This window comes from Eleutherodactylus coqui, chromosome 4 (genome assembly GCF_035609145.1).
Source record: "Eleutherodactylus coqui strain aEleCoq1 chromosome 4, aEleCoq1.hap1, whole genome shotgun sequence".
Lineage (NCBI taxonomy): Eukaryota > Metazoa > Chordata > Amphibia > Anura > Eleutherodactylidae > Eleutherodactylus > Eleutherodactylus coqui.
The window spans coordinates 174,291,894-174,363,982 of NC_089840.1; the positions used below are offsets into that span (position 1 = coordinate 174,291,894).

Sequence of the window (72,089 nt, forward strand, 5' to 3'; positions counted from 1 at the left end):
CAACATAGGTGCTGTGCAGGGAAATGTTAATGTCAGACGAGAGCTAACACTGAATTCGAAGTAGTTAATTTTAAAAAATAGCTAATAAAATGCTGTGTGGTGCAGAGTGTTAAGGCAGCAGTATGCAGTCCTACTGGCTCACAACCTGAGGGTTGTAGGTTCAATCTCAACTGGTTCAAGTAGCTGTTTAAGGTTGATTTAGCCTTCCATCGTTCTGAGGTTGGTAAAATGACCTTAGAAGGATTGCTGGAGGGTAATAAACAAATTACCTGAAAGCGCTGTGGAATAAGTTGGTACTATACAAATATCAAGGCCCTTCCCTTATTTTTCTGTTGAGTAATTCCAAGGAATCCACAACACGCTTTCCCACCTAAAATAAATAGGAGCTGGGGAATGTGTGGGGGCGGAGAAAGATGTTTTCCACCACAGTAAGTTTCAAAATGTTCTGGACATATGCTGTAACTTGCTAATCAATAGGAACATCCAGCAATTTCTAGAATGAAAGCACTACATACAATGCATTTTTCTACTAGTTAAAAACAGGCCATAAAACATTTTCCAATTTTCAAATCTACTTTAATTTCACTTTTCGAGCTACCTTTTGTTCCTGACCTTGCACAAAGGTATTTAAAAGAAAGCTTATGGTACTACATAGAACTAATGCTAAACAAATATTATGTCAGTCCCGTACTTCCTCTTATCTGCTTTTATGAAATAAAGAAAATATATATTTTAGTATAAATGCCTGTTAACTCAGTCCGATGCACTATTTGTCCAGTTAAAAAAACAGAAACCAAATTGAATGGAAACAAAATGAAAGCTTTTTGTTTGCTGTTTATTTTTTTTTAAACCTCTTGAAATCAATGGGGAAAATAAAGGATCAATTTATTTCCATTTTAATTCCATTTCTCTGCTTAGAAAATGGAACAGAAAGACGGAATTATGACTGAAAGGCAAACCGCAGATGTGAAAGTAGCCTAAGTAACGTAAGTGGAAAAAGGACAATGATCTTGGTACATAAGTACTGTTGAGCAAACAATGAAATACTCAGGTCGGGAATACCCAACCCAATATTCTAAGTTATCGTGAATCGAGATCAGCATGTGACCTCATTTTCTATGAATGCGACTCAGTTGCTAGCACTCTTGCTTTTCAGTGCAGGCATCCTAGAGTCAAATCCTATCAAGGATTACATCTACATAGACTTTAAAAAAAAGATAACATCCAGAAGCTTACATTTGGTCATATTTGAACCTACAACTCCAGTATGCAGCAGTGCTAGCAACTGAGTCACCATACCTGTACTTTTCCAGTACTGCACAAGCCACTGTTCAAGGTATTACCATGCCATTACCATGACACAAGCTGGAGTTTCCACTTGGGCTACTCCTGCTGACTCTAGGCCGCTGCAGAAGAAAAGGAGGAAGAAGATGAAGGAGCATAAGAAGATCTACTTTTCCTTCTCCTTCTTTTTCTCCTTCACTTCCTCTGGAGAAGAAGAAGCAGGAGGGGGAAAAAAGAAGTAACTTGGTGGCTCAATGACTAGCACTATCGCCTTGTAGCACTGAGGTTCTAGGTTCATGGTTTATTATGGACAACATCTGCATGGAGTTTGCATGTTTTCTTTGTGTTTATTATTCTTATTTTTCTCCAACTTTTCTTCCTCTAAGAACAAGGAAGAATTGTGGTAGCTCAGTTGTTTGCACTGCTGCTTTGCAGTTCTGGAGTTGTAGGTTCATCTGGATGAAGCTTTTCAAAGTCCATGCGGATATTATCGTCATGTGATTTGAACCTATGATCCCAGCAGTGTCCAAGAGTGAGACACTTTTATAGAAAACAGGGACATGTGCACCCCTACCTCTTCTACTTTTATTTGTAAAGTGATCTCAATTTTTGCTACAATTCGGGTTGGGATAATTCAATCCGATTTTGCAAAAATGTGCTTGATTTTTGCTCACAGCAGATCACAATGAGCAACACTAATTATAAGTAACTTTTATTTCCTGTGAAGCAGGACACTTAAGATTAGATTGGGCCACAGAGTACACCGATGTCTTCTTTGAAGTTTGATTTTGTCAGTACTCTCTGTATGTTAATACTGCCATTACAGAACATGATGGTAACTGATGTAACAAGTAATGGTAGCAGACGTAACCCTTCCTACAGGTCAAGAAATAGCAGTGAGGTTGTTCAAAAAACTAAACCGCTACTTTGAAATGGATTAAAAATCAATGATGTGTCCCAGTGTAGCTCATCGCAGCTCAGAAAACTCCTCTATTGTTAACAGGTAGAGGTGCCTGACCTCGCTCCACAATAGCCTTCCTTTTATACCAGAGCTCATTCGGAATTCTGTCACCACCAGGCTGATGGGTAGAGAAGGGCTGAGGTGAAGGGAACATGCAGAGCTTCTTATTGGCAGCCACATACACACCTTCACTGCTGTGCCCAGAGCTCTTTGGTGGCTGCTGATTGGCTGCTTTTATACACACCTTCAGGGAGCTGCAGAGAGCAGCAGAAAAGGCTTCAAATAGGGAGGGGGCTCCCTCTGCGTCACTGGGTTGTCATGGCATCAGGATGCCAGCTACAAGCGTCTTGCTGCAGTAAATGAGGGCTATCACAGCGGGGGTGAACAGCGCAGCCGGCCAGGAAACAGCAGCCGTGAGCAGTGGAGCCAGACTGCTGCTATGAACAGGGTAGGTATTATTGTATCAAGATGCCATGGGAAGCTAGGGGTTTGACAGGAGGAACTGCCCTGTCACACCCCTAGTTCCCGATGCATATTTGTAGTTTCCGCTTAGGTTAAGCAGCGCTGCTGATTAGAGCCACCTGATTGGCTCTTCGGCACCACGTGACTACACAGCGTGCACGCGCATTGCCTTCAGCAGCCGTGCACTACACACTACAGTTAAGCAGACGTGCACTACACACTACACTTAAGCAGCACGGGGTTAGGTTTAGGGTTAGGTTTACGGTTAGGTTTAGGGTTAGGATTACCTAAACCTAACCCTAACCCCAACCCTAAACCTAACCCTAAACACTAACCGTAAACACTAAAACTAACCCTACACCTAACCCTACACCTAACCCTAAACCTAACCCTAAACCTAACCCTAAACCCTAACCCTAAACCCTAACCCCGTGCTGCTTAAGTGTAGTGTGTAGCGCACGTCTGCTTAACTGTAGTGTGTAGTGCACGGCTGCTGAAGGCAATGCGCGTGCACGCTGTGTAGTCACGTGGTGCCGAAGAGCCAATCAGGTGGCTCTAATCAGCAGCGCTGCTTAACCTAAGCGTAAACTACAAATATGCGTTCCCGATAGGGCGAAGGCATAAAGGTCCTAGCAGCACAGTGTGGATTGATGTGTCCCAGCGCTGCAGCCTTAGCCTGAGCGTTACTTAAAGGGGTTGTCCCGCGCCGAAACGTTTTTTGTTTTTTTTCAACAGCCCCCCCGTTCGGCGCGAGACAACCCCGATGCAGGGGTTAAACAAGAACACCGGACAGCGCTTACCTGAATCCCCGCGCTCCGGTGACTTCTTACTTACCTGCTGAAGATGGCCGCCGGGATCTTCTCCCTCGGTGGATCGCAGGGCTTCTGTGCGGTCCATTGCCGATTCCAGCCTCCTGATTGGCTGGAATCGGCACGTGACGGGGCGGAGCTACACGGAGCTACACGGAGCCCCATTGAGAAAAGAAGAAGACCGGACTGCGCAAGCGCGTCTAATCTGGCGATTAGACGCTGAAAATAAGACGGCTCCATGGAAACGAGGACGCTAGCAACGGAATAGGTAAGTGAAAAATTTCTGATAACTTCTGTATGGCTCATAATTAATGCACAATATACATTACAAAGTGCATTAATATGGCCATACAGAAGTGTATAGACCCACTTTGTTTTGCGGGACAACCCCATTAAGTTCTTAGGCTTACAGTATTACCTGCAAAAGCTGGCATGTTACCGCTGTAACATGGCAGCATTTACATGTCATAATGTTAGCCTAAGAACTATAGTAACCCTCAGGCTAAGGCTGCAGCGCTGGGACACATCAATGCAGATGCTGCAGCGTCTCTGGTCCGTCCCGGGCACCAATTCAGCCAACCGGGTTACGTGGCCAGCCGCTCACCTCTCTGTCCTGGCCGCCAGCTGACGCCTCCATCCCTGCCGCGGCCTCATGCCTCCGTTGCCTCATGCCTCTGCGCCAGACGTCGCCTGTCAGCTCCGTTGCGCCAGCCGCATCAGTGGTCCGTGATGTCCACTCTCGGCAGAGCATTGTCACTTCTGTTTGCCCTTCTTGCTGCTGACGGCGTGCAGCAGCTCTACACTGAGGGGAATTCCGCCTTCTAGCCCGCTGCCGGGGAAGGCACTTGCTCTTGGGGGTGTGCGGCTGCAGCGGTGCCGGCCACTGTATGCCTTTTCTATTCATCTTTAGTGCCCTTATAGGACCTCTAGGCGAACACCGTGTGCAGCCAATCAGGAACATGGGGTGTCACCCCCTGTCAATCTTGACTCCACCAGGAATTCCTGGTGGCATCAAAATACCAGCAGAGGAAACAGCGGGGGTGAACATCGGGAGCCGGGCTGCTGCTATCAGCTGGGGTGAACAGCGCAGTCGGCCGGTAAACAGTGGCCGTGAGCAGTGGAGCCGGGCTACTACTATGAGCGAGAGTGAACAGCGGAGCCGGACTGCGGCTCTCAGCGGGGGTGAATTGCCCGATTATCATGGAAACAGGATGCCAGCTACAGACGTCCTGTTGCAGTGAATTGGGCTCGATCACAGTGAGAGTGAACAGCGCAGGTGGCCGGAAAACAGCGGGGCTGAGCAGTGGAGCCGGGCTGCTGCTATTAGCAGAGGTGAACAGCGCAGCCGGCCAGGAAACAGCGGCTGTGAGCAGTGGTGCTGGGCTGCTGCCATAAGCGGTGTTGAACAGTGGAGCCAAGCTGCGGCTCTCAGTGGGGGTGAATCGTCAGGTTATCATGGCAACAGGACGCCAGATACAGGCCAGGGACTAAATCATTAGTGTACAAAAAAAAACAAACTATTTTTTTTTTGAAACTCTGTTTTACTTTTTTCCCCTATTTTCATGAAGCATATTAAACATTCCAGCTAAACCCCACATATGTGATATCACTGCTGGTCCCCTTCACAGAGGGATTTACGCTGCGGTAAAAAAAATCACATCATGCTCTATTTTAGCGTGTTTTTCCCAGGCTTGAGGTCTCCATTAATATAATAATAATGGAGACCTTCTGGACACCGCAGAAAAATGCACATTTTTCCGCAATTGCCAGCAGGGACTTTTTGGTTATCCCTGTGGGATTCCCTCAGCAGCCCGGCTCCACTGCTCATGGCCGCTGTTTCCCGGCCAGCTGCTCTATTCACCCCCGCTGTGATAGCCCCCGATTCACAGCAGCAGGATGCCTGTAGCCTCTGTGAAGGCTTTCCTGCTGCTCTTGGCAGCTCGCTGAAGGTGGCTGAAGGTGTGTATAAAAGCAGCCAATCAGCAGCCACCAAAGAGATCTGGGCACAGCAGTGAAGGTGTGTATGTGGCTGCCAATAAGATACTTTGGGTATTCCCTTCACCTCAGCCTGTCTCCACCCATCAGCCTGGTGGTGACAAGATACAAGAATACCAGCTCATTCTTTGTAGATGGTGAGCAATACCCACTGCGACATCTATACAGTATACCAACCAAATATTTCTCACCATCATTTATTTCAGTAACAGCCCTGAATGTAACTCTCCCATATAGTTGATAATGATGTACAATCAGGTGCAATGTCCTCAGAGGAGTGATAAACTGTGCCTTGTTCTGCAGATCGCTCCTGTGAATCCAGATCACCATCATCATAGAGTGAGACGGCAGAACCCTACGGGTACATCATCAACAGACAGACTGGAGACACTCATCTCCAATTCTATTTTACTACAAGCTCGAACAAAGTGAAGCTTGCATGTGTTTGAAATTGTGTTTGAAATTGGAAATGGCAGATTTTCTCTCCATCTTTCTTCCTAAGACTGGTAGTCATCGAACATTTGTGATGATAGGAAGTTTGAATGAAAACAAAGGTTTGGTACCGTGTCGCCAGTAGAGCAAAATGTGATTGTTCCCCGCAAGAGAAACCAAGTAATCTTGTATATATGATACCTTTTAATGGCTAACAGAAATACATGATGTAATAGCAGCTTGCGAACCTCTCGGGCTCTTCGTCAGGCTAAAAATGGAAAAGATCTGAAGAGGCATGAATAGTTATACAAACTTATAACATACATACTTATGACAAGGCACAGAAATGGATGTGATTGGTTTGCACTTAAAAGGAATACTACAACAGAAAACAAACTTTTTGGTCTAGGCACTGATAAGGGAGTGAAACTTTTATGGTTCCTGAATTACTGTTGGGGGGGGGGGGGGGGTCATCAGGCCAGGAATGCTGCAAGAGGTACACAAATATTTTTAACTGGACACTGATAAGGGATTGGAAGTTTAAGGTCCCTGTATTACTGTTGATTGGGGTTTTCAACAGGCCAGCAGTCTTATCTGTGCAATAAATGTCTCACACCTGCCATTCACGCATAAATCCTGGGGAAAAATTTAACCCATTATTCAGCATGTCAAAAGTTGTTATCAATTTATATTCCCAAATTCTTCTATGGTTTTGTGAATTGAAACCACCCTTTTCAACTTCCTATAAGAAACATGGATTTGCAAATAGAACACTTGGAAAGTGAACCAAACGGTCTCTAAATGTTTTCATGATTATAGGTCTGATCTGTCATACGTAGTAAATTTTATTCAAAAATCATTTGACAAATCAAATACAAATGACTACATTTATGAACACAAAGATATCTTATTTGTGGGAGAATTGACTTTTTTTTTGTGAAATATACAGTGTACACACTCCAACTAAAAGCCAAGTATTAAAAGGCAAAGTTCAGCTGCTTAGTGCAAATACACATTGCGAAAACAAACAGTTCCCGTAAGTGGCCAACAGTAATTAATCTTTATTTTCTTTTTTTGTTCTGTTATTAGTTACATTTTTTTAATTGGGCTTACACCGAGGACCATTTATGAATTTTTAAAAATTTGAAAGTTATGTCATAAGAAAAAAAGTTTTTTTATCCTTTGCATGCAGCTTCCTGGTAAGTAAGACACCTCGAATTAAATGTGTTCTTTTAAAAATGTTACTGTATATGAGATTGTTTTGTTATTTCGGTGGTGTAGAAATAGTAAAATGTGCATTGTGATAATAAAACGTAGTGATAGTAATACTTTAATATTTGTATTTTAAGAGGAATTAGATATTAGCAACATAACATTAGTAGAACAACTGTTTTCATTCAATATTGCAGAAATGATTGTAATAAAATGTAGCGATAATAATTGCAAATATACAGTATGTTTTAATAATCTATAATACTGATGGAAAATATATTAGTGATGTTTTAAGTTTCTGTTTTTCTCAAGTCAAACATTCAGTATCTACACTTATTAGGAGCTACCGAGCACTTTAATTAGCTATTGTAGTATTTTCTGTTGCTACTTGGCAGATTATTTGCCATTTGATGTAAATTTTGTGGTTTTCAATAAATTTCCTGCAGATTGTTTGCAGATTCCTTGCTCGAGTGAGATCTATATTTCTTAACTGAAATAAGCTATTAGTTCTTATTGGCTTATCACTCTTTTCAATGCAATGTAGTGTATGTACTTGTTTCTTATAGCTGATGGTTAGATACTCGGAATGATTTCCTCTTGCTTGCCCAGTATACTGTATCCTAGTCCAATAGAGACCAAAGCAGTATACAGATGTAGCAATTGTTGCCCTGCCATTAAACACATTATGATAACTTAACAATGTACTACAATGTACTGTACAATACTCTGACTTAATGTATCACGTTGCAACATTCATGTTAGTGATTGCTATATTCATATATTTTTAAATGGAAAACATGCTTCATGCCACTTGCTTATGATAAAGCTGATGTGGGGGACAAAAAACACTGTCTGTAGTCCAAAATATGAGGAGATATAACTACAGTGAATCTACAGCCATAGAATGTATTGTTTCAGAGCAGCAGTAAAACTTTAGCTACATTTCATTCTTAATATTATCCAGTATCCACATTTATGAAGGAAAACAGTTTATAGACATTAACAAGTACTGAGCAGGAGAGGTATACAATAGGCAAAGAAGAAAGTGTGGGGAGCCAATAGGGAGGGGGAGGGAGCATGTAGTGGGTGGGGGATTAGATCCAAAGATTTGGTATGCCTCCCTGAAGAGGTGTGTTTTTAGGGCACGTCTGAAGTTTTGTGCATCATGGATTGTCCGGATGTTATGGGGTAGTGCGTTCCAGAGGAATGATGCTGCTTTAGAGAAGTCCTGAAGGTGAGCATGTGAGGATCGTATTAGAGGGGCGTTTAGTCTGAGTGTGTTAGCGAATCGGAGGCTGGGTGATGTATGGACAGAAGGAAGGCGATGTACGGTGCCACGGTGCCGTGGAGGGTTTTGAGGGTGAGGGTGATAAGTTTGAATTTAGTTCTGCAATGATTAAGCAGCCAGTGCAGTGATTGGCATAGTGCAAAGGCATCTGAGAAGCGGCTGGATAGGAAAACTGCCATCTTTAGTATGGATTGGAAAGTGGAGAGCCTGGTGCAGAGAAGGCCATTGAGCTGCAAGTTGCAGTAGTCGAATCGGGAGTGGATGAGGATGACGAGTGTCTTTAGCATAACCGTGGTGAGGAACGGACAGATTTTAGCAATATTCTTGAGGTGCAGGTGGCATGTTCAGGCCAGAGATTGGATGTGGGGGGTGAAGGAGAGGTCAGAAACCAGTGTGACCCCAAGACACTGGGCAATGCCTTTGGGGACCCCAACAGTGAGAGAAAGTGGAGAGGAGGTAGAGCCAGCAAAGGAGATGCTGAATGAGTGATCAGAGAGATAGGAGGAGAACCAGGAAATAGCCATGTCCTTTAGGCCAATAGAGCAAAGCATAGCGAGGAGGAGGTCATGCTCAGCAGTGCTAAATGCAGCGGAGAGGTCAAGGAGGATTAGTGGGGAGTAACTGCCCCTAGAATTCACCATCATCAGGTCATTAGATATAGTTTTGCGATTAAGATATAAACAAGGTAAGATCAAGGTTGATGGGGGCTCCTGTACTTAGTACACATGTCATTAAAATATATGACTCATTTAGCAATACAGAATTATAAGATAATTGTCAGCATATCTCTTTGATGTTGACAGAAGCCAATATATACATTGGCAACTGCATTGTATCTTTCCAAATACAGTTGGCAAGGTGTAAAGGTGCATTTCCACCACAAAGATGATGGCTCAAAAGATGACTTTTGAGCGATCTTTTTGCATAAATTACTGCTTGGTACTAATGCCTATTAGTATCAGTTAGTAGCATGTGAGCCGCTGGTAGCTGTATTTAGGGAACAGATCACCTGCTGTTCCCTGATTACATTCTCTTTTCTCTCCGGCAGGGCTGACAGCTGAGAACAGCTGAGACAAAACAATCAGCTGTTATCAGCGCTCCCTAGGCAGAGCACAGTGTGCGGTCCGTCTTATTAGCTGTTCTGCTGAACGATGGATTTCAGGCAGAACTGAAATTCATCGTTCGGCAGAACAGTGAAAGATGGGCACATTTACACGCAACAATTATCGCTCAAAAGATGTCTTTTGAGTTAATTTTGAGCGGTGAACGTTGCGTCTAAATGGGCCTTAATGACAACTGGGTAATAAAGGTTCCTAGATGGTGGAGCTCCTAAAACAATTGGCCCATTTGCTAACCCTATAATCCAGACCTTGATAGAACTCTCTCACTTAGCGACTTGTGCTATAAAGGTATCTTGCTTCACAAGAAATGCATGACATTTCATAATTAGGTGCCTGAGTATGATCTTACTACTGATAATTAATAAACTCAGCACTTCAATGATTTCGAGATATAATTGATTTGTTATTAGTAATCAACAAGAATACATACAAGGCCAGGCTCATACAACTGGATTTGAATTGCAGATTCTACAACCGGCATCCGCACTGACTTTCCGCGGTAAAAGGCAGGCATTGAAAGGTATGCATTTTTCATTTTACCGCGGAATCCGCGTGAACGGCCTCCACTGACGTCAATGGAGGTGTTCAACCCGCATCTGTGGGTACCCACATTATCGCTAAGCACTGGCACAGGAAATACAAATTTCAAAAAACAGAAAACTGTACTGCGCATTTCCACCTGCAAGCCTCTGCGGTCATGCTTAATACAATTATACGATTGATTGACGCATGTAGAGTCACCGGCTGGGTTCATAGGCTGAATCCACTACAGGCCTCCTGCATGTAGAATCCGTCCCGGACATTTGAGATGTCGGCCTCCTACTGGCTGCAGCGGTCACGTGGGTAAGCAACCATGTGACCACTTCAGCCACAGTAAACAGAAGACCAGAAGACAGGAGCGGTGGTGAGGAGAGTCGTATGGCAGGGGAGAGGTGAGTACTATTGTAGTTTTCTATATACACCATGTTTCCCCAAAAATAAGACAGGGTCTTATATTAATTTCTCTCCAAAAGTTGCACTAGGTCTTATTTTTAGGGGACATCTGTAACTGCAATTAGGGATTAATTTTAGGGTAGGTCTTATATTTCAAGCCTTCCCGAAAATCGCTAATAATGAGGTCATGGCTTATTTTCTGGGTAGGTCTTATTTTTGGGGAAACACGGTATATAACTCATCCCTTCACTGCCACCAATGTATGTAATAATTAGAAAACCCCTTTAAATAATAATGTTGGATATCAAAATCCCAATCTAAACCCAGAAATTCCAGAGATTACATAAAATGAATCCCATTTCTAGAGTAAAAAATACTTTATGCCGTCCTCACTTCTCCTAGGGGCTTATGCAGACGAGTGTAGTTATCTGTGCTGCTAGCAGCATGCAGAACATACTTCTAATAGAAACCAACAGGTTCCTATAGAAGCATTCACATGGAGGTTGTAAGGTGCGTGAAAATCCGCGCACCTAAGATAGGACATGTGAGTGCAAACTTGCATGTTGGCTCTGAGCCTTGAAAGCATGTAGCCCGCACCTTGGAGCATGTGAACAGGCAGCTTCATGGAGCCTAAATTCACGCGATTTTCACAGCGCTGTCAGCAGCGGGCCTTCCTCGCTGCTAGCAGTGCTGACAACTATGCTCATCTGCATGAGCCCTGAGTATGAGTTCCAAAACTTGGGAATTTCAACAGTGAAATTGTCCAGCCTAATGAAAATGAATCGAGATTGGTAACAGTACATTTTTACTGTTTGGTATGTTGTGAGATGCAGTCATCTTTATATTAGACAGTCCGTAGAAATAGGAAAGTCCCGCAGCACACCTAACACATGCACTTCAGTGCAGAGGTTCCAATCCGTGTATGCCAAGCCACCTGTGGGGTCATGAACCCAACCCCAAATAAATGCAATGGTGTCCAAGGAGGCGGCAGCATCAACGGTGTAGAAATTGTAGAAAAAGGTTTTATTGCTCCATAAAATGGCGACGTTTCGACCTAATCTAAGTCTTTTTCAAGCCTGAAAAAGACTTAGATTAAGTCGAAACGTCGCCATTTTATGGAGCAATAAAACCTTTTTCTACAATTTCTACACCGTTGATGCTGCCACCTCCTTGGACACCATTATATTAGACAGTCCAACAGACAGTATACAAGACCGCATGGACATTTCATAATATGACAAGAAATGAGAAATCACAATTTTGGAAATATCCTGTAGGGTAATTCCTAGGGTGCTAAACCTTATCTTCTTTATGGACATTTATGTAGTAAATGCAGGTAAATGATTCCATGTTTTCAAAAATTGTTGTGTAGGTAATTTCTCTGCAGTCCCTTCATTTGTCCTCATCATTTTTTTCTTTAAATTTTTTTGAATAATGGAAACGCAAAATAAAGAAATTATTCCACACAGGGTATAGCAATCAAAGTGTTTTAGAGACTCATAGGTCCCCTTCCTCAGCATTATCCAAAGTAGACATGAGACCTCAAATACGTGGCTTATATTTCCAGTCATGTTACAAGGCCTGTTAGAAGGTTGGACATTGACTTGTAGGAATGCTACCTTCTAGTAGGTGGTGGTACAAAGGCATTGTAACATCTGCAATTTACATAATAAATTTCCCAGAGGAGCACACATGGCCTTTTAAGTCTCCTCACACCTACTAGAGAGTTACCACATAGAGAAACTATACCCCTCTTTGCCCACATCATAGGCCTCATACCCAACTAGCCACAAGATACTGGCCACTGATGAGGAGTAAGAACACCAAAACAGTTTGTATATTGTGGTTATGCAGTATACAAGATGGGCTTTAGGGGGCCTGAAAACAGGCAGACTGAGGCCAAGTAGCTGGAACAGCTGTATGGGTATGGCTGAAGGAGTTAGAACCTCCAGCCACACTTCTGCTGAGAGGAAAAGAAGATGGAGATAGCTCAGAAGGAGCTGAAAAGGCTGCAAACTTGAGGTCCGATGTGGACCAAGCGGTGGGAATATCATGAGTCTGAAAGGGAAGGACGCACCCTAGATTGACACCCTGGCTGGGTGCGGTGGTAGGACATGAAAGCCTACGTGAATTTAGTAGCCAGATGTCTAGGATTTCTGTTATGTATTACATGTGTGTACTGTGACTAAAACAACAGTGCGAAGATCGTTACCTTTGTTATCTATTCTGTTACCAAAATAAATGGACTTCCTGAGTTTTACCACCAATTTTGGCATGGACATGGGTTACTGAGGTGTGACCACAAATCTAGTAGGAGGGAAGATGGTGTTCCAATGAGCTCAATACCCCAAACTTGCCACACTATATGTGGTTATCTTTTTCTTCTAAAGAAGACTTTGGCTTTATCTTATATCCTCAGTGATCATATAAAAAGAAGAGAAAAAGTCCACTCATCTGGATATGCTCGAATCGCCAGTGCACAGAGTGATGTCAGAGTTTTCAGATCATATCAGTAAGCCTTATGATGACATCCAGCACTCTAGTCCATCCAATAATAGAAATTCTTTATTCGCTTATAGTTAATATCATACAAGCATGTCTATGCAGCACAAGCAAGGAACGCATTTCAAATTATTCCTTCTTCATGCCCTAACAACCCACTGAACCAGACTCTTTAAATACACGTTAACTATTCAAAACAGGCCAATTACTGATAATAAAACACACTAATAGTGCATAAAAATTTAAGATAAACATTAAAAGAAGTATTCTATTTATGTTACTCATTTTCACATTGTTATCACCATAGTGGTTAGTTGGTTAGCACTAATGCCTTGCAGCACCAGAGTTACCAGGATCCAAAATGCGTTGCCTGCCTGTACATTGACTTGTAGGCATGCTACCGAGGTATTGTATCGTCCCAGAGGAGCATTGCATGGCCTTTATAAGGGAATCTTCCACCATGTTTTTGCAGTCCTCACAGAGAGCCTATAAGGTAGTGCTGGTCACACTAATCACAGTGATATGACTGCTATATGGATCTGTGCAGGAGTTTAGAGAAACTTGCATTTTTCTAGTAGCACCAAGACACTAAACTAGTTCTACATATTCATGAGCTGCAGGCTAGCCACACCCACTCCACCCTCCAGCCAATGATTGGCAGCTATCTCTCTATGTGCTTTTTATTTGTTTTGGTTTTTTTTGCCTTCCTCTAGATCAACAAGGGGGGTTGGAAACAGGTTGAACTAGATGGACATTGTCTCTGTTCAGCCTAACATATTGTTACTATGATAGGCATTCTGCTATGACAGCCCTGGGACCCAAAATATCAATTGGGGCATTTAAATGCCGCTGTTAGAATTGACAGTGGCATTTAAAGGGTTAGCAGCTCCGATGAGAAACTCAGAAAAAGCCGGCAGCCGCATTGTATGGACCGCGATCGTCCCTTGATCGCCTTTCTTACACACCCCGAAGCTGCAGGATGTAACTATACATTCTGAAGCATTAGGGGGTTAATACATTACTTTGTCATATTACACTCACACTGAAAATTTCATTGCTATACTGGGCATATAGCCTTATAAAAAGAATCAAACAATCACACTGGGATGTCCCTAATTGGACTAAATAAATAACAGAATAAACATTATTAAGGTTTACTATTAATTATTTAAAAAAATAAAATCATTTTTAGTTGTACTGCAATTTTCATTTCCTCTAAAATAACCTCCATACTGTCACTGTACAAAACGCATTATTCTAAGACCAACATTACCAGTAACAACACTATATAAGCGTGAAACAATACTGCCACACCATGATAACATACTACCACCACATAGTGACTGAATAAAGACCTTGGAGGAGCAGTGCAGCTCTCATATTGACTTCAATGGGAGTGAAGCCAGCGCACTTCCTTCCTTATCCACTTATGACAACATCTAGCCCACTGCACTGGACAGTGAGCCAGATTATCAGTTGATGGATGGAGGTCCCAAGTGGTGAGCCCCCATCCATCAACTACCAATGACCTATCTACAAAGCATATAACTTTCACTTTGAATTACTAGAATACCTCTTTTCCAAAATATTATACTATACTGTATATTATACCATACTTAGGGTGACTACCCACTACAGTTTTTTTTCACTGCGAAATTCGTGTTTTTTTTTCTGCAGGGGTCTATAAGACTTGTAATGTTAAATTTGCGATCACGCAAAATCACGATTTCGCGTTAAATTGCGATTTTGTGCGATCGCGATTTTAACAACTCTGCGAATTTCGCAGAGAAAAAAAACTGTAGTGGGTAGTCACCCTTAGGGCGCCTACCCACTGGCGTTGCTGATTTTCGTGCGTGAAAAATGCAGCATTTTTGGCGCGTTTTCCGTGCGTTTTTTGCGGCGTTTTTCGCGCCTTTTCCGTTAATTTCCATTGACATTCATGGGTGCATTAAGAGAAAAATAAGGACACATATGCAACTGACAGTTCCTATGTGAAAAATTGCAACGAACCGAAAAAAAAAAACGCAAATGGACAAGAACACATTCTATACTAATTGCTCTTCAGAAAAAAACGCAAAACGCAAAGGAAAAAAAATCGCCAGTGGGTAGGCGCCCTTAAGGTAATTTTTACAATTGCAGCAAAGTGACAATAACATTTATTTTTTAGAGAAACATCCTGGATAATGAGGTTTATACAGCTTTTTAGTTTTCTACTATATGGACTCTTCCTGAATGCACACACAGTTACAGATAATGGCAAATGTGAGGACGTGCCCAACACATGTGCTGTTATAACATGTAGTGCACATCACCCCAGTGGATTGCCTGGAAGGGATGGAAGAGATGGCAAAGAAGGACCAAAAGGAGAAAAGGGAGAGAAAGGTAAGCGATCAATATTGTGATAGAGCAACTCACTTATATTACTGATTGTCGTTAACTTTACCAGTATAAGCAAACTTACAGCATTACAGTAACACGTGAACCAGTACCTCCAGAGATACTACCACTTGACTACTAGGTAGCATTTATTTTTTCATTTGTACAATCTCACACAGGTCCACAGGGGTCTCGAGGAATTCAGGGACCTCCTGGAAAACTTGGTCCTCCTGGAGAAAAAGGAGAGAGAGGATCTGTTGGAGAGAAAGGGGAGCAGGGTGTCAGTGCAACCTCAGGTATTACAAGGATAACTATCGTGGCTTCAAATATCTTTGTCTTTCTTTTGCTTTTGTATTTTTTTTTTAAGACAACTCAACCAAAAAACTAATTTTTTATGAATAAACTAGCTTACCCGTCGCACGTTGCTGCAAAGACAGACAAACATACATATATTCGTTTTTATATATCTAGATAACAACCAATCACAGCGCAGCTTTCATGTTACCTCAGTGGTATAATATATAACAACCAATCACAGCGCAGCTTTCATGTTACCTCAGTGGTATAATATATAACAACCAATCGCATCGCAGCTTACATGTTACCTCAGCTTTATAATATGCTAGCTGATATACCCGGCTTCGCCCGAGTTAATTTGGTACTGGTGTTTATTTGGTGTTCACATGGAAAATCTTATGAAGTCGTGGTTACTTACCGAGATACTGGGAAAAAAATATGTTCACCATTTTGCATGGTTCTTTGCGTTACCCAGGAAACACCCCGTGGAGGTAACCATGCGACGTTTCCTTTAAATATAAATATATATATAAAAAAGGCATCGGGAAGTGAGAGAATTAGATTATGTACGAAAAATTTGGACGCTAATTCTTTTGAACTTAGATTTCAGTAATCGAGTTGGGACCGATTAACTTTTCCAACTTATGACATAATCAATGCCTGTGCCAAATTTCAAGTTTCTATGACACCGGGAAGTGAAAGAATTAGATTCCGTACATAAAAAAATTTGGACGCTAATTGTTATGCGCTTAGAATTGAATAATCGAGTTGGGACCCATTAACTTTTCCTACTTATGACATAATCAATGCCCGTGCCAAATTTCAAGTTTCTATGACACCAGAAAGTGAGAGAATTAGATTCCGTACGTAAAATTTGGACACTAATTGTTTTGCGCATAGTATTGAATAATCAAGTTGGGACCCATTAGCTTTTCCTATTTATGACATAATCCATGCCCGTGCCAAATTTCAAGTATCTATGACACCAGAAAGTGAGAGAATTACATTCCATACATAAAATTTGGATGCTAAATCTTTTGCACTTAGAATTGAATAATGGAGTTGGGACCCATCAACTTTTCCTACGTATGACATAATCAATGCCCGTGCCAAATTTCACGTTTCTATGACACCGGGAAGTGAGAGAATTAGATTCCGTACGTAAAATTTGGACATTAATTCTTTCGCGCTTAGAATTGAATAATCGAGTTGGGACCCATTAGCTTTTCCTATTTATGACATAATCTATGCTCGTGCCAAATTTCAACTTTCTATTACACCAAGAAGTGAGAGAATTAGATTCCGTATGTAAAATTTGGAGGCTAGTTCTTTTGCGCTAGAATTGAATAATCGAGTTGGGACCTATTAACTTTTCCTATTTATGACATAATCAATGCTCATGCCAAATTTCATGTTTCTATGACATTGGGAAGTGAGAGAATTAGATTACGTACGTAAAATTTGGACGCTAATTCTTTTACGCTTAGAATTGAATAATCGATTTGGGACCCATTAACTTTTCCTATTTATGACATAATAATCAATGCTTGTGCCAAATTTCAAATTTCTATGACATTGGGAAGTGAGAGAATTAGATTACGTATGTAAAATTTGGACGGTAATTCTTTTGCTCTTAGAATTGAATAATTGAGTTGGGACCCATTAGCTTTTCCTATTTATGACATAATCTATGCTTGTGTCAAATTTCATGCTTCTATGGCATCAGGAAGTGAGAGTATTAGATTACGTAAGTAACATTTAGACGCTAAATCTTTTGCACTTAGAATTGAATAATCGAGTTGGGACCTATTTACTTTTTCTATTTATGACATAGTCAATGCCCGTGCCAAATTTCATGTTTCTACGACATTGGGAAATGAGAGAATTAGATTACGTACGTAAAATTTGGACGCTAATTTTTTTGCGCTTAAAATTAATTAATTGACTTAGGACCCATTAGCTTTTCCTATTATGACATAATCAATGCTCGTGACAAATTTCTAATATCTATGACATCGGGAAGTGAGAGAATTAGATTATGTACGTAAAATTTAGACGCTAAATCTTTTGCGCTTGGAATTGATTAATCGAGTTGGGACCCTTTAGCTTTTCCTATTTATGACATAATCAATGCTCGTGCCAAATTTCAAGTGAGAGAATTAGATTACGTACGTAAAATTTGGACGCTAATTCTTTTGTGCTAGAATTGAATAATCGAGTTGGAACCCATTAGCTTTTCCTATTTATGACATAATCAATGCTCGTGCTAAATTTCAAGTTTCTATGACATTGGGAAGTGAGAAAATTAGATTCCGTACATGAAATTTGGACGCAAATTCTTTGGCACTTAGAATTGAATAATCGAGTTGGGACCCATTAGCGTATCCTATTTATCATATATTCAATACTCATGCCAAATTACATCGGGAAGTGAGAGAATCACATTCCGTATGTAAAATTTGGACGCTGATTCTTTTGCGCTAGAATTAAATAATTGAGTTGGGACCCATTAGCTTTTCCTATCTATGACATAATCAATGGTTGTGCCAAATTTCAAGTTTCTGGGACATTGGAAAGTGAGAGAATTAGATTATGTATGTAAAATTTGGACGCTAATTCATTTGCGCTAGAATTAAATAATCGAGTTGGGACCCATTAGCTTTTCCTATTTATGACATAATCTATGCTTGTGCCAAATTTCATGTTTCTACGACACCGGGAAGTTGGAGAATTTTTGGCGAGTCAGTCAGTGAAGCAGTGAGTGAGTCAGTGAGGGCTTTCGTCTTTATATATATAGATAACACCCAATTACAGCATAGCTTTCATGTTACCTCAGCAGTATACTATATAACAACTAGAGATGAGCGAGCACCAAAATGCTCGGGTGCTCGTTACTCGGGACGAAATTATCGCGATGCTCGAGGGTTCGTTTCGAATAACGAACCCCATTGAAGTCAATGGGCGACCCGAGCATTTTTGTATTTTGTCGATGCTCGCTAAGGTTTTCATGTGTGAAAATCTGGGCAATTCAAGAAAGTGATGGGAACGACACAGCAACGGATAGGGCAGGCGAGGGGCTACATGTTGGGCTGCATCTCAAGTTCACAGGTCCCACTATTAAGCCACAATACCGGCAAGAGTGGGCCCCCCCCAATCCCAACAACTTTTACTTCTGAAAAGCACTCATTAGCAATGGATACCTTAGCTAAGCACCACACTACCTCCAACAAAGCACAATCACTGCCTGCATGACACTCCGCTGCCACTTCTCCTGGGTTACATGCTGCCCAACCCCCCCGCACGACCCAGTGTCCACAGCGCACACAAAAGTGTCCCTGCGCAGCCTTCAGCTGCCCTCATGCCACACCACCCTCATGTCTATTTATAAGTGCGTCTGCCATGACGAGGAACCGCAGGCACACACTGCAGAGGGTTGGCACGGCTAGGCAGCGACCCTCTTTAAAAGGGGCGGGGCGATAGCCCACAATGCTGTACAGAAGCAATGAGAAATAGAATCCTGTGCCACCGCCATCAGGAGCTGCACACGTGAGCATAGCAATGGGGAACCTATGTGCCACACACTATTCATTCTGTCAAGGTGTCTGCATGCCCCAGTCAGACCGCGGTTTTTAATTCATAGACACAGGCAGGTACAACTCCCTATTGTGAAGTCCCTGTGGACCGACAGCATGGGTGGCCCCCTGGAACCCACCGGCGGTACATAAAAATATCCCATTGCATTGCCCAACACAGCTGAGGTAGTAATGTCGTGCTTAATGCAGGTGGGCTTCGGCCCACACTGCATGCCCCAGTCTGACTGGGGTTCTTTAGAAGTGGAAACAGATGCATTTATAATTCTCTGTGGACCCACAGCATGGGTGGGTGCCAGGAAGCCACCGGCGGTACATAAAAATATCCCATTGCATTGCCCAACACAGCTGAGGTAGTAATGTCGTGCTTAATGCAGGTGGGCTTCCGACCACACTGCATGCCCCAGTCTGACTGGGGTTCTTTAGAAGTGGAAACAGATGCATTTATAATTCCCTGTGGACCCACAGCATGGGTGGGTGCCAGGAAGCCACCGGCGGTACATAAAAATATCCCATTGCATTGCCCAACACAGCTGAGGTAGTAATGTCGTGCTTAATGCAGGTGGGCTTCGGCCCACAATGCATGCCCCAGTCAGTCTGGGGTTCTTTAGAAGTGGAAACAGATGCATTTATAATTCCCTGTGGACCCACAGCATGGGTGGCTCCCTGGAACCCACCGGCGGTACATAAAAATATCCCATTGCATTGCCCAACACAGCGGATGTAACGTCAGCTGTAATGCAGGTGGGCTAAAAATTAATTTGATTACACTGTAGGCGAGGGCCCACAAAAATTGCTGTATCCACACTACTAATGTACATCAGAAAAATTGGCCCTGGCCAACCAAGAGGGCAGGTGAAACCCATTAATCGCTTTGGTTAATGTGGCTTAAGTGGTAACTAGGCCTGGAGGCAGCCCAGTTTAACGAAAAATTGGTTCAAGTTAAAGTTTCAACGCTTTTAAGAGCATTGAAACGTATAAAAAATTTTTAGAAAAATTATATGAGTGAGCCTTGTGGCCCTAAGAAAAATTGCCCGTTCGGCGTCATTACGTGAGGTTTCAGGAGGAGGAGCAGGAGGAGGAGGAATATTATACACAGATTGATGAAGCAGAAATGTCCCCGTTTTGGATGGTGAGAGAGAACGATGCTTCCATCCGCGGGTGCAGCCTACGTATTGCTTACGTATCGCTGCTGTCCGCTGGTGGAGAAGAGAAGTCTGGGGAAATCCAGGCTTTGTTCATCTTGATGAGTGTAAGCCTGTCGGCACTGTCGGTTGACAGGCGGGTACGCTTATCTGTGATGATTCCCCCAGCCGCACAAAACACCCTCTCTGACAGGACGCTAGCCGCAGGACAAGCAAGCACCTCCAGGGCATACAGCGCGAGTTCAGGCCACGTGTCCAGCTTCGACACCCAGTAGTTGTAGGTGGCAGAGGCGTCAGGGAGGACGGTCGTGCGATCGGCTACGTACTCCCTCACCATCCTTTTACAGTGCTCCCGCCGACTCAGCCTTGACTGGGGAGCGGTGACACAGTCTTGCTGGGGAGCCATAAAGCTGTCCAGGGCCTTAAAGACTGTTGTATTGCCTGTGCTGTACATGCTGCTCGATCTCCGCACCTTCCCTGCTACCTGGCCCTCGGAAGTGCGCCTTCTGCCACTAGCGCTGTCGGATGGGAATTTTACCATCAGCTTGTCCGCCAGGGTCCTGTGGTATAGCAACACTCTCGAACCCCTTTCCTCTTCGGGAATGAGAGTGGAAAGGTTCTCCTTATATCGTGGGTCGAGCAATGTGTACACCCAGTAATCCGTAGTGGCCAGAATGCGTGCAACGCGAGGGTCACGAGAAAGGCATCCTAACATGAAGTCAGCCATGTGTGCCAGGGTACCTGTACGCAACACATGGCTGTCTTCACTAGGAAGATCACTTTCAGGATCCTCTTCCTCCTCCTCCTCCTCCTCCTCAGGCCATACACGCTGAAAGGATGACAGGCAAGCAGCATGGGTACCGTCAGCAGTGGGCCCAGCTGTCTCTTCCCCCTCCTCCTCATCCTCCTCATGCTCCTCCTCCTCCTCCTGAACGCGCTGAGATATAGACAGGAGGGTGCTCTGACTATCCAGCGACATACTGTCTTCCCCCGGCTCTGTTTCCGAGCGCAAAGTGTCTGCCTTTATGCTTTGCAGGGAACTTCTCAAGATGCATAGCAGAGGAATGGTGACGCTAATGATTGCAGCATCGCCGCTCACCACCTGGGTAGACTGCTCAAAGTTTTGAAGGACCTGGCAGATGTCTGCCAACCAGGCCCACTCTTCTGAAAATAATTGAGGAGGCTGACTCCCACTGCGCCGCCCATGTTGGAGTTGGTATTCCACTATAGCTCTACGCTGCTCATAGAGCCTGGCCAACATGTGGAGCGTAGAGTTCCACCGTGTGGGCACGTCGCACAGCAGTCGGTGCACTGGCAGATTAAACCAATGTTGCAGGGTCCGCAGGGTGGCAGCGTCCGTGTGGGACTTGCGGAAATGTGCTCAGAGCCGGCGCACCTTTACGAGCAGGTCTGACAAGCGTGGGTAGCTTTTCAGAAAGCGCTGAACCACCAAATTAAAGACGTGGGCCAGGCATGGCACGTGCGTGAGGCTGCCGAGCTGCAGAGCCGCCACCAGGTTACGACCGTTGTCACACACGACCATGCCCGGTTGGAGGCTCAGCGGCGCAAGCCAGCGGTCGGTCTGCTCTGTCAGACCCTGCAGCAGTTCGTGGGCCGTGTGCCTCTTATCTCCTAAGCTGAGTAGTTTCAGCACGGCCTGCTGACGCTTGCCCACCGCTGTGCTGCCACGACGCGCGACACCGACTGCTGGCGACGCGCTGCTGCTGCTGACACATCTTGATTGCGAGACAGATGTTGCGTTGGAGGAGGAGGAGGAGGAGGGTGGTTTAGTGGAGGAAGCATACACCGCCGCAGATACCAGCACCGAGCTGGGGCCCGCAATTCTGGGGGTGGGTAGGACGTGAGCGGTCCCAGGCTCTGACTCTGTCCCAGCCTCCACTAAATTCACCCAATGTGCCGTCAGGGAGATATAGTGGCCCTGCCCGCCTGTGCTTGTCCACGTGTCCGTTGTTAAGTGGACCTTGGCAGTAACCGCGTTGGTGAGGGCGCGTACAATGTTGCGGGAGACATGGTCGTGCAGGGCTGGGACGGCACATCGGGAAAAGTAGTGGCGACTGGGAACTGAGTAGCACGGGGCCGCCGCCGCCATCATACTTTTGAAGGACTCCGTTTCCACAACCCTATACGGCAGCATCTCAAGGCTGATAAATTTGGCTATGTGGACGGTTAACGCTTGAGCGTGCGGGTGCGTGGTGGCGTACTTGCGCTTGCGCTCAAACACTTGCGCTAGCGACGGCTGGACGGTGCGGTGCGAGACATTGCTGGATTGGGCCGAGGACAGTGGAGGTGAGGGTGTGGGTGCAGGCCAGGAGACGGTAGTGCCTGTGTCCTCAGAGCGGGGTTGGATCTCAGTGGCAGGTTGGGGCACAGGGGGAGAGGCAGCGGTGCAAACCGGAGGCGGTGAACGGCCTTTGTCCCACCTTGTGGGGTGCTTGGCCATCATATGTCTGCGCATGCTGGTGGTGGTGAGGCTGTTGGTGGTGGCTCCCCGGCTGATCTTGGCGCGACAAAGGTTGCACACCACTGTTCGTCGGTCGTCAGGCGTCTCTGTGAAAAACTGCCAGACCTTAGAGCACCTTGGCCTCTGCAGGGTGGCATGGCGCGAGGGTGCGCTTTGGGAAACAGTTGGTGGATTATTCGGTCTGGCCCTGCCTCTACCCCTGGACACCGCACTGCCTCTTGCAACCTGCCCTGCTGCTGCCCTTGCCTCCCCCTCTGAAGACCTGTCCTGAGTAGGCGTTGCACACCAGGTGGGGTCAGTCACCTCATCGTCCTGCTGCTCTTCCTCCGAATCCTCTGTGTGCTCCTCCCTCGGACTTACTGCCCTTACTACTACCTCACCGATAGACAACTGTGTCTCATCATCATCGTCCTCCTCACCCACTGAAAGGTCTTGAGACAGTTGCCGGAAGTCCCCAGCCTCATCCCCCGGACCCCGGGAACTTTCCAATGGTTGGGCATCAGTGACGATAAACTCCTCTGGTGGGAGAGGAACCACTGCTGCCCAATCTGAGCAGGGGCCCGAGAACAGTTCCTGGGAGTCTGCCTGCTCCTGAGCATGTGTCATTGTAGTGGAGTGAGGAGGCTGGGAGGAAGGAGGAGCAGCAGCCAGAGGATTCAGATTTGCAGCACTGGACGGCGCAGAACTGTGGGTGGATGATAGCTTGCTCGAAGCACTTTCTGCCATCCACGACAGGACCTGCTCACACTGCTCATTTTCTAATAAAGGTCTCCCGCGTGGACCCATTAATTGGGCGATGAATGTGGGGACGCCAGAAACGTGCCTCTCTCCTAATCGCGCAGCAGTCGGCTGCGATACACCTGGATCAGGAGCTCGGCCTGTGCCCACACCCTCACTTGGGCCTACGCGTCCTCGGCCACGTCCTCTAGGCCTACCCCTACCCCTCAGCATGCTGTATTACCAGTGATTTCCCAGGCAGGAAATAAATTGGCGCAAGCCTGCAGGACAAATAGAATTTTTCCCTTTTTTTTAAAGAAAAGGCCCACTGACTATATTCAATCAGAAAAGAAATCTGCTCCACAGAAATGCAGTTATATGAAGTGCAGCAGAGCGGTGATTTTCCCCAGGCAGGAAGGAAATAAATTGGCGCAAGACTGCTGTTAAACGTAGCTGGCTGCGTATGATTTTTTTTACTATCTCCACCCACCACACACGTACCCAGAACGCTGAGGACTGACAGAGGCAGGCCACATAGAATTTTTCCCTTTTTTTTTAAAGAAAAGGCCCACTGACTATATTCAATCAATAATATATGTCTTCTGGCCCTGCCTACACAATTCTCTCCCTGTAGTATTACTGCAGGGCGCAATGCTCTGCACAGCCGATTTTGAAAAAAAAAAAGATGCAACACTGCTAACAGCAGCCTGCACAGTACAGCACACGGTTAAATGTGGCCCTAAGAAGGACCGTTGGGGTTCTTGAAGCCAACACTCACTCCTAACACTCTCCCTGCCTAACCACCACTTCTGTCCCTGGACTATTACTGCAGGGCGCAATGCTCTGCAGACAGCCGATTTTGAAAAAAAAAAAATTGCGCAACACTGCTAACAGCACCCTCCACATTACTGCACACGGATAGATGTGGCCCTGAGAAGGACCGTTGGGGTTCTTGAAGCCTACACTCACTCCTAACACTCTCCCTACAGCAGCACCAGCAGCAGCACTTTCCCTCAGCTAACTCACAAGGCATCTGAGGCGAGCCGCGGGAGGGGCCGACTTTTATACTCGGGTGACATCTGATCTCCCCAGCCACTCACAGCAGGGGGGTGGTATAGGGCTTGAACGTCACAGGGGGAAGTTGTAATGCCTTCCCTGTCTTTCAATTGGCCAGAAAAGCGCGCTAACGTCTCACAGAGGAAAGTAAAAAGTAACCCGAACACCGCGTGGTGCTCGTTAAGAGTAACGAGCATCCCGAACACCCTAATATTCGCCCGAGCATCAAGCTCGGACGAGTACGTTCGCTCATCACTAATAACAACCAATCACAGCGCAGCTTTCATGTTACCTCAGCAGTAAGAGAAATAACCAATCACAGCGCAAATTTATTCTGCCTCAGCAATATAAAAAATAGCAACCAATCACAGCGCAGCATTCATTTTACCTCAGCGGTAAAATATATAGCAACTAATCACAGCACAGCTTTCATGTAACCTCAGTAGTATAAGAAGTAGCAACCAATCACAGCACAGCTTTCATGTTGCCTTAGCAGTATAATATATAGCAACCAATCACAGCACAGCTGTCATTTTACCTCGGCGGATGCATCATTTTGTAGTTTAACATTCATCCCGTAGATCGTAATGCCTTTTGCTTTCGTGCTTGAGATGGAAATCAAACGATCTTTGTCTGGGGGGCATAACTGTCCACGATGCTCGCCCGCGAGCCACCTATCGTAAGATAGATGTACTATGCCAGGAATCTTACCAGGAGTGTACTCAACAACTTCCCAAAGTTTCATGGCAATTGGATGAATGGTGTAGTAATTAGAAATGAGCGAACCTACTGGCCACGCCCCTTTTTTGCCCGAGCGCCGCGATTTTCGAGTACTTCCGTACTCGGGCGAAAAGATTTGGGTGGCGCCGTGGGTGAGTGGGGGGTTGCAGCGGGGAGGGGGGGGGGAGAGGGAGAGAGGGTTCCACGCTGCTACCCCAGCTCTGCCACGCCTCCCCCCGCCACCCGGCGCCCCCCGAATCTTTCCACCCGAGTACGGAAGTACTCGAAAATCGCGGTGCTCAATCGAGTAATTACTCGAAACGAGTAGGTTCACTCATCTCTAGTAGTAATGCATAAAGGACAGACAGACATACATTTATTTATATATGTAGCTGATATACCCGGCTTCGCCCGAGTTAATTTGGTACTGGTGTTTATCTGGTGTTCACACGGAAAAGCTTATGAAGTCGTGGTTTCTTTAGAGATACTGAGGAAAAAAAATATGTTCACCATTTTGCATAGTTCTCTGCGTTACCCAGGAAATACCACGGGGAGGCAACCATGCGACGTTTCCTTTATATAAAATGACATCAGGAAATGAGAGAATTAGATTACATACGTAAAATTTGGACACTAATTCTTTTGCGCTTAAAATTGAATAATCGAGTTGGGACCCATTAGCTTTTCCTATTTATGACATAATCAATGCTCGTGCCAAATTTCCCGTTTCTATGACACCGGAAAGTGAAAAAGTTACATTCTGCACGTAAAATTTTGACGCCAATTCTTTTGCGCTAGAATTGAATAATCGAGTTGGGACCCATTAGAGTTTCCTATTTATGACATAATCAATGCTTGTGCCAAATTTCCTGTTTCTATGACACCGGAAAGTGAAAAAATTACCTTCCGCACGTAAAATTTCGACGCCAATTCTTTTGTTTAAACGCGTTGACGATTAGACGATTACGGACGATCTTGTTCGCCCTGGTCCACATTGGATTTCAGCTAACTATTTATATGTTCATCAAATTCGCAATTTTGCGAATTGACATATATTATAAGTAGCTTGGACTTCTCCTGACTTAATTGTCATTACAAGTCCAGCCTTCTAGCCTGTTTCCGATGATACAGACTTTGACCTAATTTAAGAACTGGGTCTTGTCAGATCGATGACCCTATGGGGAAGTGAATAAGTCTAGTAACAAATAAGGTTACGGACTCAGTACAGTGCTCCCATAAGCGAGTGTACTAGTATAATATTTGTCTAGTGTGGATGATCTAATTGTCATTATCCACCACTTAGGGTTTTATGAGTGACGCTCTCTAGTTGTTTTGGAACAGTGTCTTTCCATCAATAGGCATGTTCTTATTAATGCATAACAACATGGAGTTATCTCAGTAGGCGCTACCACTTTCTGGTCCCTTGTATACCTGATAACGGCCCGCTACGGTCACCACCTTATCTGGTAGCCCCTCTTATCATTATCAATTTAAATAATATATTAAAATTCTGTATTTGAGTCATTCTAATTACTTAAGCAAATTGCGCTAATCCCATAGGCAATTAATTTTGTGGTTGTTTTGTATGGTTGTCTGTCATTTTGTGTCCGTTTAGGTCGGAACCATCCTGCCTTAGCAGTATTGGTTTTTTATCATTAATATTAATAAAGGTTATATTTTAGTTTCAGGCACTTTCAGTGACAAATAGTTTAAATTGCTCGAAGAGCCTTGGTTGTCACAGTGATTAGAATTGAATAATCGAGTTGGGACCCATTAGCTTTTCCTATGTATGACATAATCAATGCTCGTGCCAAATTTCCCGTTTCTATGACACCGGAAAAAGAAAAAATTACATTCCGCACGTAAAATTTGGACGCTAATTCTTTTGCGCATAGAATTAAATAATGGAGTTGGGACCCATTAGCTTTTCCTATTTATGACATAATCAATGCTCATGCCAAATTTCCTGTTTCTATGACACCGGAAAGGGAAGAAATTACATTCCGTATGTAAAATTTGGACGCTAATTCTTTTGCGCATAGAATTGAATAATTGAGTTGGGACTTATTAGCTTTTCCTATTTATGACATAATCAATGCTCGTGCCAAATTTTACATTTCTATGACACCGGAAAGTGAGAAAAATTACATTCCGCACGTAAAATTTCGACACCAATTCTTTTGCGCTAGAATTTAATAATTGAGTTGGGACCCATTAGCTTTTCCTATTTATGATATAATCAATGCTCGTGCCAAATTTCCAGTTTTTATGACACCGGAAAGTGAAAAAATTACATTCCGAACGTAAAATTTCGACGCCAATTCTTTTGCGCTAGAATTGAATATTCGAGTTGGGACCCATTAGCTTTTCCTATATATGGCATAATCAATGCTCGTGCCAAATTTCACGTTTCTATGACACCAGAAAGTGAAAAAATTACATTCCGTACGTAACATTTGGACGCTAATTCTTTTGCGCATAAAATTGAATAATGGAGTTGGGACCCATTAGCTTTTCCTATTTATGACATAATCAATGCTCGTGCCAAATTTCCCGTTTCTATGACACCGGAAAGTGAAAAAATTACCTTCCGCACGTAAAATTTCGACGCCAATTCTTTGCGCTAGAATTGAATAATCGAGTTGGGACCCATTAGCTTTTCCTATTTATGACATAATCAATGCTCGTGCCAAATTTCCCGTTTCTATGACACCGGAAAGTGAAAAAATTACATTCCGCACGTAAAATTTGGACGCTAATTCTTTTGCGCATAGAATTGAATAATCGATTTGGGACCCATTAGCTTTTCCTATTTATGATATAATCAATGCTCGTGCCAAATTTCCTGTTTCTATGACACCGGAAAGTGAGAAAATTAGATTCCGTACGTAAAATTTGGACGCTAATTCTTTTGCGCATAGAATTGAATAATCAAGTTGGGACCCATTAGCTTTTCCTATATTTGTCATAATCAATGCCCGTGCCAAATTTTAAGTTTCTAAGGCATTGGGAAGTGACAGATTTAGATTATGTACGTAAAATTTCGACGCAAATTCTTTTGCGCTACAATTGAATAATCGAGTTGGGACCCAATTACTTTTCCTATTTTGGATATAATCTATGCTCATGCCAAAATTTATGTTTCTACGATATCGGGAAGTTGGAGAACTTTTGGCGAGTCAGTCAGTCAGTCAGTGAGTCAGTAAGTCAGTGAGGGCTTTCAGCTTTATATATATAGATATATATATACTAGCTTACCCATCGCGCGTTGCTGCAACATCAGAAGAAAGGAAAATCAAGGAAACTCGTTCTTATAACATTGAATTTACATTGTGTCTTATGTTGTTTTAATTCTATGTATTTAATCAAGTGCTTGTGGATACACAATATTTTTTGTTTTTCCGTCTGGTGCGTATACGAATAAATCCGAAGGTTTTCCGACGCGTGAGCTGGCCACATACAGTTGTCCATGTGAGAAGCACGGATTCTCCAAATCTAGCCCACACATAATTTCAAGTTTCTATTACATTGGGAAGTAAGAGAATTACATTTCGTACGTAAAATTTGGACGCTAATTCTTTTGCGCTTAGAATTGAATAATCGAGTTGGGACCCATTAACTTTTCCTATTTATGACATAATCAATGCTCGTGCCAAATTTCCCGTTTCTATGACATTGGGAAGCGAGAAAATTAGATTCCGTACGTAAAATTTGGACGCTAATTCTTTTGCGCATAGAATTGAATAATCGAGTTGGGACCCATTAACTTTTCCTATTTATGACATAATCAATGCTGGAAATCGAACATCTACGTGGGGGGGTCGTAACTGTTGACGACGCACGCACGCACCATTTATAAAATTTGGACGCTAATTCTTTGGCGCTTACAATTAAATAATCGAGTTGGGACCCAATAAGTTTTCCTATTTATGACATAATCAATGCTCGTGCCAAATGTCAAGTTTCTATGACATTGGGAAGCGAGAAAATTAGATGCTGTACGTAAAATTTGGACACTAATTCTTTGGTGCTTACAATTAAATAATCGAGTTGGGACCCAATAACTTTTCCTATTTATGACATAATCAATGCTCGTGCCAAATGTCAAGTTTCTATGACATTGGGAAGCGAGAAAATTAGATTCCGTACGTAAAATTTGGACGCTAATTCTTTGGTGCTTACAATTAAATAATCGAGTTGGGACCCAATAACTTTTCCTATTTATGACATAATCAATGCTCGTGCCAAATGTCAAGTTTCTATGACATTGGGAAGCGAGAAAATTAGATTCTGTACGTAAAATTTGGACGCTAATTCTTTGGTGCTTACAATTAAATAATCGAGTTGGGACCCATTACCTTTTCCTATTTATGACATAATCAATGCTCCAGCCAAATTTCATGTTTCTACAACATCGGGAAGTGAGAGAATTAGTGGCAATGATGGAAATCGAATGATCTACGTGCGGGGGTCGTAACTGTCGACGACGCACGCATGCGCGCCATTTATCGTAGCATAAATGTACTATGCCTATAATCTTCCCAGGAGTGTACTCAACAACTTCCCAAAGTTTCATTGCGATCGGATGAATGGCGTAGTAGCGCATAAAGGACAAACAGACACGCACGCATACAGACATACATTCAATTTTATATATATGACATCAGAAAGTGAGAGAATTAGATTCCGTACATAAAATTTGGACGCTAATTCTTTTGCGCTTAGAATGGAATAATCGAGTTGGGACCCATTAGCTTTTCCTATTTATGACATAATCAATGCTCGTGCCAAATTTCATGTTTCTACGTCTTTGGGAAGTGAGAGAATTAGTGTCAATGATGAAAATCGAACGATCTACGTGGGGGGGGCGTAACTGTCGACGACGCTCGCACGCGCGCCATTTATCATAGGATAGATGTACTATGCAAGTTATCTTCCCAGGAGTGCACTCAACAACTTCCCAAAGTTTCATGGCGATCGGATGAATGGTGTAGTAGCGCATAAAGGACAAACAGACAGACACACAGACACATACATTCAATTTTATATATATATAGATTGGAAATATTTCAATTGAATTATAAAGATTATAGTAACACCGGTCAGCAATAACATTGAAACTACTGATTTGTGAAGTGAATAACGATATCTCATTACATTCTGGGGTGGGGTACAATAGGTAGGAAGTGAACAGTTGCCTTTTGATTTTGGTTGTTGATGTGTAGAAGGCATGAAAAATGGACAATTGTAGGGATCTGAGTGACTTTGATTGGCAAAACTGTAATGGGTACACAACATCTCTGAAATAACAGCTCTTGTGCGCTTTTCCTGGAATGCAGTGGTTAGTACCTACCAAGAGTGTCCTAGGAAGTAGAACTGGTCAACTGGTGACAGGGTAACGGGCACACAAATTTGTTTTTTGTTTTTGGGGAGCAAAGAGTAGCTTGTCCAGTCTGATTGCACAGAAGAGCAACCCTAGTGCAATCATAACATCTATATGGTGTTTTTATGTTTGCTTTGTGTTTATACCTCCCATTTTTCTCCTCCTCTCAAGCAGAAAGAACAGGTGTGGTCGCTCAGTTGTTAGATTTGCTGCCTTGTAGTGCTGGAGCTGTAGGTTCAAATCTGTCCAAGGGCAACATCTGGATGGAGTTTTTCAAAGTCCATGCAGATGTTACCCTTAATAGGATTTAAAACAGTGCTAACAACTAGACAACATTCATAGAAGAAAACACACATAGAAGCTTATTTTTACTGCCATTGAAATCACTGGGAGTTGGAATTGGCTGTTTCAATTCACAATTATTTTTTGGAAATCTGGTTTGGCACTCCCGACCCGAATATTTCAATAATCACTCAACTCTAGTGTTTGTTACTTCCATTGACCTTTGTACCAGTAAGTATGACCGTTTTGGGGATTTTAAGTAGAGATGAGCGAACGTACTCGTCCGAGCTTGATACTCGTTCGAGTATTAGCGTGTTCGAGATGCTCGTTACTCGTAACGAGTACCACGCGATGTTTGGGTTACTTTCACTTTCCTCTCTGAGACGTTAGCGCGCTTTTCTGGCCAATTGAAAGACAGGGAAGGCATTACAACTTCCCCCTCCGACGTTCAAGCCCTATACCACCCCCCTGCAGTGAGTGGCTGGGGAGATCAGGTGTCACCCGAGTATAAAAATCGGCCCCTCCCGCGGCTCGCCTCAGATGCGTTGTGAGATAGCTGAGGGACAGTGCTGTTGGTGCCGGAGCTGCTATAGGGAGAGTGTTAGGAGTTAGTGTAGGCTTCAAGAACCCCAACGGTCCTTCTTAGGGCCACATCTAACCGTGTGCAGTAGTGTGGAGGCTGCTTTTAGCAGTGTTGCACATTTTTTATTTTTTGGTATATCGGCCGTGCAGAGCATTGCGCCCTGCAGTAATAGTCCAGGGACAGAAGTGTGGAGGCAGGGAGAGCGTTAGGAGTTATTGTAGGCTTCAAGAACCCCAACGGTCCTTCTTAGGGCCACATCTAACCGTGTGCAGTACTGTGGAGGCTGCTTTTAGCAGTGTTGCACATTTTTTTTTTTTGGTATATCGGCCGTGCAGAGCATTGCGCCCTGCAGTAATACTCCAGGGATAGAATTGTGTAGGCAGGGCCAGAAGACATATATTATAGATTGAATATACGCAGTGGTCCTTTTGAAAAAAATATTGAAAAAAAATCTATTTGGCCTGCCTGTCACTGCGCTCAGTGTTCTGGGTCCGTGTCTGCTGGGGGTAGTAGTTCTCCAAATAAATACGCAGCCAGCTAAGTGTTACAGCAGGCTTGCGCCAAATTATTTCCTGGCTTTGAAATCACCGGTCTGTTGCAGTTAATAACAGTGCAACACTGCAGTTCCGTGACACACACATCAGGGACAGAATTGTGTAGGCAGGGCCAGAAGACATATATTATAGATTGAATATACGCAGTGGTACTTTTGAAAAAAATATTTGAAAAAAATCTATTTGGCCTGCCTGTCACTCTGCTCAGTGTTCTGGGTCCGTGTCTGCTGGGGGTAGTATTTCTCCAAATAAATACGCAGCCAGCTAAGTGTTACAGCAGGCTTGCACCAAATTATTTCCTGGCTCTGAAATCACCGGTCTGTTGCAGTTAATAACAGTGCAACACTGCAGTTCCGTGACACACACATCAGGGACAGAATTGTGTAGGCAGGGCCAGAAGACATATATTATAGATTGAATATACACAGTGGTCCTTTTGAAAAAAATATTTGAAAAAAATCTATTTGGCCTGCCTGTCACTCTGCTCAGTGTTCTGGGTCCGTGTCTGCTGGGGGTAGTATTTCTCCAAATAAATACGCAGCCAGCTAAGTGTTACAGCAGGCTTGCGCCAAATTATTTCCTGGCTCTGAAATCACCGGTCTGTTGCAGTTAATAACAGTGCAACACTGCAGTTCCGTGACACACACATCAGGGACAGAATTGTGTAGGCAGGGCCAGAAGACATATATTATAGATTGAATATACGCAGTGGTCCTTTTGAAAAAAAATATTTGAAAAAAATCTATTTGGCCTGCCTGTCACTGTGCTCAGTGTTCTGGGTCCTTGTCTGCTGGGGGTAGTAGTTCTCCAAATAAATACACAGCCAGCTAAGTGTTACAGCAGGCTTGCGCCAAATTATTTCCTGGGGTTCCGTAAACGAAGTCAGCCTCCAACCACAGGCCAATAAGCGTCACATTTAATTACAGCGTTCTGTTTCTGCACTACTGCTAATACACCATGCTGAGGGGCAGGGGTAGGCCTATAGGACGTGGACGCGGGCGAGGACGCGGAGGCCCAAGTCAGGGTGTGGGCACAGGCCGAGCCACTGCGGTGGCCAGGGGTAGAGGCAGGGCCAGACCGAATAATCCACCAACTGGTTCCCAAAGCGCCCCCTCGCGCCATGTCACCCTGCAGAGGTCAAGGTGCTCTACGGTGTGGCAGTTTTTCATAGAGACGCCTGACGACCGACGAACAGTGGTGTGCAACCTTTGTCGCGCCAAGATCAGCCGGGGAGGCACCACCACCAGCATGCGCAGGATTACGATGGCCAAGCACCCCACAAGGTGGGACGATGCCCGTTCACCGCCTCCGGTTTGCACCACTGCCTCTCCCCCTGTGCCCCAACCTGCCACTGAGATCCAACCCCCCTCTGAGGACACAGGCAGTACTGTCTCCTGGCCTGCACCCACACCCTCACCTCCGCTGTCCTCGGCCCCATCCAGCAATGTCTCTCAGCGTAGCGTCCAGACGTCGCTAGCATCACAGTTTGAGCGCAAGCGCAAGTACGACGCCACGCACCCGCACGCTCAAGCGTTAAACGTGCACATTGCAAAATTGATCAGCCTAGAGATGCTGCCGTATAGGCTTGTGGAAACGGAGGCTTTCAAAAGCATGATGGCGGCGGCGGCCCCGCGCTACTCGGTTCCCAGTCGCCACTACTTTTCCCGAGTCAGAGCCTGGGACCGCTCACGTCCTACCCATCCCCCGAATTGCGGGCCCCAGCTCGGTGGTGGTATCTGCGGGGGTGTATGCTTCCTCCACTAAACCACCCTCCTCCTCCTCCTCCTCCGCAACCTCTGTCTCGCAATCAAGATGTGTCAGCAGCAGCAGCACGTCGCCAGCAGTCGGTGTCACGCGGCGTGGCAGCACAGCGGTGGGCAAGCGTCAGCAGGCCGTGCTGAAACTACTCAGCTTAGGAGAGAAGAGCCACACGGCCCACGAACTGCTGCAGGGTCTGACAGAGCAGACCGACCGCTGGCTTTCGCCGCTGAGCCTCCAACCGGGCATGGTCGTGTGTGACAACGGCCGTAACCTGGTGGCGGCTCTGCAGCTCGGCAGCCTCACGCACGTGCCATGCCTGGCCCATGTCTTTAATTTGGTGGTGCAGTGCTTTCTGAAAAGCTACCCCCACTTGTCATACCTGCTCGGAAAGGTGCGCCAGCTCTGCGCACATTTCTGCAAATTCCACACGCACGCTGCCACCCTCCGGACCCTGCAACATCGGTTTAATCTGCCAGAGCACCGACTGCTGTGCGACGTGCCCACACAGTGGAACTCTACGCTCCACATGTTGGCCAGACTCTATGAGCAGCGTAGAGCTATAGTGGAATACCAACTCCAACTTGCGCGGCACAGTGGGAGTCAGCCTCCTCAATTATTTACAGAAGAGTGGGCCTGATTGGCAGCCATCTGCCAGGTCCTTGCAATCATTAGCCAGGTCCTTGGAAACTTTGAGCAGTCTACCCAGGTGGTGAGCGGCGATGCTGCAATCATTAGTGTCACCATTCCTCTGCTATGCCTCTTGAGAAGTTCCCTGCAAAGCATAAAGGCAGACTCTTTGGAATCAGAAACGGAGGCGGGGGAAGACAGTATGTCGCTGGATAGTCAGAGCAACCTCATGTCTATATCTCAGCTCGTTGAGGAGGAAGGGGAGGAGCATGAGGAGGAGGGGGAAGAAACAGCTTGGCCCACTGCTGAGGGGACAGATGCTGTTTGCCTGTCATCCTTTCAGCGTGTATGGCCAGAGGAGGAGGAGGAGGGGGAGGAGCATGAGGAGGAGGGGGAAGAGACAGCTTGGCCCACTGCTGAGGGTATAGATGCAGCTTGCCTGTCATCCTTTCAGCGTGTATGGCCAGAGGAGGAGGAGGAGGAGGATCCTGAAAGTGATCTTCCGAGTGAGGACAGCCATGTGTTGCGTACAGGTACCCTGGCACACATGGCTGACTTCATGTTAGGATGCCTTTCTCGTGACCCTCGCGTTACACGCATTCTGGCCACTACGGATTACTGGGTGTACACACTGCTCGATCCACGGTATAAGGAGAGCCTTTGCACTCTCATTCCCGAAGAGGAAAGGGGTTCGAGAATGATGCTATACCACAGGGCGCTGGTGGACAAACTGATGGTAAACTTCCCATCCGACAGCGCTAGTGGCCGAAGGCGCATTTCCGCGGCCCAGGTAGCAGGGGAGGCGCAGAGATCAGGCAGCATGTACAGCGCAGGCAGGGGAACACTCTCTAAGGCCTTTGACAGCTTTATGGCTCCCCAGCAAGACTGTGTCACCGGTCCCCAGTCAAGGCTGAGTTGGCGGGAGCACTGTAAAAGGATGGTGAGGGAGTACGTAGCCGATTGCAGCACCGTCCTCGGTGACGCCTCTGCCCCCTACAACTATTGGGTGTTGAAGCTAGACACGTGGCCTGAACTCGCGCTGTATGCCCTGGAGGTGCTTGCTTGTCCTGCGGCTAGCGTCTTGTCAGAGAGGGTGTTTAGTGTGGCTGGGGGAATCATCACAGATAAGCGTACCCGCCTGTCAACCGACAGTGCTGACAGGCTTACACTCATCAAGATGAACAAAGCCTGGATTTCCCCAGACTTCTCTTCTCCACCAGCGGACAGCAGCGATACCTAAGCAATACGTAGGCTGCACCCGCGGATGGAAGCATCGTTCTCTATCACCATCCAAAACGGGGACCTTTTTGCTTCATCTATCTGTGTATAATATTCCTCCTCCTCCTGCTCCTCCTCCTGAAACCTCACGTAATGACGCCGAACGGGCAATTTTTCTTAGGCCCACAAGGCTCAGTCATATAATTTTTCTAAACAATTTTTATACGTTTCAATGCTCATTAAAGCGTTGAAACTTTCACCTGAACCAATTTTTATTTTAACTGGGCTGCCTCCTGGCCTAGTTACCAATTAAGCCACATTAACCAAAGCGATTAATGGGTTTCACCTGCCCTCTTGGTTGGGCATGGGCAATTTTTCAGAGGTACATTAGTACTGTTGATACAGCAATTTTTGTGGGCCCTCGCCTACAGTGTAATCAAATTAATTTTTAGCCCACCTGCATTACAGCTGACGTTACATCAGCTGTGTTGGGCACTGCAATGGGATATATTTATGTACCGCCGGTGGGTTCCAGGGAGCCACCCATGCTGTGGGTCGACAGGGAGTTGTAAATGCATCTGTTTCCACTTCTAAAGAACCCCAGTCTGACTGGGGCATGCAGTGTGGGCCGAAGCCCACCTGCATTAAGCACGACATTACATCAGCTGTGATGGGCACTGCAATGGGATATATTTATGTACCGCCGGTGGCTTCCTGGCACCCACCCATGCTGTGGGTCCACAGGGAGTTGTAAATGCATCTGTTTCCACTTCTAAAGAACCCCAGTCTGACTGAGGCATGCAGTGTGGGCCGAAGCCCACCTGCATTAAACACGACATTACTACCTCAGCTGTGTTGGGCAATGCAATGGGATATATTTATGTACCGCCGGTGGGTTCCAGGGAGCCACCCATGCTGTGGGTGCACACGGAATTCCCATTGCGGAGTTGTACCTGCCTGTGACTATATATAAAAAAACGCGGTCTGACTGGGGCATGCAGACACCTTGACAGAATGAATAGTGTGTGGCACATAGGTTCCCCATTGCTATGCCCACGTGTGCAGCTCCAGATGGAGGTGGCACAGGATTGGATTTCTCATTGCTTCTGTACAGCATTGTGGGCTATCGCCCCGCCACTTTTAAAGAGGGTCACTGCCTAGCTGTGCCAACCCTCTGCAGTGTGTGCCTGCTTTTCCTGTGGCAGACGCACTTATAAATAGACATGAGGGTGGCGTGGCATGAGGGCAGCTGAAGGCTGGGCAGGGACAGTTTGGTGTGCGCTGTGGACACTGGGTCGTGGGGGGGGGGATTTGGCAGCATGTAACCCAGGAGAAGTGGCAGCGGAGTGTCATGCAGGCAGTGATTGTGCTTTGTTGGATGTAGTGTGGTGCTTAGCTAAGGTATGCATTGCTAATGAGGGCTTTTCAAATGTAAAAGTTGTTGGGGGGGGGGGCACTCTTGCTGCTATTGTGGCTTAATAGTGGGACTTGTGAACTTGAGATGCAGCCCAACATGTAGCCCCTCGCCTGCCCTATCCGTTGCTGTGTCGTTCCCATCACTTTCTTGAATTGCCCCGATTTTCACAAATGAAAACCTTAGCGAGCATCGGCGATATACAAAAATGCTCGGGTCGCCCATTGACTTCAATGGGGTTCGTTACTCGAAACGAACCCTCGAGCATCGCGAAAAATTCGTCTCGAGTAACGAGCACCCGAGCATTTTGGTGCTCGCTCATCTCTAATTTTAAGTAAAGGTACCTTTACACAGATCAATAGTCGCCCGAATAATTGCTCAACATGGGCGATTATGAGTGGCTATCGGCCCATGTACACATAGCTCTCAACATGGAACTGATAGAAAAGCCGCTCAGTAGTTACTAGGTGTTTGGTTTTTGTTCACTGAACTGTAATGACTACTGATCAGCTTCTGGCTCTGTGTGGGCAGTAGTTGCTCAATCTTTGAAGGACTGCCTGGTGGCACTGAATGGAGGCAGTGGTGTCTGGATGGCATCTGCGGTTGCTCTACTTCCATTCTCTGACAGACTATTGTTTTTGTGTAAAAGAACAGGAGCGATAGTCCCTGAGATGGCTGTAATGCCCGACAGTCTTGTAAGGGTACCTTAAATTTCATACTATTTTCTGTGATTAGCCATCAAGATCGCCAGATCTTATTCCACCTGAGCATTACTGGGATGCCCTGAAAAAACATGTCCGATCTGTGGAGGCCTGTCACAACTTACAGGACTTAAAGGACCTGCTTCTAACATCTTGGTGCTAGATGCTACAGGACACCCTCTGAGGGACTCTTCTTTGACTAGTTAACCCCTTAAGGACATGGCCTATTTTGGCCATAAGGACGCAACGATTTTTGGCGGATTTTGATCTCCATTTTTTCAAAAGCCATAACTTTTTTATTTTTCCATCAACACGGCCGTAGAAGGGCATGTTTTTTGGCAAACTGTAGTTTTTATTGGTGCCATTTTTGGGTACATTGACTACATTGTAAAACTTTTATAAATTTTTTTATGATAGCAGGGAGAGAAAACGCAGCAATTCTGCCATAGATTTTAGGTTTTTTTCCCAACTTTAATCATGCAGCATAAATGACCCAATACATTTTTTTCTGTGGGTCGGTATGATTACAACAATACCAAAGTTCTTATATTTTTTTAAGTTTTCCCACTTTTCTGCAATAAAAAGCCTTTTTTTAGAAAAAAATTTTTTCCTAAACTTTTTTTATTTTTCCATGGACGGAGCTCTATGAGGGCTTATTTTTCAAGACTAGCTATAGTTTTTATTGGTACCATTTTGGGGTACATATGGCTTTTTTGATCACTTTTATTGCATTTTTTGGGAGGAAATATGAAAAAAATTAGCATTTTGCCTCAGTTTTTAATTTTTTTTTACACTTTTTGCCGTGCAGGATAAAAAGCATGTTCAATTTGTTGTACACGTCGTTATGGATACGATGATACCAAATATGTGGGATTTTAATTTTAAAAAAATTTATGCTAATATGGGAAACAGCACAAAAAAGGTTTTTTATTATTTTTTATTTTTTCATTTTTCTTTTTTTTACATTATTTAAATTTTTTTACACTATTTGTGTCCCTGTGGGGGAGTTGTACCATAGCACCCATGATCGCTGTGATAAAGCATTGCAGGACGGCCTTGTCACTTGTATTAGCGATCACAGGCGCTGAAAATGCAGGACGGCTGTATGTGGCATCCTGTTGCCATGGCACCCTGTCAGCAGCCCCACGATTATATCACGCTCTGTCTGGGAACCCTTTACATGCCGCAATTTACATAGATTACAGCAGGGAATGTACCTGCGCGGTTGCAGCGGGAGACTGGCTATCAGTGACAGGATTCAGGATAGTGAGGATCTCTTTTGATCTCGCGCAATCCATAGGACGTAAGTGTACGCCATGTTGCGTTATGTATCCTTCTGCCAGGACGTAGATTTATGTCCTGTGGCGTTAAGGGGTTAAAGTTGTTTCTCCAGCATGAATAGAAGCTATACAATATTAAGCAGGTGGTTTTAGTGTTACGGCTGATTAGTGTATGTCTATGCTTAACTCAGAATACTTATATGAACAGATCATGCTGGGATGCACAACTGCTGCTGCATGATTGGGCTGCTCCTGGGGTTTAGATTATTGCAAGGCTGGTAAATGCTGAGGCCATACAGGAATTTGTCATGTCACTGGAACTAAATAGTAGTAAAGTATATAAAAGAGGTCCTGGCTCCTTCCTCCACAGCAGGAAATCCTCCTCCATCTGAGTCCCGGGCAGTGACATGGGGTCACCCCTGCTCTGTCTGCCTCCTCGGTTCTGTACTTGCTGCCACCTCTTCTGTGGATCATCTTCATGATCTGGTTTCAGCCTTTTGGACCTTCAACTTGTGGATCCTCCTACCTGGCATTCCCTGTCCTTTGGCTGATTATACTGACCACAAACAGGATACAAATCCCCAACACACAGCAGGACTATAACGTCCCGGGGAGATTCACATGTTCCACATCCAATGTTGTGTACCTGATCATGTGCAGTAAATGTTCTGTTGGGGAACTTTATGTTGGAGAAGCGGGACAAAAACTGAAAGCAAGGATAATCTCTAGAGATGAGCGAGTATTCTCGCTAAGGCACATTACTCGAGCTAGTAGTGCCTTAGCCAAGTATCTCCCCACTCGTCTCTAAAGATTCGGCTGCCTGCAGCGGGCGGGGAGCGGCGGGGCGGAGCGGGGAGGAATGGAGGGAAGATCCCTCTCTCCCTCTCTCCCTCCCGCTCCACCCTGCTCACTCCCACAACTTACCTGTCACCCGCGCCAGCAGCAAAATCTTTAGAGACGAGTGGGCAGATATTTGACTAAGGCACTACTCGCTCGAGTAGTTAGCCTTAGCGAGTATGCTCACTCATCTCTAATGAGATCGCATAGCCACAAGAATAAAGAAAGAAAAACAAAATTACCTGGGGCCGAGCAGTCTTCTAGTCACAAACACAACATAGAACACATGAAAGTCACTATGTTAAAAGGTAATTTCAAGTCATAAAGCCACAGAAGAATTTGGGAGCACAAATCTATAAAATTTTTTGACACTTTCAACACAGGGCTAAATTCTTCAAGAGTATTCATGCATGACTGTGAAGTATGTGAAATCTGTGGCAGAGATAACACTCTGGCCTGGTGACCCCCTAACACTAATTCAGAGACCATAAAATGGTCACATCTTTATCAGTGGACTATTTAACTATTTATTTATTTACTAATCCTGTTCTGGTATATTTTTAAGTGCTAATTAATCACATCCATGTCTGTGCCTTGTCATAAGTATGTGTGTATATATATGCATGCCTCTCTGGATCCATTTCATTATGCCTGAGGAAGAACCCCAAGTTGGCTCGAAAGCTCACATTAACAAAAAAAAAATAGCCCAGGTTTTCTTTGGCCACTGCTTTGCCGCTGTTTGTATGCAGTTTGAGCTCTATCAAGTCAGTTTTCCATATAAATTTCCCTATTTTTCTGGTGTTCTGCTGTTTGTAATCAACTTGCAGGTGTGTGTTGGGGGCGGGATGTCCTAAACAGCCATTTTGCCAGTACTGCACTGGCTGGAACGTCTTCTCCCATGCATAGCCCTGCTGCAGTCAGGTGCAAGGCAGCATCTGAATGCCTGTCTCTCTGTTGCATGTGTTGCACTGGGGACGGGGTTGGGGGTAATAGGCTGAACTGGATGGACATTTGTCTTTTTTTAGCCTTATATACTATGTTACTATTTTACTAACAGTCTCCCTAAATCCCTGTTACTAGCGAAGCAAAATGCTTAATGACAGGCAGTGGATTGCAAAGGTGCTGGAAGGGAGACCCTTAGTGGCAGCCATTCAAACTGATTTGCAGTGTTAAAACAAAAACACTTTTAATGTAAGTATATCACTTAAGATTGACGAGACACACACAGGCAATTAGCTGAACACAAGTTGTGTGAAAACTTAAGGTCCACTTACTAGAGTATTTTTTTGTTCTACCCAAGTAGTTGATTACAACTATCCAAAGAGTTATCCAATAAACTATAAAATGGATAATAATATGTATTATTTATGTTTTCAGAGGTTGATGTCGTCAAGGAGCAATTGAATGCATTTCAAAAAGAACTAGAGACGTTTCAAGCAAGCCTTATGAAATATAAAAAAAGTAATTAGACCTTGGTATCTATCTGTTCTTTCTTCTACTTCTTATATGTCCTTAGCGTCTTTTACATGGTTTGATCTGAGCCATGGAGCGAGATTGACATTCATCTACCTGTCTTTCATACCATCTAATTTAGAATCTATGTGGGATGAACAATTGTACATATGATTGTTCCTTCTAGGTCGAGCCACTGATGAGTGCAACTACTTCCCCTGAGATTAAAAGTTAGGGCGCCCACCCACTGGCGATTTTTTTCCCTGCGAAATTCGCAGCATTTTTTTCTCTGCAGGGGTCTATGGGACTTGTAATGTTAAAATCGCGATCGCGCAAAATCGCAATTTACCGCGAAATCGCGATTTTGCGCGATCGCGATTTTAACATTACAAGTCCCATAGACCCCTGCAGAGAAAAAAATGCTGCGAATTTCGCAGGGAAAAAAAATCGCCAGTGGGTGGGCGCCCTTACCATGCAGAAACAGCTGGGTCCTGATGGTTCACCACCCCAGTGTCAGAGGCTCCTGCACTAGCTGAGTCAGAGTTGAGGGTAGAAGAACTGGCAGCCAGCTTGAATGAGGTGCATTCGCATTATGACATGGCATAGAGACGTTTAGCCCTAGTTGCAAGGACAGCACTCAATAATCCCCAGGGAAATGTAAGTCTGCTTTCATAAAGGCGGAATTATTATACAGCGTCCAGAATTCCCCACCAAAATCTGCATGGCTAAATGTGGATTTTGATATGGAATTGCTGGCAGAATTAATTGTGCCATTTTCAATTCTGCATCAAACTCTGCACGTTAGCAGTGTGAATTTTGGTGCTGAATATTCTGCAAGTGGACATTTACTGCCCATGTGAAAGCACCCTAACATAGTGGTTAAATTATAACTTGTAGCCTGCACTACACCCCATAATGAAGAGTGCCTCTGAACTGTTATCTGCCAGTGGACAATGGTGCAATGTCACAGTGTTGTTTGTGCTGTTTAAGCCCTACTTTATTCACAGTTACAGTACTTTTAATCAATGTACTGTTGTTAAGGCTGATTTAGACACAACGATTATCGCTCAAAATTGCTCAAAAGCCATCTTTTGAGCGATAATCTTTCTGTCTAACTGCACTGACATCGTGCAGTTTTCGTTAACCAGTTGCAGATTGTTGTCTTTCAGTATGCTGGAAGACAACGATCAGCCTTATCAGGAAATCACAGCGGGATACAGCTGATACTATTGTTTCAGCTGTATCCTGCTCCCTGAACACAGGCGGGGTATGAAGAACACAGCAGTCCAGCTGTGTTCTGCATGCCCCGCTCGGAGCACTCGGCTGTAGAACAGCCGGGCGCTCCGAGCAGAGAACAGCTGGATGCAGAAGACAAGCTGTAAAGGCACACCTACGCATAAGAACCTTAGGGTCACGTGTTTGAGTTGGCAGGTCCTCAAGCTGTAGCAGAAGTGCTGTGATATAAAAGAGACTTCTGTGTGAGCCCAGTTGTTGTTGTGATGTACTCTATAGTAAAAGTACAAGTGTCAGCTGATGTGGTCCCGGGAATAGTTAAAGTTGGGTCCAGGCAGATTGCCAAGCATTGCTGTAGACTCTGGAATCCTTTTGAGTAGCAGTCCACTACCCTGGCCCTATGACCTGTGCTGATCATGGCCTTGCATGTGATTGCTTGATTGAAAGCATTCCTGGAAAAGTGAGGTATTTCCTGACTCCTACCTGAAAGTCTAAACAGTAGCTAAGACAATCCCTCGAATGGCTGCCTTGGGAACCAAAGGTTTTGGGCATAACCTGATACCCTGTGTCCTGTTTATGTAAGTACCCTGTAAATTCACTGACCATAACTACCAAGCTAAGTGTCTTGGAAAGTGAATATACATACTGAAACTTCTAGGCACTGTACCAATTGAACTTGCCATTGTGCCTGCAACCAATACTTTCTGTGCCTCTTCTGGAGTTTATTGCTGGTTTTCACCTTAATTTCTGTGCCATCATCAAGTAGGGCCTCAAAGCTTTGGGTATGGGGCTGCACCCAAAAAAACGACCCTCTGACTCCCTACCTCCTTAATTGTAAGTAATGTACTCCCTCTGTGGAGGGGAGTCCTCCACAGCATCTCACATACCGATAGCACAGGTGAAGGGGAAAACCAGAGCTGGGTCTCCTCTCTCTAATAGGACTATAGCAGCTGCATTGGGCATTCTTCTATGGTACTGCGCATATGCCCTTACAACTACTGAACACTAGATTGTACCTCTTATATACACCACCACTATCCTGTGCAGCCAAACATCTATGAATCAGTTGCATAAAGTGCAAAACAAATAAATATGAGCAGATCCATGCTCCATTTTCTACCATGCATAATAATAATTTTCTGAATGTACTCTACAGTGTCTTTCTCTTTCTCCCCTTCTTTCTATCTCAATCTTATTTTTGCAACAAAAAAAATACATCATAGCACATTTGTTTTTGCAGTTTGGAATACCAGATTATCTGATTTGTATCTATTTCAGTTCTTCTCTTCCATGGTGGTAAACAGTCTGGTGATAAAGTCTTCGTAACCAATGGCTTAGAAGAAAATTTTGAAAATGCTCAGAAGACATGTAAGGAAGCTGGTGGTGTCTTGGCAACCCCGAGAAATGCAGCAGAAAATAGCGCAGCTCAAGAGATACTCCACACCAAGGGGGAGTCAGCCAAAGCTTTTTTAGGTATATCAGACTTGCAAGTAGAAGGTATATTTAGATACATATCAGGTGAAAAGATCTTATTTACTAACTGGAACCTTGGAGAGCCAAATAATAGCAAGGACAATGAAGACTGTGTGGAGGTTCAAGACAACGGGAAGTGGAATGATATTCCTTGCAATCTGCTTCGACTAGTCATATGTGAATTCCAATAGAGTTATTTAAACTGGATAATGTATAGCATGTAGAGATGAGCGAGCACCAAAATGCTCGGGTGCTCGTTACTCGAGTCGAACTTTCAGTGATGCTCGAGAGTTCGTTTCGAGTAACGAACCCCATTGAAGTCAATGGGCGACTCGAGCATTTTGTATATCGCCGATGCTCGCTAAGGTTTTCATTTGTGAAAACCTGGGAAATTCAAGAAAGTGATGGGAACGACACAGAAACGGTTAGGGCAGGCGAGGGGCTACATGTTGGGCTGCATCTCAAGTTCCCAGGTCCCACTATTAAGCCACAATAGTGGCAAGAGTGAGACCCCCCCCCCCACACTGTCAGCATAAAGATCGTTCTCCTCTGCCACAGCTGTAACAGCTGTGGCAGAGAAGAACGATGTTAGCCCATTGAATTCAATGGAGCCGGCGATACAGCTGGCTCCATTGAAAGCAATGGGCTGCCGGCGATCGCGGGATGAATTGTCGGGAAGGGCTTAAATATATAAGCCCTTCCCTGCAATTCATCCAGAAATGTGTAAAAATAAAAAATATATATATACTCACCTGGTCCCGGCAGACGGAGTTCAGCGCGGCCAGCGGCAGTCCTCCTGAACTGCTCTGAACAGCTGTGAGTAGTATTCAGCAGCCGGGGATTTAAAATCCCCGCCAGCTGAATGAGCTGCCTCTAATTGGTCACAACCTGACCAATCAGAGGCAGATTCCACTCACACACCCATTCATGAATTTATGAATGGGTGAGTGACTGCTGCCTCTCATCTGATTGGTCCCTCTGAGCCAATGAGAGGCAGCAGTCACACACCCATTCATAAATTCATGAATGGGTGTGTGAGTGGAATCTGCCTCTGATTGGTCAGGCTGTGACCAATTAGAGGCAGCTCATTCAGCAAGCGGGGATTTTAAATCCCCGGCTGCTGAATACTACTCACAGCTGTTCAGAGCAGTTCAGGAGGACTGCCGCTGGCCGCGCTGAACTCCGTCTGCCGGGACCAGGTGAGTATATGTATATTTTTTATTTTTACACATTTCTGGATGAATTGCAGGGAAGGGCTTATATGTTTAACCCCTTCCCGACAATTCATCCCACGATCGCCGACTGCATCAAGCTCGGACGAGTATGCTCGCTCATCTCTAATAGCATGCAAAATTGCCATATTAAAATCTTATGCACACTAGTACAGAGCCATACAGCCTCCATGCACACAGAATCCTTTGGGCTCCATATGTATCTTGGGGAAAAAGTTTACTCTTGAGGGGAGCATGCAGTTGGCATAGAGTCTTGTATAAGCCTTGCAGTCTTTTTTCTAAACTAAATAATCCCAATTTTGATGGCCTTTCTGGGTATTGTAGTCTGCCCATTCCCTTTATTACTTTAGTTACATGTCTTTGTACCCGCTCAAGCTCTGATATGTCCTTCTTGAGTACCAGTGCCCTAATCTTTCCACAATATTCCATGTGTGATCTGACCAGTGACTTGTAAAGGGGAAGAACAATTCTTGTGTTAGTGAAATGAATATGACTCCATGTTCTATCCTATGTGTAGCCATTATGTATGCATCTTTCATTTACATTTATTTTTCCTTTAAAATGAGAAATTACAGATCTTAAATAGTTGCTCAAAAAGCCTTGAGTGAACAGCCAAGGCCAGAACTACCAGGAGATAGCTATGAAGCACCCAGATTGATCGGTGTGTCAAGATGACTTGTTCCTCGCTGTTCACGCATGTTTCTAAATATTTATACTAAACATTTTATTGTTATACATTCCTGTACCCATGTTCCAAGAAGCCAATCATATATGATTCCACTGTGCCAGCAAGAAGTTTGTTTGGCATTTTAGATGTTAAATTCTTTATCTTGCATATATTCATATTTGTTCTTCTGCTTTATGAATCAATGGTAATAAATTAATTATAATTATAATAAATTTGAATTATTGTAATTGAGGCATGTGCCTCTAGAAAAACTGCTGCCTGTCAAATAAAGATAGATAACTTTTGGTCACATTCAGTTTTGTGTGGTTGTGCAAGTTATTTCCAAGCTCGACCTATTTAGTGTACTTCTTACTAAATTTGGACTCCAGTGGACTCATGTGTCCCTATACCTCTTTTGATGCACCCATGATCCTATTTGCCTTGGCAGCAAATGCCTGACACTGGTTGCTCCAGTTAAGCTTACAGCTAACTAAAATCCCCAAGTCTTTTTCCAAGTCAGAGTTCCCCAGAGATTTTCCATTTAGTGTGTAATGGTGACATTTATTTCCTCTGCCTATGTGGAGAACCTTACATTTATCAGTGTTAAATCCCATTTGCCACTTTTCTGCCCCAACTTATCCAGATCCTCTTGCAATCTCCTTGCGTTCTCTCTAGTGTTAATTTCTTCACATAGTTTTGTGTCATCTGTAAATATTGATATTTTACTGTACAATCCTTTTACAAGATCATTATTAAATATATTAAAAAGAATGGGGCCCAGTACTGACCCTTGTAGTACCCCACTAGTAATGGGGCCCCATCCAATACTGATCCCTGTGGTACCCGACTAGTAGCCCCTCAAATACTGCCCCCTGTGGTACCCCACTAGTCACTATAGAGTCCTTAAATATAAGAAACAATGGTCTGCGCATTACATTACTCCATTCCCTTAAAGCCCCAGGGGGGTGTATGCCATCGAGACCCAGGGTTTGGTGATTTTAATATTTTCAAGATGTCTCACACTACACACAAAAAAAGTGGAGGCCCTTGTTCACATGGTCCCTTGCTTGTGCCAGCCAAATGCTCCTTGCCAGAAAAATGGCCCCTTAGCTGTGCAGTTTAATGCTCCCTAAACTTACCTTGGACCAACCGAACTACCTTCTTCCACTAGCACTAGCAAATAAGCAAGATTGTATGTGCGCACACACACAATGTCCAAATTTTGTGACTGTGAGCCCTGACTCTGACCTCACTGACACTGAAGAGGAAACATACAACAATTTAAGAAGTGATCCTGCATTTGAAGTAAGTTGTTTATCACAACCTCACATCTTATCTCAAGAAGATTTTAATGAACGTATCCGGGATTTAAACTTGTCTAAAAAAACAATCAGAACTTCTACATTACAGGCTTCAAGGATGGGATCCACTCTGCAAACATGTACAAATATGCAGATATCGCAGCCGTAAGTGTGATTCTAAACAGTATTTTTCTGAAGAAAAAGGTGTAGTCTTTTTGTAATAATGTTTGTTCTCTTATGGGGGTCCTTGGTAATTAACACCATGCAGATGAGTGGCGATTGTTTATAGACTCTTTAAAAGTTAGTTTGTAGGCTGTGCTTTTAGCATAACGGTAACCAATTCCTGTCAATACCTATAGCGCACGCTGCTGATATGAAAGAGACATACAAAAATATGAAACTTTTAGAAAAATCCAGTATGAAAATTGTAACTGGAATATCTTTGGAGATGTCAAGGTCATTGCTTTATTGCTTAGAATGCAACTTGGGTCACTAAACATTCATCTCTTATTCCCGAACAAAAAAATGTCCCTTTAGTGAATCCTGTGTTAAATGTCCCTTTAGTGAATCCTGAAAAAGTGTATTTGCCTCTGTAGTGTACAGGATTTGTACACCCCATCAATAGCCTATGAACTCTGAGGAGATGTAATTTAAGAATGTAAAAGTTATCTTGATAATGTCACTTTAAGTTTGCTGTTGGTAAACCACACTTGGTTCTCACAACCACAATCTAACATAAAAGTACGAGTCAAGTGGCCAGGATATAGGAAGCCTGTGATAGCTGGTTTTATCTTCCGCACAGTGTTGGTTTAGAGGAATTAGTATAAAAAAGAGGTGAGGAGTTGAAATTAGGAGTTCAAGGAGTAATAGTCTGAGAAGAGAAGACAAATAGAGATGGGGTGCTAGGAGAAAGGCACAAAAACTGAGAGCCAGTGCAGTGGGAAAGAGATAAAGTGAGAGCACCCCAGAAGATCTATAATTCATGGAAAGAGAAAAGGAAAAGAAAGTAATAGTTAAACGTCAGCCAGTACCTACACGAGCAGTAATGCCATAAAAAAAAGCTTAAAGTAAATATAATATACTCAAAGGGAATCTTAAGGTTGGAAAGAATTAGTAGACAATCAAAATATGACTAAAGTAACTGTAATATTCAGAAAGGAAGCTTTATACTCAAAAGAATATAGGAAACTAAAGAGAGAAAGTGGGAGGGCAAATCATGGAGGACAGAGAGAGATTCCATGCTTAATCACTGTCAGGGAGCCCATTTATTGTTCAGATAGGAAGTCTGCACTTCATACCTGCATATGTTTTAATGTTACTACTAAATACTCAAGGAGTAATCTACCTCTAAGTATGGTAAATGTGAACTACACCTTAAAGAAACGTGACACTAAACTGAACTGTGAAATGTAAAATAATCCTAAAATTGCACTGAAGAAAGCAGAAGAGTCTTGTTGTACTAAAGCAATAAACTGCTCCATGTTTTTACTGCTACTTCTGCCTCCTAGAGCACCTTCCCGCCATTCAACATCTGCACTGAGATACCACACTTCACTTCGAGGGAAAGAAATGTTTGATTTTATTTTTCTCATGTTTATATTATTACTAGCTGATATGCTTGGCTTCGCCTGAGTTAATTGGGTACACATATTTGTTGTTTGAACGGAAAATTTTAATGAAGTCTTGGTTACTTTAGTGGAACTGAGGAATACAATATGTATCTATGTAGAGGAGAGTAAGATTCTCCTCAGACTGCATATACTGATGTCCCTCTGCAGAATGTGCCACCCCTCCCACTTTCCTCATTTTTAGCCTTAAAAGTAACGCCCCTTTTTATTTCAAATTTACCCCCAGACTAAAGGTTTCAGCCTTAAAGGAATGCTCCATCCCTACACATCATGGCTGCTTCCTTATGTACTTTACAGTCTTTCAGTATATGCACACAGAGGTCAGTTATATACTCCTCAGTATATACACATAGAGGTAAGGTAGATTCTCCTCAATATATGCACACAGAGGTCAGTTAGATTCTCCTTAGCATATACACATAGAGGAGTATTAGATCCTCCTCAGTATATATACATAGAGGTGAGGTAGATTCTCCTCAGTATAGAAATCATATCCCCAGGCTTTATGGTTTCTGAGAAAAGAACTATCTCATCTATCACGGATTTTCACAGTTTTTCATGCTTAGAATTTAATATTGAAATTGCAACCACTTTACTTTACCTATTTAGGACGTAAAGAATGGTCCTGCCAAATTTCAAATTTGTGCGGTACTGATGTATGTTATTAGTTACATTATATGGGACCCCTTTCTATTTCCTATTTAGCACATAAACTAAGGTCATGCCAAATCTCATGTTTGTAGGACACCGGGAAGTTAGAGAATTAAATTAGATACATTACACAGGGGCTCACTTACTCTTGCACTTAGAATTGAATAATTAAGTTGTGACCACTTTACTTTTCCTATTTAGCACCTATAGAATGGTCGGGCCAAATTTCATGTTTATATGACACCGGGAAGTTAAAGAATAAGGTTAGGTACATTACATAGGGAAGTCACTTAGTTTTGCACTTAGAATTATATAATGAAACTAGCTTACCCGTCGCGCGTTGCTGCGAAGACAGACATACATACATTCATTCGTTTTTATATATCTAGATAACAACCAATCACAGCGCAGCTTTTATGTTACCTCAGTGGTATAATATATAGCAACCAATCACAGCGCAGCTTTCATGTTACCTTAGCAGTATAAAATATAACAACCAATCACAGCGCAGCTTTCATGTTACCTCAGCAGTAAGAGAAATAACGACCAATCACAGCGCAACTTTTATTCTGCCTCAGCAATATAAAAAAATAGCAACCAATCACAGCGCAGCATTCATTTTACCTCTGCGGTATTATATATAGCAACCAATCACAGCGCAGCTTTCATGTTACCTCAGTGGTATAATATATAACAACGAATCGCAGCACAGCTTTCATGCAACCTCAGTAGTATAAGAAGTAGCCACCAATCACAGCACAGCTTTCATGTTACCTCAGCAGTATAAGAAATAGCAACCAATCACAGCACAGCTTTCATTTTACCTCAGCATTCTCAATATCCAGCAATTGTCTTGCGAAACGTTCAGCGGATGCATCATTTTCTGGTTGAACACGCATCCCGTTGCTCGTAATGCCTTTTGCTTTCGTGCTTGAGATGGATGCCAATCAGGAGGCTGGAACCGGCACATGTCATGAGGCGGAGCTACGCGATGACACGTACAAGGGGCGGAGCCAAAATGCCGATGCTGCCGAGCGGAGCCGAAGGGAGAAGACCGCACAGCGCAAGCGCGTCTAAAAAAGCAAGAAGACACCGAAATTAGATGGAACCATGGCGACGGGGACGCTAGCAACGGAGCAGGTAAGTGAATAACTTCTGTATGGCTCATATTTAATGCACAATGTATATTACAAAGTGCATTAATATGGCCATACAGAAGTGTATAACCCCACTTGATTTCGCGAGACAACCCCTTTAAATAAGGTGCATTACATAGAGAGGGTCACTTACGTTTTCCCTTAAAATTGAATAATCAAGTTGCAACCCATTTACCCTTCCTGTTGAGGACCTAAAGAATGGTTGTGCCAAATTTCACGTTTGTGCGACACCGGGAAGCTACATAGCATAGGGGGCACTTACTTTTGCACTTAGAATTGAATAAACAAGCTGCTTTACTTTTCCTATTTAGGACAAAGAATAGTTGTGCCAAATTTCACGTTTGTGCGGTACAGATGTGTGTTATTAGTTACATTACATAGGAAGTCACTTACTTTTGCATTTGCAATTGAATAATCACTTTTCCTATTTAGGACCTAAACAAAGGTCGTTCCAAATTTCATGTTTGTATTGCAGCGGGAATTTATAGAATTAGTGGCAAATCAGTCAGTCAGTGACTGAAGACATCTTTCGCCTTTATGTACCGTATATAGACTAGCTGATATACCCGGCTTCGCCCAAGTTAATTTGGTACAGTTTACCTGTTGGTCGCATGGAAAATTTTATGAAGTCAAGGATACTTCAGAGGAACTGATGAAAAAATATGTACACATAGAGGACCGTTAGATTCTTCTCAGACTGCATGTACTTATGTCCCTCTGCAGAATGTGCCACCCCTCCCACGCTCCTCGCTTTTTACCCTTAAAGGTAATGACTAGAGATGAGTGAGCACCAGAATGCTCTGGTGCTCGTTACTCGAGCCAAACTTTTTGTAATGCTCGAGAGCTCGTTTCGAGTAACGAACCCCACTGAAGTCAATGGGAGACTCGAGCATTTTTCAAGGTGACCCATGCTCTGCATAGGAGAATGTGTGTGATGCACCTGAAAACATCAGAAAGTGATGGAAACACCACAGAAATGGATAGGGAACAGCAGGGGCAGCATGCATGGATGCATCCGAGGCTCTCAGGTTGCACTATTAAGCCAAATTGTGGGCAAGAGCCTGGTGGTCACCCCCCTAACAATTTAGTTGGGCCAAACTATAATCAGCAAGGCACACATGCTGGCACGTCTTAGCTAAGCACCACACTAGGTGGAATGAAGGTCAATCACAGCCTGCGGGTGACACCACTGCCTCTTCTCCTATGTTACATGCTGGCATTGCTGTTTAATCCCCCCAGGATGCAGGCACGAGCCTGCGTCCACAGCGTACTGAAATTTTTCTCAGCCCAACATCCAGCTGTCCCCATCCCAGACTGGGTAAGGCACACCCCTTCACCTGCTCAGCAGGCCACAGCGTACTAAAAATTTTCCCAGTGCAGCGTTCAGCTGTCCTCATGCCACATGGTCGCTTGATAGCCACACCACCCTCATGTCTATTTATAAGTGCGTATTGGATGAGGAGGAACAGGAGACACACACTGCAAAGGGTTGGCAGGGCCTGGCAGTGACCCTATTTGAAATTGTGGGCGATCGCCCACAATGCTGATGAGAATTGCTGATAAATTAACGTATGCTCATAATTCCAATCCTATGCCACCTCTGTCACAAAATTTCATGAACCACAAATGTGGGCATAAAGGGGACTCAGATGCCAGTACTTCTATAAATTTCGACAATTCAACAACCCATTCTAAAATAAAAGATTTTTTTACCCAGAGTGCAGGTGAACCCTTGAAAGATTTGTTTACCAAGAGTATAGGCGAACCCTTGAAAGATTTGTTTATTAAGAGTGTAGTTGAACTCCTGAAAGATTTGTTTACCAAGATTGTAGGTGAAACCCTGAAAGATTTGTTTACCAAGAGTGCAGGTGAAACACTGAAAGATTTGTTTACCAAGAGTATAGGTGAACCCCTAAAAGAATTTGTTTACCAAGAGTATAGGTGCACCCTTGAAAGATTTGTTTACCAAGATTGCAGGTAAAAACCTGAAAGATTTTTTGAGCGACAGCTCATACTTGCTTAATGGGATTCTGGTGGCGGTCCACCGACAGGCATGCTACTGCCTGTCCCAGCCCCTGACTCTCCCCGAGGGGCTTGTTAACCAGTGCCCCAGGAAAAGACAGCATGAACTGTAAAGAAATTAGTGGCCAAAGATGGACACCATGCTGGGATACGTTTCTGTACGCCGTGTGACCCTTTTAAAATTGTGCTTCATAGCTGACAAATCGCAGACAAATTAATGTATGATTGTAAGTGCCATCCCATGCCACCTCTGTCGCAGCATTTCATTAGCCACAAATGCCAGCATAGGAGGGACTCAAAGCCAGTACTTCTAAATTTTTAATGAAGAAAACAACCCATTTTAAAAGAATAATTTTTTTTTACCCAGATTGCAGGCGAGAACCTGAAAGATTTTTTGAGCGACAGTGCAGGGTATTTGTTTACCAAGAGTATAGGTAAACCCCTGAAAGATTTGTGTACCAAGAGTATAGGTGTACCTCTGAAAGATTTGTTTACCCAGGTGCAGGTGAACCCCTGAAATACTTTTTTTGAACATAGAGCTCGTACTTGCTTAATAGGATCCAGGTGGCGGTCCACTGACAGGCAAGCTACCGCCTGTCCCAGCCCCAGCCTCTCCCTGAGGGGCTTTTTAACCAGTGCCCCAGGAAAAGACAGCATGTACTTGTATTGCATCACTCTTGTACTCCTTTCCTCTTCGGGAATAAGAGTGGAAAGGTTCTCCTTATACCATGGGTCGAGAAGGGTGAATACACAGTAATCCGTGTTGGCCAGAATGCTTCTAACACCTCGGTCACTGGAAAGGCAGCTTAACATGAAGTCAGCGATGTGTGCCAGAGTCCCAGTACACAACACATCGCTATCCTCACTAGGAGGATGACTCTCAGTCTCCTCGTCCTCTTTAGCCCATACACGCTGAACAGATGTGAAGGAAATAGCATGGGTACCCTCTGCAGTGTGGGCAGCAGTCTCTTTCCCCTCCTCCAACTCCTCCTCCAATACACGCTGAGAAACAGACCTGAGAGTGGTCTGGCTATCAAGCGACGTATTGCCTTCCCCCATCTCCTGTTCTATCCACAAAGCGTTGGTCTTAATGCTTAGCAGCGAACTTCTAAGCAGGCAAAGCAGTGGGATGGTTACGCTGATAATGGTGGCATCGCCGCAACATTTGTATTGACTCCTCAAAGTTTTCTAACACCTGACTGATGTCAGACATCCATGCCCACTTCTCTGTGAAGAAGTGCGGAGGCTGACTACCACTCCGACGGGCATGTTGCAGCTCGTATTCAACAATGGCTCTACGCTGCTCGTAAACCCTGGCCAACATGTGCAAAGTTGAATTCCAGCGTGTGGGCACGTCACACAACAGTCGGTAAACTGGCAGCTGGAAGGGCTGTTGCAGTGTCCTGAGGGTGGCAGCATCTGTGGTGGACTTTCTGAAATGTGCGCACATGCGACGCACCTTGCTGAGCAGCTCAGACAAATTGGGGTAGTTTTTAAGAAAGAGCTGAGCCACCAGATTGATCACATGGGCCAGGCATGGCACGTGTGTTAGTCTGCCAAGCTGCAGAGCCGCCACCAGGTTACGCCCATTGTCACACATGACCATGCCTGGTTGGAGGTTCAGCGGCGAAAGCCACAGATCTGTCTGCTCCGTCAAACCCTGTAACAGCTCTTGGGTGGTGTGCATCTTGTCACTTAAGCTCAGAAGTTACAGCACGGCCTGTTGACGCTTCCCCACGGAAGGCGACTGAAGGCAACGTGTTCACAGATAGTAATTGAGAGGTGGAGGGGGGGTTGGAGGAGGTGGCATAATAAGACGGAGAAACCATGACCGAGGTAGGACTCGCAATCCTTGGTGTGGGTAGCACGTGAGCGAACCCAGGGTCAGACTCCATCCTAGCCTCCACCAGGTTAACCCAATGTGCCATCAGGGAGATGTAGTGTCCCTGCCCGCCAGCACTTGTCCACGTGTCAGTGGTTAAGTGGAACTTCCCAGTAACCGCGTTGGTGAGGGCACGGTTGATATTCCGTGACACGTGCTGGTGTAGGGTGGGGACGGCACAGCAGTAAAATTAGTGGTGACTGGGGATCGAGTAGCGAGAGATGGCGGCTGCCATGGGGTTGCAGAAAGCCTCAGTTTCCACCAGCCTATATGGCAGCATCTCCAGGCTCAGCAGTTTGGAGATATGCATGTTTAGCGATTGTGCTGTATATTTGTGTAACTAATGTTTGTGTTATGGACAGCTGAATGCTGCGCTGGGACACATTGGTGGAGGCAGTGGAGGACCATGCAGGTGAAGGGGTGGGTTCAGGGCGGGAGACGTTCGTGCGTTCGTACTAGAGGGGGATTGTATCTCAGTGACAGGATATGACACAGCGGAAGAGGCAGTGGTGTGACCCGCAGGCAGTGAATGGCCTTCGTTCCACCTCATCGGGTGCTTAGCTATCATATGCCTGCGCATGCTGGTGGTGGTCAGGCTGGTAGTGGTGGTTCCCCTGCTGATCTTGGTGCGCCACAGGTTGCACACCACTGTTCATCAGTTGTCCGCGTTCTCATTAAAAATCCTCAAGACCTTCGAACACTTAGCCCTCTGCATGGGAGCTTGCCGTGAGGAGGTGCTGTGGGGAACAGTTGTGGGGTTACTTGCTGTGGCCGTGCTTCCCTTTCTGGCCACCCCGCTGCCTCTTCCAACCTGTTCTGGTGCTGCACTTGCCTCCCCCTCTGAAGCGCTGTCTTCAGTAGGCTTACCAACCCAGGTGGGTCAGTCACCTCATCATCCACCAAAAATAGACAGTGTAAAACGTGTACAGTCTTGTAATACAGTGCGGATCAAGAGGACACACACTAAGGGTATTTTATGTACGCTTTAAGCCAAAAATAGACAGTGTAAAATTAGTACGGTCTTGTTATATAGTGTGGATTGACAGGACACACACTAAGGGTATTTTATGTATGCTTTAATCCAAAAATAGACAGTATAAAATGTGTACAGTCTTGTTATATAGTGCGGATCGAGAGGACACACACTAAGGCTATTTTACGTACGCTTTAAGCCAAAAATAGACAGTGTAAAATCTGTACAGTCTTGTTATATAGTGTGAATCGACAGGACACACACAGGGGTATTTTGCGTACACTATAGGAAAAAATAGACAGTGAAAAATGAGTACAGTCTTGTAGTATACTGTATAGAACCAATAACAGTATGCACTATACAGCCGGGATGCTTGTGAATGCTATGTTCACACTACTAGTCCCAGGCAGCCAAAGTGATGAGGCACAAAAGTGGAGTTGTAGTTCTAAAAAGGACTGTTGGGTTCATTGAATATGAATCCCTGCCTAAACGCTCCTTCTAACCTACACTAACGCTCTCCCTCATTCACAGCAGCTCTGTCCCTCAGCTAATGCAGCCTCCGTGTGAGGCGAGCATCAGGTGACCAGAGTTTTTAAGATCCCAGGTCACCTGATCTGACCAGCCAAACACTGCTATAGACGTGCATAGTGTTGGCACGTCATAGCAGGAGGTGCCAAAGCATTCCCTGCATGTTCATTGGCTAAAAAAAACAGCTAAACATGTGGGGAGGAGAAGGTGAAATTTTCTCAAACACGGCGGGGTGCTCGCTCGAGTAACGAGTACTTTCGAGTATGCTAATGCTCGAACGAGCATGCTTGCTCATTTCCAGTAATGACGCTTTTTATTCAAATTAACCCCCAGACTGAAGGTTGCAGCCCCTTCTTAGCCTTAAAGGCATGCTTCATCCCTGCAGTCCATGGTCGTTTCCTTATGTATTTTACAGCCTTTTACACTATTGTCGTCAGTATATACACACAGAGGTCAGTTATATTCTCCTCAGTAAATGCTCACAGAAGTCAGTTAGATTCTTTTTAGTATATACACATAGAGGTGAAGTAGATTCTCCGCAGCATAAAAATCATTTCCCTAGGCTTAATGGTTTCTGAGAAAAGAACTATGCCATGTATCCAGATTTTTTTAACGCTTAGAATTGAACATTGATGTTGTGAATTCTTTACTATTCCTATTTTGCATGTAAAGTATGGTAATGGCAAATTTCATGTTTGTGAGGTTCAGATGTGTGCTATTAGTTACATTACATAAGGGGTCACTTACTTTTGCACTTAAAATTGAATAATCAAGTCGTGACCCCCTTACTTTTCCTATGTAGGATCTAAAGAAGAGTCATGCCAAATTTTAGTTTGTACAACACTGGGAAGTTACATAACATAGGGGGTCACTTACTTTTGCACTTAGAATTGAATAATGAAGTTGCGGCCCCTTTACTTTTCCTACTTAGGACTTAAAGAATGGGCATGCCAACTTTCACACTTGTACGACACCGGGAAGTTATGTAACATAGGGGTTCACTTACTTTTGCAGTTAGCATTGAATAATCAAGTTGCAATCCCTTTCTCTGTACTATTTAGGACCTGAGGAATGGTCGTGCCAGATTTCATATTTGTACGACACCGGGAAGTTACAGAATTAGGCCTTAGTCAGACGGGCGTTTTTTGCCGCGATTTGCGCATGCGCATGCATCCGGCGATTTTATAAAACCATTGCTTTGCAATGGTATCGGACACATGAGCGCTTTTTATGCGCTCGTCTGATAAATTATAGAACAGAAATCGCAGATCGCACCTATCTGCGATTCCTGTTCTCTTCTGTATATGCGCTCAATGGGGCCGGCGGCAGCAGCGCTGACCCCATTGAGAACATATAGAAGACAAATCATTCTTCTCTGCCATAGCTGTAACAGCTGTGGCAGAGAAGAACGATGTTTGCCCATTGAATTCAATGGAGCTGGCAATACAGCCGACTCCATTGAAAGCAATGGGCTGCCGGCGTACGCGGGATGAATTGTCGGGAAGGGCTTAAATATATAAGCCCTTCCCTGCAATTCATCCAGAAAAGTTTTAAATTAAAATATATATATATATACTCACCTGCTCCCGGCAGCCGGAGTTCCGTGCGGCCGGCCTGCAGTGGGTGTGAAGGGGGTGTGAGTCAGACCTGCCACCTGATTGGCTCAGCAGGCCGGCCGCGCGGAACTCCGGCTGCCGGGAGCAGGTAAGTATATATATATTTTTTATTTTAACACTTTTCTGGATGAATTGCAGGGAAGGGCTTATATATTTAAGCCCTTCCCGACAATTCATCCCACACTCGCCCGCAGCACATTGCTTTCAATGGAGCGGGCTGTATTGCCGGCTCCATTGAATGCAATGCGTTGGACAGCTCCGGCCCGTTTCTAATGAAACGCGGCTAGGAGCAGATTTTCGGGCGATTTTCGGGCACCGGTCACGCGATTTGCGGATGCGCATCCGTCATGCGATCCGCAAATCGCGCGAAAAACGCCCGTCTGACTAAGGCCTTAATGGCAAGTCAGTTAGTGAGTGAGTGAATCAGTTGGTCAGTGAGTTAGTGAGTAAGTGAATCAGTGAGTGAGTGAGTCAGTCAGTGAGTTAGTGAGTTAGTTAGTTAGTTAGTGAGGGCGTTCGCCTTTATATATATAGATTTTGTCCGGCACAGGCCTTGGTCTGTGTAAGGAATGGCGCCACGAACGTGACAATCTCCCCTTTCACCTGTAAAAAAAAAAACAGAAATGCACCTTTTGCTGGGAGGAGAGCAGCGTCACTACCATAATATATAGCTGCTTTTCCACTGCTCCCCTACCTAGGTCTGGTCTGATTTGCTGCCCCTCCACTGCATATAAAACTGGGATGATGAAAGAATTTGTAAAAGCAGTAGATAGAAAATCTGCAGCATTTCTGCATTTGAAATCTAAATCTCCCAAAGTGAGTGATGAGAAACTGAAAGAAGGAGTTTCTATAGGGCAACAAATAAGCTCAGTGATGGATAATGAAAAATCTCAGGAACTATTAACTCCTTCACAACCAAGGACGTAAGGGTATGTCCTGGAGCGTGGAGAATGTATGAAGAGGGGTCGCGGGGTAACATCTCTTCATGCAGCACGGGCGTCAGCTGTTTATTACAGCTGACACCCACGGGCAATGGCTGCGATCAGCTGTGTGGACGATCGCAGCTACTAACCCTTTAAATGCCGCTGTCAATTCTGATAGTGGCATTTAAATCCCCCAATGTTCTGGGGTCCCTTGCGCACCCCCCCCCCCCACAGTGAGATTGGGGGAGCCGTGCACTTATCATGGCAGCCAGGGGCTTTCTGAAAGGCCCCAGGGCTGCCTTAGCAGACTGCCTATCAAGCCATTCCCATGGGGTGGCTTGTTAGACTGCCTGTCAAATCGCAGTATGGTGTAATAGCATTACGTCATACTGCAGGAGCGATCAAAGCATCGCATGTTGTAGCCCCCAGGGGGACTTAAAAGTAAAGTGAAAATAAGATCAATAAAGTTTTATTAATTGTAAAAAAAAAAAGTTCTAAAAAGTTTAAATCACCCCCCTTTTGCCATATCTATAGTTAAAAAATCTAAATCATAAAATAAAATGTCCAATCTATCAGAGTAGTGCATTATTTTCCCCGCACGGTAAACGTCGTCTGAAAAAAATAAAGAACGCCAGAAAGGCACTTTTTCAGTTATCCTGTCTCCCAGAAAAAAACGTACTAAAAAGTGATCAAAAAGTCGTATTTATTCCAAATTGGTACTAATGTAAACTACAGGATATCCAACAAAAAATGTGTCCATGCACAACTACGTCGACGGAAAAATAAAAAACAAAAAAATTATTGCGCGCACAAAATGACCGCAGAAAATAATTGAAAAATATTAAATGTCTTTGAAAAAAAAAAAAAGAGTAGTACAGTAAAAAAAACTATACAAGCTTGGTATCGTAGTAATCGTACTGACTCATAGAATAAAGTTATCATGTCATTTTTGATGCAGTTTGTGTGCCGTAGAAACAAAACGCACTGAAAGATAGCGGAATGTCATTTTTTTTTTCATTTTACTCTACTTAGAAGTTTCTAAAAATTTTTCTGTACATTATATGGTACATTAAATAGCACCATTGAAAAATACAACTTGTCCTGCAAAAAACAAGCCCTCATACAGCGACGTCGATGAATAAATAAAGGAGTCATGATTTTTTTGACGGGGGGAGGAAAAAACGAAAATGGAAAAAGAAAAAGGGCTGCGTCATGAAGGGGTTAAATCCATTGCAAGTAGCAGCCAGGTTGTTGTTCAAAAATGTCTCCTCTTCTTCTCTTGGAAATCATGAATCAGAAAATTGTTATGCCCTGTAAGAGATCCGATGATATCACACCAAGCTATGGGATGCAATATATCCTTAAGGGCTCATGCCCATGGACGAAGTGAGATACGCCCACGGTTTTAGACCGCGGGAATTCCGCGGGGACAAACAAAAAAGTCCTCGCTGGCGATCGTGGAAAAATGTGCATCTTACCGCGTTTTTTCCGCAGTCTTCATTAATACTACATTAAAGGGGTTGTCCCGCGCCGAAACTGGGTTTTTTTTTTTCAACCCCCCCCCGTTCGGCGCGAGACAACCCTGATGCAGGGGTTAAAAAAGAACACCGGAGAGTGCTTACCTGAATCCCCGCGCTCCGGTGACTTCTTACTTACCTGATGAAGATGGCCGCCGGGATCTTCTCCCTCGGTGGACCGCAGGGCTTCTGTGCGGTCCATTGCCGATTCCAGCCTCCTGATTGGCTGGAATCGGCACGTGACGGGGCGGAGCTACACGGAGCTGGCATCCTGCACGAGCGGCCCCATTGAGAAAACAAGAAGACCCGGACTGCGCAAGCGCAGCTAATTTGGCCATTAGACGGCGAAAATTAGTCGGCTCCATGGAAACGAGGACGCTAGCAACGGAGCAGGTAAGTGAAAAACTTCTTATAACTTCTGTATGGCTCATAATTAATGCACAATGTACATTACAAAGTGCATTAATATGGCCATACAGAAGTGTATAGACCCACTTGCTGCCGCGGGACAACCCCTTTAATGGAGACCTCCCACCACAGAAAAATGTGGTAAAATAGAACATGCCACGTTTTTTTGGGGCGAATATTTACAGAATTCCGCATGTAAGGACAGAGCTATTAGGTTCAATAGAACCTAAAAGCTGCATTATTCCACCGCAGATTTACGCCACATGGAAAGTGGCATAAATCCATCTGTGGGCATTAGCCCTTAAACTTCACTTCTTGGACTCCCACCTGGACTTCTTCCCAAAAAAAACTTGGGATTGTCAGTGACCAGCATGGCGATCGCTTCCATCAGCAGATATCTATGATGGAACAGAAGTACCAAGATAAGTGGAGTCCCAGAATGATCACTGACTATTGCTGGACCATGAAGAGAGACAGCCCAGAAGCAAAATATTCCTGTCAACCATCATCGAAAACGTTCTAGGTAAACTGTATTTCACATAATGTTGACTTACATAAGTACTAATTTTATAAAACTTGAAATGTGTCACAAAAAAACCCTGATGGAAAAATGCAAACAGATTTGAATTCAGGAGGTGAAATACTACTAGAATCACCAGGAAATATTCTTGTGAAAGAAAAAAAAGTTTTGTATTGTAGGCCAGTGTTATTAAAACAAGTTATGTTTCAATATATTTCTGCGTTTGGCAGTGTGAGGATTATTGGTGTTTCCCCTTGTAGAAAGACGTGGTGCAAGACCACTAATGGATTAAAACAACTGTTGTATTTATGACTATTGGACCCTTATTTCAGAATTGTTTGTGGAACAAGCTAACTGTCTAATGAGACTACATATATACGCGAGATGAACTTGTTATTTACAAGCTTCTTTACAGTTTCACAACATATAGAAGAGAAGCAAATATTGGAGTGACACAAATATTATGGTCATGGTACAAAGTGTGTCTTCACTGGATGAAAATACCCTGATATTTTGGGGCAATGAACTTTTCTGTCCTTATCTGTATTCAAGTGTCACACAACTATTCAATGCTATTGATGTGCTTTCTTCTGATAATGATGATTCACATTCTTTTATGCACATGCAGCATTTAACCCCTTAGTGACCAAGCCTGTTTGCACCTTAATGACAAGGCCAAATTTTGGAAATCTGACATGTGTCACTTTAACATGGAATAACACCGTAAAGGTTTTGCATATCCAAGTGATTTTGACATTGCTTTTTGCCACATGTTGTACTTCATATAGGTGGCAAAACTAGACCGATAGAATTTGTGTATATTTATTAAAAGCATCAACATTGGGAAAATTTTGAAAAAAATCGTCATTTTTTCACATTTTCAACTTCAATGTCTCAAATATGTGCAAACATAATATAGAAATTTTTCATAAGATATATATTCCCATTTGTTTACTTCATTCTGGATACACATTGAAAAAACTTAATTTTTTTTAACCATTTAGGAGGCGTACAAATTTAACACTAATTATTAACATTTTAAGGGGAACTTTGTTTTCCTACACCAAGCCAAGATTGCAAAGGCTCATAGGTATCAGAATGATAGATACATCATGTTCAGAAACATACCCATTGTGGCCCAAATATTATGTCCGTATGCACAACTGGTCCCAAACTAGTCTGTAGTCTGTACTTGGAGCATCGTTTAATTCAACTCCAAGATAAGTCTGCCACACTGTGAACTGTTAAATGTTGAAGTGTGTTAACAAGAGCTTAGTAGACTGCGTACCTTCGGGTTAACAATTCAAGCTACGTGGACTCGTCTGAGTTATTTTGTCGCCAATTGCCCGAGTTCACACCCAAACATACTGGCGTAACATGTCAAAACCGTTTATTATAGCTGTAATTATCGTTCTGTCTATTCCACTGCGTGGGACCCAGCTTGGCCCTTTTCTGCCATTGTTGGAAGAGATCGCAGAGCCACCTGTGACATCCATCTTGTTCACCCATGGTCTCCCCCATAACGATCAGCCTCGGATGCTGCACTGTTTCCCCAGTCTTTGCTTTTTGGTCAATGTCCAAGTTCCATGTTCCCTTGTCTGTTCATTTGTCCTGGTCTCTGCCTTGTACTGTTCCTGACCCAGGCCACCTTGCCTGTTGTGTTAATGTATTCCTATATTGTTTTGGTTGAGAATCCTGTTTGGATCAACTTTTATTTTATCAAGTATCCTGCTGTTTCTGTGAACTCTGCAGGGTAAAGCCACATCTCGCCCTGGGGATCCATATCCCACAACAGTTGTTCTGTGTGTGTACATGAGGAATAACAGTCTATCTAGTCCTTATATAACTTGTATCTTGCATTTTTGTCCTCCCCCCCCCCCCCCTTGCAGGCTGTATCTGTGATTGTCAATTCTCTCTGGACTGGTGGTAGAAGCCTAGCTGTTGCATGTGTCTTGTGTTCTATAGACTATGCATAGAGAGTGTTACAGCTGGCGGGTGTGGACTGACTGTATCAACTTACCAACTAGGCCGTGATCATGGACCGGTGAAGTTAGCAGCTGATCTTAGTGGACGGAGGTGTTGAGGGAGCAATGCTGCGAGTCCATCCGATCCACAAGTAGGAGAGGTACAAGAAATACCTAGTATAGGTGAAGACTGATATACTCTGACAGGCTACGGGAGATGGAGGTTTTGCCCTAAACTGAAAGAGGGTTACGGGAAAAGCCCTGCCTAGAAGCAGGGCAATCGTTCTGACAAGAACAGCCCCACGGTCTTCACCTGGGTCTGTCTAACCCTGACAGGGCACAGGAAAGGTGAACTGAAAACTACACGCACACACAGAGTACAATAAATGCAAACAGAAGAGATTCACCACAGGGATAAATGCTATGCAAGACAGGACGGCACTAGGAAACACGAACACGGGAGAAGTACAAAACGTAGAGCAGGTAAGCACATGGAAATAGGAACCAGACTGGGAAGTTGTAGCAAGGTACACCAGCAATAAGGCAATGAGACTAAGATCCCAGCTCAGCTCAATAGGAAGTTAATGGTTGATGCTTTGCAGCTGAACTGGCATACTGCAAAGATTAACACCTGCACTGCTGGAAAGAAATGTAGAGCAGTTCAGGTTACCATTGAAACCAAACAACACCTACGTCTTTTGAAAATAACCTGAGACAAGTACGTTTGAGACACAGGCCTAATAGTACCTTCTCTCTCTCACGCCGTATCCTGCCCCTGCGGGTCCTTTGAAAAAATCTCCGAACAAGGTGAGGAGCATTAACCTTCTCTGAAGTGTCCCACGACCTCTCCACTGGACTGTAACCCTTCCAATCTATCAAAAAAGGGTTATTTCTAACCCTTTTAAAGTCCAGAATATCTTTGATCTCATAGGAATTCTCTGCGTTGATCTGGGTTGCTGCCGGTCTAGCAGTTCTGGAAAATATATTGAAAACCAGTTGTTTGAACAGTGAGACATGAAATGAATTAGAGATATGCAGGGAGGCGGGAAGGAGTAATTTATAGCAAACGGGGTAACTCTACTCAACGCCATGAATGGTTCCAAAAAAAAGCTTGTAGGAGGAGCCTTTAACCTGACATGCTTGGATGAAAGCCAAACCTTGTCCTCTGGGGCAAACAGCTCTTGGCCATACACAATGGAGAAATGGGACCTTTTCATGGATTCATTAATATGCTGATTGTGAGAAAACTCCGCACAGGGCAGCAGACCGGCCCAATCGTCCTGATGAGCGTTGCTAAAATGGCATAGATAATTAATTATAATCTTATTAGTACACTCCACCTGACCATTGGATTGTGGGTGGTAAGCGGAGCAGAAGTCCAATGAAATCCCCATGAGCTTGCAAAGAGTCCTCCAAAACTTGGAAGTGAATTGCAACCCTCTATGGAAAACAATGTCTAGTGGAAATCCATGTAGCCATCAGATATGCTTGATGAAGCTCTATGCTAGCTGGCTGGCAGATAGTAATCCTGGCAATAGAACAAAGTGGGCCATTTTAGAGAATTGGTTGACGACCACACAGATGACTGTGTGACCTCCGTCAGGAAGCAGGTCAGTGATAAAATCCATAGCGATGTGTTGCCACGAATGCTCTGGGATGGGTAAAGGACACAGCAGGCTGGTGGGTTTCTATTTCAGGACTTTGTTCTGCACGCAAATAGGGCAAGCAGCGACAAATTCGTGGATGTCTTTCACCATGGATGGCCACCAATAGCTACGCCCAATTAATTCAATGGTCTTACATTGCCCGGAGTGCCCAGCTATTCTGGAAAAATGTCCCCAGGTCAAGACTTGCCTTCTCCTGTAATCGTTAATGAAAGTCTTCCCAGACTGAATCTCTTTAACACGGAGTAGGACCAATGCTACCAATTTGGCAGGATTCATGATAAACTGAGGAGCCTCCTCGTGGTCATTGGAATCAAACGCTCTTGATAAGGCATCTGCTTTAATATTCTTTTCAGCAGGGTGAAAATGCAAAACAAAGTCAAACCGAGCAAAAATAAAGACCACCAAGACTGTTGGGGATTGAGCCACTGTGCGGCTGGAAGATAGGTCAAATTTTTATGGTCTTTAAAAACAACAATAGGAAGCGGGACACCTATGTCTGCCGGAAATGACCAGAGGCAGGTAGGTTTGGGACACAGGCCTAATAGAGAGCTACAGATTCTGGTCTTTAACTGTCCAACTGTCTAACACATGGACATGTAGTGCTGTGTACGACTGAGCAGTATACATGTGAATAAGTATCAGCAGACAACTCACCATTAGCTCCTATAAGACTTCCATGTGTGACTGTCTCTCCCTTCTCCTTCCCCTTCCTATTTCCTCTCATAGACTTCAAAGGACACAATGTCTGATCTCCCTCTTCTTGTTTTTCTGTCCTATCACTAAAGCAGATGGGTGGTGGTGTGGCGCAGCAGTGACTGATGGAGGAGGAAGCAGCACACATTTTTTTCAAAAAATTAACATTTATTGAGCAAAATGTAATTTGCATCATTTCGCTCCATAGGAGGGCATTTGTACTTAAACAATATGTAATAACACCACATAACAGCACACCAAAAAATATTTCTGTACATTGGCACGACAAAGCACTTGTAACTTTCATCTGCATCACTCGCCATTCTATAATTTACGACCTCCACGATATGTCATAAACCTCTCTAACTAGCAGCATATCTGCAACAAAATTCCTGGCACAAGGTAGCAGAGTGTGGTGAGTGTGGTGTTCAGCCAAAAGCCACACTCAATGGCCTTGTAACACATAAAAATAAAGCAAACGAGCACCCACAAAAATATTGTGAAGATGGGGGCAGATTAGGGAAGAAGGGTGCCGACTTGGTAAGATGGTCGCCAGAGGCCCTAGAGGCTTTTAGTCATCTCAAAAGGGCGTTTACTGCTGCCCTGATGCTAGTACAGCCTGAACCGCGGCGACCGTTCTTCATTGAGGTCGATGTGTCTGAGGTGGGGGCTGTATTGTCTCGGGAAGTCAGCGAGAGACCTGGGTATAGTCCATGTTCGTTCTTCTCGCAAAAGTTCAGTTCGGCAAAACGTAACTACGACGTGGGTAATCGTGAGTAATTGGTGATTAAGTGGTCTCTAGAAGAGGGACGTCACCATTACTGTGTATACTGATCTTTGGATCTTTGTACTAGACACTACTGGTGGCCAGGCATGTCTCAGGAGATCCGCGACTTTGTTAAGGGATGCTCTGTCTGTGCATGCAGTAAAAGTCGGCGTCCAGAGGGCCTTCTGAGGCCGTTATCGGTGCCTTTTCGTCCGTGGTCATATTTATCGGTAGATTTTATCACCGATCTACCTGAGTCTCAGAAGTTCACAACTATCCTAGTTGTTGTTGACCGTTTCTCAAAGATGGCATATTTCGTGGCGTTAAAGAAGCTACCTTCTGCGATAGAATTTTCCAAGATTTTTGTAAAAGAAATCATTCGTCTACATGGGGCTCTCGAAAACATTGTATCTGATCGCGGTGTTCAGTTTATTGCGCAATTTTGGCGAGCCTTCTGTAGAAACCTGGGAACGTCGCTTTCCTTCTCCTCAGCATTCCACCCGCAGACTAATGGTCAGTCTGAGCGGAAGAACCAGGATTTAGTGAAATATTTACGGTTTTTTGCTAGCGAAAAGGCTCATCAGTAGGCAGAATTCCTGCCGTTGGCAGAGTTTGCACTAAACAACCGTACTTGTTCTTCCACTGCGGTATCTCCATTCCTTTGTGTATATGATCAGCATCCTTGCTTCCTTACAGCTATTTCTACTCCGTCTGCCTGTTCTGCAGTTAATGTCACCACAGATGCACTGCAGGGGCATGGAAAAAAGTACAGAAGAACTTGGAAGCAATGGGGGCTCGTATGCAGTTGCATAGTGGGAGGAGTCTGTCAGTATCTGAACCTTACAGGATGGGACAGAAGGTATATTTGTCTTCTGGAAATCTCAAAATTTTGAAACTGGCGCCGCGTTATGTGGGTCCCTTTGTCATCATGCCTGTAGTAAATCCGCTTGCTTATGAACTTGATTTGCCAGCTACATGGTGGGTTCATAGGGTTTTTCATATGTCATTATTGAAACTTTTTGTCCCTTCGGACGGAACCTTGAATTTAGCCAGGAGTGGAGGCAAGTAGGCAGGCACAGGGGTTGTGGGTGAGATCTAGGGCACCCGGGCTGGCGTATCAAGGGTTATACCGTAACATTATACTCACGAATATTCTATGAGGTTCTGAAGTCGGTGAGAACTCATGGCACGGTAACTCACAGAATGCTTCGCTTCTCAAGGTTTCCTGTGCATGTGCTCTATTCAGATAACATTGAATTTAGCCTCTAGATGGGGATGATCATCACTACTGTACATTACACTTCTGTAAGTTGCACCAAAGTTTTTTACAAACTGACATCTGACAGAAGATGGTAAACTGTAATTTGAACCTGATGTCTATGGTTTATGTACTTCAAATTGTTAATGGGTAGATCACATTAATACAGTATTTTCTCTTCAGAGACTCTAATGTAAAGTTATCATTTCTTTGAGATAATTCATTTTTTTCTATTTTTTGAAATAATTTAAGAAAGCTTGATTGTAATTTTCTTTCAAGATCAAATCAATTTTATTTTGATCCATTATCATGGGGCTCCTGGTAGGCACAGGGCCCGTAGTTTGGTGTCTACACTCCTATTTGGTAATATGGCACTGGACCCCATTATAGTCAATAGGGTTTGTCTGATGCCATTTGGGTCCAGCAAGTGCCAGATTGATCCTGTACTTCGGCATTTTTGTTGTTGAGCTCCTATAATGAATACATTAGCCTGTAGATATACACATGACCTACTGATGCACAAATGTTTACAACCATGAGTTCTTTAAAAATGAATGAAATGACATCCCGCTTAGGCCCCATTTACATGAGAGTATTTGCGTGCTCATTTTTTTATGTGCGTAATATGCTGAAACCCTATTGATTTGCTTTCAGGGATTCGGACCTCCATTTTTCACAGGCATGAAAAAATTTGCAGTGTGTCCTGATTTGGTCTGTATTACATACTGAAATAGGCCTTTAAAGTCAATGGAAGTGCGCAAATACATAGTGAATATGCATGATATGCAGTAAGGGACTAGCACGCGCAAAGTTACTCACTTCTAGGTCCTCAGAGGTGCTGTCCTCCCCTTCAGGTGACGACTTAGAACAGTCAGCCACTTGCCGCCACAGATTAGATAACTACATAGGGCTAGGGTCCTTGTCATCCATATACACAAATATGAAGTTGGTATCACCATATTCCACAACAAATGGCTGTAAATGGTCTGGCAAGATGTCCTTAATCGCCTGATTATCCTGGTGGATTAGGATCCAGGGTGCATAACGAAATTCCGCAAATCCGTTATGAGTCCTATAGAATTTGGTGGTCCAGTCCACCTTCCAAGATGGGGATGCGTGTGTTGCTGTATTCCTCTTCCCTAGCCTTCCTGCTAGTGGGTGTCTTATGGCAGGTCCAAGGGTGGTACCAGTTGTTGAGACAGAAGTGGAGGTAGAGGCCACACCAATGGCCGGCATGGTCAATTCCTCCCTCTCCATGGTGGGGTCAGGATTCTGCAGCTCTGCTTTCCTCTCCTCAGGCTTGGGGTATACTGAAGAAATCATGCGCAGTACGTCCAACAATTTTGGCTCAGCTCCCCAATAAAATTGTGGCTTTGGTGGTGGGTATCCAGTCGGTATTCCCTTCACCACTCTTGTAGCCTTTTCAGGCGCAGGAGTGCTCTTGCTGGTCTGCTGTGTGGTTTCTGTCATCTCACTCACCAGCACACCTGGCTCTTCCCCTGGGTGGTTCTCAGTGCTCTGCTCCGCGGTGTGGTTGTCCCCCCCTACTTTTCCTGAAGTAACGGCGGGAACTCTGCGATGGGAAAGCTTTGCGGGTTTTTCTGTCACTGTACAAGAAGAAGGCTGAGTGCCATTTTGACAGTCCATAGAATCTTTCATAGTTTCTGTTACATAATGCAGACTCGGGAATTCCACTTTGTCAAACAATATGTCACGATTTCTCTACAGGCGGTAACACATCTGGGACACATATAAACTTGGTGTGAATAAAGAGTCCTTACTTTTTTTCTGCATCTTGCAGGTGACAATGCCTTGTCTTTCCAACTTTTCTGTATGCTCAGAGGACCCACAACCTTGTCCTTTCAATTCCTTTAGGCTCAGAGGACCCGCAACTTTGTCCTTTTCCTCTTTTAAGGCTCAGAGGGTTGGAGGGATCTTGTCCTTGAGTTTTTAGAAGGCTCAGAAGGTTGGAGGGATCTTGTCCTTCAATTTCTGGAAAGCTCAGAGGGCTTGATGCTGTAGGCAACTTAGTTTTCTTACTTCTTAGGCATGGGCATTCAATTTCTTCCGTGTCTGGCAATGGCAAAGGTATCACTTCACCTTTTTAAGCAAGGCGCAGAAGGATCATCTTGTTTGTGCACGCCAAAAAGCTCCGCTCTGCAGCATCCGAGGAGTGGGCCCTCAGCTGAGGAGACAGCAGGGCAGAGATGTTAACCTTGTCACAGGGCTGTACCATCTCCTTCCCATAAGGAAGCTAGGGAACGCTACCTTGCGACTAGCTGGGGGTGCTTGCATATAGTAACTGGGGGTTACCTTTTCCTGGAATGGATCTTGTAGATGAATAAAGTAATCCAACCCCAGAAGAGCATATTTGAAACAAAACCGTGAACAGTCGATCTTGTCCATTTACTTAAACTTCTCAAGAAAGTCAATAACAGTTACAAAAATTACGGGATATTGGAACAATCCACAGGCCAAGTTATCTGCAGGTTCTATCACTCCTGGCAATCACTTTCTCTACCGCCAAAACACTCACACTTTCTTTCTTCTCGCTAATAAGTGATTCCTTTCTCTGAGTACTCAGCAGTAGTACAGAGGGTTCCTGGGTTAAGGGGCACAGGCTGAGCATTAGGCAATCGTTCGGCCTCCCCCATGCTCCACACACAAACCGACCTGGCAGCCTTTCTGTAGTGTCTGCGTGGCTGACTGACTGTCTCTCCCTCTCATTGCATGCTTGCAAACACACATATCAAGCATCATCACATGCTCACAAATGATACACACAAAAAGATACATTTTCAGGACAGGACAGAACATACCAGACGTTAACCCTTTCAGTCCTGCAAACAGTAATACACATAAATTTGATGCACTCTACAAACAAGACACTGACAAGACACAAGGCAGACATAGAACATTCTGGACGGAATCCCATTAACTTTTGGCCAGTACAGAAGCATCAATTCTGCAGCTCATCCCCTCTAGCCTGCATATTTTGCAATTTTCTTTTAGTGTCGAGGTTACATGACTAGAACTGTGACCATACTCTACGATCTGCAATTAATGGGGCAGCTTTATAACAACTGTCATAAAGAAAAACTTTACTTATTGCCTCTACCAACCAATCACATTTCAGAATTTTCAATTTGTATTCTGTTTATTTTGAAGAGCAGAATACAAAATGAAACCTCTGCTGCTTTCATAGAATACTAGTCATGGTCAGTTGAGGTTGGAAGGAAAGTGCAGAATACACAGCTTGGAGAGGACTATCTATAGAGCTGGATTCTTCACAGCAGTGATATTGTGATTAATGAGCAATTATTGTTTCCAAAAATAATCAGTAATCGGGATGAACAAATGCAGATTTCTATTAAAGTCAACGAGATTAAACATAAGCTTCACTAATTTGGCTGCCAGAAGGTCCCTAATGCAACCATAAACAATAATCCTTATCTTCACAAAGCATGGTTAGCACTGTTTTCTTGCAAGTCTCAGGTCCTTGGTCTTGCCAAGGATAATATCTGTTTGGGTTTCTTCTTCATAATAATATGTGGGTCTCGCACTCTGTATTCTCTCCATACAGTTGTTTTCCTCTTGGCCTAATTGGAACCTGGGATCCTAGTGCCATAAGGCAACAGCACTAACTACTGAGTCAGTGTGCTTTTACTTCCTCTTTTTTCCAATTCCTCCTCCCAGCTCCTGTGTCAGATTTATGTTTTATATAAAAAGGCTGATTATTATGAATAAATCCACACAAAAGCAAGGAGAAAATATAAACTCCATGCAGATTCTGTCCTTGGTCAATCATCATGACTGTAAAATATAACAGAGATACCTGGATAAGCTGTCAGCATAGGCAAATACATGGCATAATTTTAATATTGCTAAGTGTAAAGTAATGCACCTTGGCAGCAGGAATCATATTATTGCATATAGAGTTATTTGGCACAGAACTGGGGACAATAGAGCAAGAGGAGAACTTGTGCATCCTAGTTACCAATAAGCAAAGCAGCTGTACTTAGTGCCAAGTAGCAGCAAAAGTAAATAAGATTTTGGGGCATTTAAAAAGAGAGACAAGAGCCTGTGATCCCAATGTAATCTTACCCCTCAATAGATCATTTGTAAGGACACATATTAAGTATGGGATTCAGTTTGGGCTCCATATTGTAAAAATGGTAGAGGAGAACTGGAGCGGGTTCAAGGATGGGTGAATAGGTTATTAAATGGGATGAGAGATAATATATAACAAGACTAGAACAAAACATACTTGTTCAGCTTGGAAAAGAAACACCATAAGAGTGATCTCATTTGCATGTATAAATTTATCTGGTCAGTACTGAGAACCTGTACAGGATTTATTGTTCCCAAGGACTGAACAAAGGATCAGGGAACATTCATTACATCTGGATGAAAGGTGGTTTAGGCATCTATGTAGGAGTTCTTTATAGTTAGAGTAGTCCAAACTATGCAGTGCCCTACCCCAAGAAATAGTAGTGGAAGAATGAATAACAGCATTGAAAAAAGGGTGAGATGCTT

The 72,089-nt window shown here is 44.1% G+C and overlaps 1 protein-coding gene across 1 annotated transcript; it reads left to right on the forward strand.

Moving 5' to 3' along the window:
- The first annotated feature begins 10,040 nt into the window (after positions 1-10,040).
- On the forward strand, positions 10,041-44,381 carry LOC136624788 (mannose-binding protein C-like). The gene is made up of 5 exons (XM_066598724.1): positions 10,041-10,084; positions 15,167-15,381; positions 15,555-15,671; positions 41,400-41,483; positions 43,986-44,381. Exons 2-5 carry the CDS (start codon positions 15,183-15,185, stop codon positions 44,369-44,371), a joined length of 786 nt encoding a protein of 261 aa, XP_066454821.1. The 5' UTR covers positions 10,041-10,084; positions 15,167-15,182; the 3' UTR covers positions 44,372-44,381.
- Positions 44,382-72,089: the final 27,708 nt, after the last annotated feature.

What these genes read in the sequence shown, in the direction of transcription:
- LOC136624788 (XM_066598724.1), top strand. Translation starts at nt 15,183, where the DNA reads ATGAGGTTTATACAGCTTTTTAGTTTTCTACTATATGGACTCTTCCTG. An exon ending in AGGAGAAAAGGGAGAGAAAG is followed by an intron (nt 15,382 to 15,554) that starts GTAAGCGATCAA and finishes AATCTCACACAG; the next exon opens with GTCCACAGGGGTCTCGAGGA. An exon ending in GGGTGTCAGTGCAACCTCAG is followed by an intron (nt 15,672 to 41,399) that starts GTATTACAAGGA and finishes TTATGTTTTCAG; the next exon opens with AGGTTGATGTCGTCAAGGAG.